Source organism: Eumetopias jubatus, unplaced genomic scaffold, assembly GCF_037043125.1.
Source record: "Eumetopias jubatus isolate StellerSeaLion01/CBP00866 unplaced genomic scaffold, mEumJub1_p1.0 scaffold_9, whole genome shotgun sequence".
Classification (NCBI taxonomy): domain Eukaryota; kingdom Metazoa; phylum Chordata; class Mammalia; order Carnivora; family Otariidae; genus Eumetopias; species Eumetopias jubatus.
Window position 1 is genome coordinate 8,961,235 of NW_028274815.1, and position 71,417 is coordinate 9,032,651.

At 45.6% G+C, this 71,417-nt stretch overlaps 1 protein-coding gene across 2 annotated transcripts; it reads right to left on the bottom strand.

The window, feature by feature from the left end:
• Positions 1 to 11,458: 11,458 nt before the first annotated feature.
• E2F6 (E2F transcription factor 6) lies at positions 11,459 to 33,275 on the bottom strand. 2 transcript variants are annotated; one of them, XM_088026321.1, is made up of 8 exons: positions 32,917 to 33,005; positions 25,096 to 25,243; positions 23,743 to 23,797; positions 19,500 to 19,716; positions 17,594 to 17,750; positions 15,992 to 16,105; positions 13,144 to 13,291; positions 11,459 to 12,694 (listed from the first exon to the last, which is right to left on the bottom strand). In XM_088026321.1, exons 3-8 carry the CDS (start codon positions 23,747 to 23,749, stop codon positions 12,645 to 12,647), a joined length of 693 nt encoding a protein of 230 aa, XP_087882447.1. In that variant the 5' UTR covers positions 23,750 to 23,797; positions 25,096 to 25,243; positions 32,917 to 33,005; the 3' UTR covers positions 11,459 to 12,644. The 2 variants fall into 2 exon arrangements, with proteins under 2 accessions (XP_087882447.1, XP_087882446.1); XM_088026320.1 differs by lacking the exon at positions 25,096 to 25,243 and having other exon boundaries at positions 32,917 to 33,275.
• Positions 33,276 to 71,417: the final 38,142 nt, after the last annotated feature.

The following is a 71,417-nucleotide window of genomic DNA, read 5'->3' on the forward strand; positions in this document are numbered from 1 at the left end:
TTCTCCCTCTCCCTCCGCTGCACCCCCTGCCTATGCTCTCCCTCTCTCTCTACAAAATAAATAAATAAAATCTTTTTTAAAAAACTTAAAATAGGAAGTCTGTTTTTTTTAAAGTCATTGAAAGGAAAAATAAAAACTCAGTATCATCGATTTTAGAATTTTAGGTCCCTCTCCCTCCACAATTCTGCCCAGTGTATTGGATGATTTCTTTTCATTTTTACAGTGGCACAAAATGAAAACAATGCACACTGCATGTTTTATTTTTTTTAAAGATTTGTGTATTTATTTTTCGAGGGAGAGAGAAAGAGAGTACAAGCTGGGATGGGGAGAGGCGCAAAGGCAGAGGGAAAACCAACTCTCTCCACTGAGCAGGGCTCCATCCCAGCACCCTGAGATCATGACCTGAGCCGAAATCAAGAGTCGGCCACTCAACCGACTGAGCCAGCCAGGCGCCCCACATTTTGAGTTTTATTTAAAACATTTCGTAGTTATAGATAGAGGTATCTACATTTCACTTTATCATGTTCAGCTCATCCACTGAAAATACTGATGTCAAGAACGCTATCCGTGTTTTCACTCTGTAAGTCATGACTTTATGTAGGGCATTCTACATAATCTTCATGGCAAAGGATGAGTTGGTGGGAAAATTAAATTTCCCCTTTCAGATCTGTCTCCCATGTGTGGTGGTTAACAGCAATTTCTGGAAGAAAGGTCCTGGTACCACTGCCAAATTGTAGCTCCACAAACCTATGCCAAGTGAACTGTTTTCCACGGGGACGACTCATCCAGCTGGCGTCACCCTACACTATGAGCTCCTAAAGATACCGCGGCTCTCAGTGCTGACGTCAAGCGGGATGAGAATGCTACACGGCTGATTGCTTGCTCCGAGTCCCAGATTGGAAACATGAGCTTGCCCACATCAGAAGTTCCAACTAACCTGACAAATGAATCCTCAAATGCTCCTTGTGATCACTTGTTTTTAAAAAGTTCCAGTGATTTTTCATTGTCCCAGGCTGTTGGGGACGGTTGCCTATTAGGAAGAAAAAGAAAAACGGACAATAATCAAGTGGAAAATTTCCCCAGGCAGGGTAGAAAGAACCAAGTATAAAAAAGGATAGGAAGTTCCACTGCTGAAAAGAATAGATGGAGATTCCTGATCAAGAAGCCACGTTTTTAGGAAAGTAGGCTGTACAGTTTTATTTTTAAATTGAGATGCTATAAATGAAACACACTTCACAGCATGCGCTCTGTGTACTAACCTCTCTCCCCTGGCTTCATTTTATTCTTTTCTACCCTCATTGCCCTTTGCCCCAATTTCCTTAACTCTTTTACAAAACAATACAGTAGTATTGCATGTTTTCATAAAATATTGGAAGTGCTGTTTGACACAAAGTGAAGTGTGAATAAGTAAAAATGCCATATTTCAAAGCATTAATAATTTCTGAATTTGCTGTGACAGGTTGTTTTAGGTGAGTCTGTTTAAAATATCTCAAATCACGTTCCATGGGGTGCTCAGGTGGCTCAGTTGGTTAAGTGGCCTCTTGGTTTCCACTGGGGTCATGATCTCGGGGTGCTGGGATCGAGTCCCGCGTCAGGCTCATGCTCAGCAGGGAGTCTGCTTCAGATTCTCTCTCGCCCTCTGCCCCCCTAAATAAATAAATCTTTAAAAAAAATTTCGTTAATTGAATACAAAAATAAATATTCCAGATTTTTGAAATCAAGATTGAAACGGTTATACCTGTTTTATATATCTCCAAGTGTGTGTGTATTTAATATAAAATATCTATGTATCTATCTAGTGAGACATATAATACACTTTTTTTAAAAAAGATTTTATTTATTTTTTGACAGAGAGACAGTGAGAGAGGGAACCCAAGCAGGGGGAGTGGGAGAGGGAGAAGCAGGCTTCCCACCGAGCAGGGAGCCCGATGCAGGGCTCGGTCCCAGGACCCTGGGATCATGACCTGAGCCGAAGGCAGATGCTTAACAACTGAACCACCCAGGCGCCCCCATATAATACACTTTTAACTAGAGTTTCAGGGGCTCACCGCTCAGCTAAAATAGCCTTATTTGTGGGGCGCCTGGGTGGCTCAGTCAGTTAAGCGGCTGCCTTTGGCTCCGGTCATGATCCCGGTGTCCTGGGACTGAGCCCCACATACGGCTCTCCACTCAGTGGGGAGTCTGCTTCTCCCTCTAACCCTCTCCCTCTGTGCTTTTCCTCTCTTTCTCTCTCAAATAAATAAATAAAATCTTTTTTAAAAAATAGCTATATTTGTGAATTAGAAAGCCAAACCCAGAAACCAGCCCTAGTGATTTAGCCCAGTTGCTTCTTTTCACCTAGGGTCCTGATGCTGCGTGGGTTCATACCTGTGAGGACTGGTCATGGGAAGAACTGTCAGTGGTAGAAGAAAGGAACTTGGATGGTATGGCTGTACCAATCTGCTAATATCTGCCCCAACTTCTGAAGAGTCATCCAAAAGGTAACACATGTTCTGGTAGCTACGGCATGAGCCCAAGGAAATCTAGAACCTCAAATCACGTATAGGTCACCTTTGTTTCTTTTTTTTTTTTTTTTAAAGATTTTATGTATTTATTAGAATGAGAGACAGAGAGCACGAGAGGGAAGAGGGTCAGAGGGAGAAGCAGACCCCCCCCGCTGAGCAGGGAGCCCGATGTGGGACTCGATCCCGGGACTCCAGGATCATGACCTGAGCCGAAGGCAGTCGCTTAACCAACTGAGCCACCCAGGCGCCCTTTTTTTTTTTTTTAAGATTATATTTATTTATTTGACACACACAGAGACAGAGAGAGAGACAGCTGGAGAGAGAACACAAGCAGAGGGAGGGTCAGAGGGAGAAGCAGGCTCCCGGCTGAGCAGGGAGCCCGACGCGGGGCTCGATCCCCGGACCCCGGGATCATGACCTGAGCCGAAGGCAGACGCTTAGTGACTGAGCCACCCAGGCACCCCTCACCTTTGTTTCTAAAGGGAGTTTGGGACTGAATCCTGCTGTCTTGGGTCCAAATCCTGGCTGGCAGGTGCTGACTAGCTATGTAGCCCAGGGCAGGCATGTCACTTGCCTGCTGGAGCCTTGGCTTTCTCATTTCTAAAATGAGGAAATGATGCCCACCTGACAAGATAATGTGGGGACTAAACTATTTATATCTCGTGCTCTAGTGACTGGCACATGATAAGGGCTCAATAAAAGTAATTATCTAGGGGCGCCTGGGTGGCTCAGTCGTTAAGCGTCTGCCTTCAGCTCAGGTCACGATCCCAGGGTCCTGGGATCGAGCCCCACGTTGGGCTCCCTGCTCAGCGGGAAGCCTGCTTCTCCCTCTCTCACTCCCCCTGCTCGTGTTCCCTCTCTTGCTGTGTCTCCCTCTGTCAAATAAATAAATAAAATCTTTTAAAAAAAAGAAGTAATTATTAGGAGTAGATAATAGTTGTAACAGCCATGAAATCTAATATGATTCCTAAAAGCATGCCAGATCTGGGTGTGGCTTGAAATTGCTGCCAATTCATTGTCCAAATATAACATTTACCTTCAGCCCAATTTTCCTTTTGTACCGACTTAAATCCAGCAGTGCAAGTGAGCAGGATGATTCTTTGAAAGGACTGTAAATATATTTTCCCTGAAGTTAAATATAACACAAGAGCCTGCCTACAGACAGCCAAGTTGGCTTGGTTGACATTTTCTACTGAAGTTATCATGAGAGGATCCCAAAGAATTTTGCAAAGTACTGGACATGATGTTCAGCTTCTCCAGAAAGCTGACAAGTACTCAGCAATATAAATAGCAAGTCAGTGCTATGACCTTATCTCTCATTCACCAGCTTATACGATTTGATTAAGTAACCATATGTTAGATGAAACTTTTTTCCAAAGGCTATTAACTAAGCAAATTTCCATGTTTCTTTCAAGTCTGATTTTTTTCCACCACTAACACGTTTTTGTCAACCAGAGGCTAAGAAATCGCCAACCTGAAAATATTTTCCCAAATGGGAAATCAGTTCAAAGTATGGATTCTTTATACGGGCTACGGCACAATCCTAGAAAAAATAAAAGATACTACAGATACACAAAATTACTAACCATGTTTGTTTTACTCACAGGAAGAGGCAAAGTTCTGTTTCTTTGAAGTTTTAATTTATGCTTTCTCATCTCATAACATATAAGGATTATGTAATTTCTTTTTCCTCCCCCACCCCTTTTTAGGGGAAAAATGAGTAGAGATTAAAAAAAAAAAAAAAGCCCGTTTAGTGAGATGGTCATCACACTTGTTCTATGAGAGACTTACCCAGTCACGAGCACCCAAGACTCTGGCTCAATGCTGCTAATCAAGCACGCTTCGGTTAAGCAGCCAGCTGGTGTCTGAGTTTGTATTTCATTTAGATGTGTTCCATATTTACCAGGAGTACAAAATTCATGGCTAATATGCTTTATTGATAAGCATGCTGCTAGATAAACCAGCTGAACTACTTTAATAGCTTAACTTCTTTTTTTAAAAGATTTTTTAAGCAATCTCTACACCCAGTGTGGGGCTCGAACTCATAACCCCGAGATTGAGAGTCGCACATTCCACCAACTGAGCTAGGCACCCCTAATAGCTTAACTTCTGATTAGAATCCCTGTGGTTAATCTTTGACAATGGAACATCTGTTGATTAAATATTTACATAATGAAATGTAACTGGTGAAGTTATAATGTAGTAACATTATATTACATATTACGTATAATATAATGTGTTAACATTATATTGTATATTATAACATATGATATAATGTTTACCATTATATTATATATTGGGGGGTTGCTACAATATAAGTTTATAGAATTTTGTTCCATAAAACTTTTCTTGAGACAAAACTGTTCTCTGTGCCATCCAGGGTGGGAGCTATCTGCCACATCTGGCCATTGAGCACTTGAAATGTTGCAAGTGGGATTTAGGAATTGAATTTTGCATTTTATTTAATTTTAAATTAATTACAATTTAGGAGCGCCTGGGTGGCTCAATCTGTTAAGTATCTGACTCTTGATCTCGGTTCAGGTCTTTTTTTTTTTTTAAGATTTTATTTACTTATTCATGAGAGACAGAGAGAGAGAGAGAGAGAGAGAGAGGGAGGCAGAGGGAGAAGCAGGCTCCCAAGGAGCAGGGAGCCCAGTGCAGGACTTGATCCCAGGACCCTGGGATCATGACCTGAGCCGAAGGCAGACGCTTAACCATCTGAGCCACCCAGGCGCCCTCGGTTCAGGTCTTGATCACAGAGTCGTGAGTTCAAGCCCCGCATTAGGCTCCATGCTAGGCATGGAGCCTATTTAAAAATTAATTAATTAATTGATTGATTACTATTTGGACTTAAATAGTCACATATAGCTAGTGGCTCCTGCTTGAACTCACGACCCTGAGATCAAGACCTGAGCCAAGCTCAAGAGTCAGATGCTTAACTGACTGAGCCACCCAGGTGCCCCTGTAATTATTTTAAAAATGTGAAGTCTGACTTTTTATATTACTGAAAGAGGGACATTTTCTTTTTGAGAATCACACCAAGCCATGAGTTGCACCATCCATTCTTCATTTAAAGTCTACTTTCATCCTTTTCTTTGTGAAATTGGACCACTCTTTCCCACATTTTCTGTCTTACTCTCCATTCCAGGTCTGGAAACAGCCTTTTGGGAAGGCCTGCCTTGGGGTCACTATCAAGATGACAATGTTATAAGCCCCAAGCAGGAGTTTGGCATTTGGGAGTGAACAGCCTCTAACCCCGGCCCCTGTGACTTTGCGTCCGGGCCGTTAACCTCCCCACACCCTTGGGGACCACTGTCATGCCTGCCCCACACCTCTGCCATTTCTCAACACAGTGACTTGAAGTCAGCCGTGAGATGGAGTGACAGCCTAAAATCCTCATTTGTCATCCACATCTGGGCTGTCTATTCAGACCTAAGAATATCTGCGTTCAGCTTGCCTTCTTGATGACGGGTCTAGGTTTGCTTTGCCTGGTCTCCTTCTCTAGAAGGTGCACATTTTTCCCTGGAGATTTCTGCAGGCTGTCAACGAGCGCCTTAGCATCCAAGGAGGTCCCCCTGGTGTTGTGGATCAGGACGACGGAAGCGGTGCACTTGCCCCGAATGTTTGCCCTGCTCCTGAGATGGCTGGCACACACTCCGAAGGGGACTGAGAAAGGCTTGGGCATGTTCCGAAGCCTCAAAGCCACCAGAGTGGTGGCTGCCTCTCCCTGGCAGGACTGTGGGTACAGCCACAGGAGGCTCAGTGCGCAGAGGAAGGGTATGCCCTTGGGGACGGAACGATCACAGCAATGCATACAAACGATCCACAAAACCGGCTCCAACCTATGGACCTCTTGGGCATAACGTTAGTTATAAAATGGGCTTAACAGAACTGATTCACAGGTAAGGACAGCTCGTTAGGCTCTTCTGACACTCAGTCCCAAAGACAGAAGCACCCCACTATAGGCTGCGGTAGGAAATTAACAGCAGATGTACTGCAGTTTTTTTCTTCAGGGGAACATAAAGCCTGTGAATCACCACCCACTACTTAGGGAGGTGAAACTCACCTGGCTTTTGGCCAGAGCTTTCACGGCAGCAACAGTATGCATGGAAGGCTGTGGGTGGCTCCAAATGTCACCTGCTTTAGCACACAGGTCAGCCCAGCACCTTGAAAGAAGCACCAGGCCCCTACCAGGGAAGGAGACCCTCTGATGGACCAATCAAGATCCAAGTATAAACATCCATTCAATTATAGTCTCAACTAAAACAGAATTCAGGTCAGCTTCATTTCAATTGGATTTTTTTTTTTTAACTAATCGAATACCTCTATAGTAATGTGCTATGTGCCAGGCCTGTACATCAAAAATACTTTACGTACTTAAAAGTATTAACAGGCCCCATGCAAGTCTGGGTCAATCTGAAAATAATTTTTCTCCATCAATTTTATTTATGTTCTTTATTTTTCCATTACAGCAGCTGCGTTTGTGAACACCTAGAGTAGATTCCAGACCAAGTGTGCAGGGGAACTCCGTTGCCAACCTGATGTAGAGCGAATGGTTTTCTTTTCTCTCCGCCTACACAACACCTCTGCTTCGTGACCAAAATGCTACAGAATCGCCAGGGAGCACCTCCCAGCTACAACCACACACACACTCCGTTCAAGAGCCTGGGGGATCTGTGTTGGACCGTGGACAGCTTAAGGACCAGCGGGCTACATCCTCGGCCCCAAATTCCACGGCAGGGTGAACGGCTGGAGTGGCCACCTTTGTGGACACTGCTCCCAGGTTGCAAAGAGGCTGCAGGGCTCCCTCCGCTCCCCACAGTTTCAGGCTATCTGGAGGCGAAAGCTAGGGAAGAGCCCTCTCTCTTCAGCCTGGACCCTGACAAGAGGCACAAAGAGAACGTAAGGAAGCCTTGGAGGTGAAGGAGCCATACATCAAATTCTTGTCCTGATCACAGTGAAGGACGGTGCCGATGAGCGAGATGAGAGCCCCCGTGAGCCTGGCTTGTTAGGAAACACACCCTCGGAATGCAAATCTAAGAAACAATTCCTGTCCCGGGCATGCACCTGGACTTAGGGTCGTCTTGGAGTCAGGTGCCAACCTAGCATCACAGACTCTGTGAACCACAAAAGCCGTTGACAATGAAGCTACGGAGGAGCAAACGGGGCGACTTGCCTAGCGTTGGCCGAGGGCAGAGCCGGGGCGGCTCCGGGTTCCGCTGGGTGTTCGCTCTCTCAGATCCGGGCCCGCCCTCCCATTTTGTGCTGGGGCTGGGCTCTGCATCCTCCACTTCCTGAATCCCCAGCCGGCTGGTTGGGGTCAGAGAAGAAGCAAGGGTAAGAGAAAGGAGAGCAGAAGGAGGGAGGGGCTTTCTTCCTTGTTCTGGCTCCCGTCAGATATTTGCTACCTCAGTGTCCCCTTCTTGCTACTCCAGCCTTCTTGTATTAACTCACCTCTGTTGTAAGAGTTGACAACAAAACCTACCCAGGTTTCCTTACGGGACCCTGACTGAGACAGTACTGGTTTGTCTACCACTTTGGCACACGTATGTCTTACACCTGAGCTACGTGCTGCTTCCTGAGCAACAGGTCCAATGTCATGGGCCAGTGTGATGTCCTGAGGAGCAGCAAGACAAGCAAGATCTCTGCAGACGAGACTATAAACAAGGACAGAAAAATGGAGGTAGCCCAGATATTATGCTGATTTAAGTTAGCAGCTGTACATTTCTCCTTTCCAAGTTATTCTACTTAAATGTTAACACATAAAAATCAGTATCAAAGGCGCCTGGGTGACTCAGTCGTTAAGCGTCTGCCTTCGGCTCAGGTCATGATCCCAGGGTCCTGGGATCGAGCCCCGCATCGGGCTCCCTTCTCGGCGGGGAGCCTGCTTCTCCCTCTCCCGCTCCCCCTGCTTGTGTTCCCTCTCTTGCTATCTCTCTCTCTGTCAAATAAATAAATAAAATCTTTAAAAAAAAAAAACAGTATCAAATTCACTTCATTAACCAGAATGGGACCTGAAAAATTCTTTTTAAAGTCAAAGCCATTCTCTAGCAGCATCTGCTTAATTGGAAGCAAGTGAAGAAATCTGAACAACTATGGATTCTCCACTAGATGGCAATCATCCCATAAATTTGAATTAGACTCCCATTACACTAGTGACCAACAAATGGATTGAGTCGGTTGTGTTGTTGATAAGCAACTGTCTTACGTTTGCAGTGCTTGATGGCAGTGGTTACATGTATTTACATTTGGCCCATTCCTAAAAGATACAAATTGGCATTTTCCAGGACCCTGCTACCCTTTTAAAGCCCAGATATCTCAAGACTCATCATTCTGGATAGTTTTTTTGTCACCACCAATCACTCTCAAACCAATATAGAACTTTAACTTAACAAACTAACCCCAGGTTAAATAATGGGAATAAACTAGCAGTTTATCTAATTTCTTAAATTTCCTATGTTCCATGCATGCTAGTTTTGGAACTTTTCAGAAAGATGAACTTTATTTTTTTTCTTAATTAAAAAAAAATCATTTTAAGATTTATTTGAGAGAAAGAGAGTGTGTGCACAAGCAGGGGGCGGGACAGAAAGAGAGGGAGAGAACCCCAAGCAGACTCCCCACGGAACACGGAGCCCGACACAGGGCTCCATCCCACAAACATTGAGATCATGACCTGAACCGAAATCAAGAGTCAGACACTCCAATGACTGAACCACCCAGGTGCCCCAAGATAAACTTTATAGACCAAAAAAGCATTCCCAGACACTGCCAAATGTCCCTCGGGGAATGTTCCCCCCGTCGAGAACCGCTGGTCTAGCCACCGCAGGCTCCACTGGGGGGAGTCAAGGCGCCTACTTCCATAGGCAGGAAGAGAGGAAACACGGGAGGGACTGAGCCTCTCATGCCCACTTCCGTTTCCCAAACTGTCAGAGAAGCCACCCCTATTCCTCTGGAGGTGATGGGACAGCAGAGGCCAAGCGTCATCCTCCAATTTAAAGTCCCCCTGACTCCAGGGCTGGTCTCCGGAAGAGCCTGCCTTCTCTCCTTCATTTTTCACTCCATTCTCTACCTTCTCTCTGCGTACCCCTTCTCTACTGCGCCCCCTCCTGTCCTCCGAAGGCCACCCAAACAGCCCCGCCCACCTGGGAGGACGATGGGCCCTACGGCGAACAGGCCGCCAGTGGTCAGAGCGAGTGACAGCCAGGACGCGCCACCTCATCCTCAGCTGTGCGGCCCGCGGCAGCGGGTAAGCCAATGGTGGCGGCCTTCAAAAGCCAACTCACAGGGTGACAGGGGGGCTCGCTTTTAATGACATATGTGGCTTTATTCTGGTTTCCGTTTTTAATTTGGGGAGATAATCAAGTAGCAGATTTCGGAGATTTTGAGACATGACTTACCATTCATGCTCCCAAGAGAAATGCTGGTTCTGTCTCCAGGTCCTCAAGCCTTTAGCAGCACGAACACTCACTTGTGCAACGTCCAGCATCGAACTTGACACCAGCCCACACGTGCGTCCCTGGGACCAAAGGCCAGGCCAAAAGGGCTCATAACTGTCACACGTTTAAAGCCCCCCTCTCTTGAAAACAGCGCGCTCACACCACAAGGATGTTGGGCAGGCGTGCTGTAACCTCGAACAAACTGCAAAACGGGCACAATTTTAACTTTTTTTTCTTCCAGTGAAAATTCAGTTTGTTGGTCTGTGTTTTTGCAAAATCAGGGTTTTTAAATTCTTGGGAGTTGGGTGGAATGACATCAGGTCACTTTTCTTACCAACCAGCAAAAACGTATGGAACTGTACAGAGACGTGAGGAACACGAACACATCAGATAGTCCCTCCAGTCCGAGAGCACGCAATGCCAGGCGGGAAAACGCAACAGCAGTTGAGGAGGATGGCCACCCGACACGGGTACTGACTGCGGGCACGAGGGCAGGGAAGTGGAAGGAGGGCTTTATGCCAGGTCCGGAACGAAGACGGAATTCTGAAACCAGACAAGAGGATAGCAATTCCAGGCCGAAGGGTAAGAGCAAAGGCATGGGGGTGACAAAGCGCGCCGTGCGTTTCAGGTCTGGTTTGGGTTGGGGGCTTGTCGGGCGAGTTAACAAGCTTGGAAGCCAGATCGGGGCCAGCCCGGAGGCTTTCTACATCAAGAGTTTGGACTTCGGCTGGAAGGGCACAGGGGACACTCGGGCTTCTGACCAGCGCTAGGTGGCCGAAAGGTGAGCAGCGGTGTGCACACAGGGAGACGGGTAGCCGAGCTGGGCGTGGGCACGGGCGTGGGAGGGAGAGCCGCCGAGCCAGGCCGGAGCATGTTTACTTTAGCAGTTGTAACAATCAGAGACCAAATACCCCAAGATAGATAGAGTTCATTGATAGACCATGTCTCCAGCTGACGGAGGACCTTCGCTTCCATGATCTCATTTCACCCTCAGAACAAACTGTAAACAGTTGTCACATTTCACAGGTAAGGAGCCACCTGCTGCTCGGGGAACGACAGTCACTTCTGCCAATGCTGCCTTCGTTGGTCTGGAGGCACTACCTTCTTCTTTCCTCCCCAGCCCGTTATTCCTGCTCAGGAAAGGCTTGTTACCCTGTACTTCCCCGTCAGTAGAATGGTCACGGGCCTCCCGTCTTCTCCGGCCTACCCTCCCAGTCGCTGGGCTCACCTCCTCCTGCGGTTTCAGCCATCAACTTACGAACGGACATCTGCCCAATCTCCCCCGCAGAACGTGGAGGGAAGTGAATCCTAGACGCTCAGCAGTATTTTTCAGTATTTTGATTTTTGATTCCTTTTTAAAATCTTTTTTAACATGGCCTTATTTTCAAGTTGCTTCAAATCTCTCTCGGAAAGCAAGAGAAGCTCAAAATCTGAATCTGAATGATGCTGACGAGAATCCTATGCGGCAGGCAAGCCAAGTATCATTAGTCCAGTTTTACAATTCACTCACTCACGCGCTGATTTGTTCAAACATTTATTGAGCACTTTTGATGTGCCAGGCATGGTGCAAGGCGCCGGGTATAACAATGATTAAGACAAAGTCCCTCAAGGAGCTCACAGTCTAATGGTAAACTACCGAGTAAACTGAGGCACAGAGTGGTAAATGACTTACCCAATGAGGTAGAGAGAGCTAGGTACTTGGAAATGTGGGACTAGAGCTGGAGAGAGGGCAGGGTACCACTAACTCATCAAAAGCAAACCCCTTTGATTGAAAAGCAAGGCTGCATACAGAAACGTATTACAAAATCTGCTTGCAAAAAGGTTAAAATAGTTTCCAATTTTCATCATGATTAAATTCACGTCTTGCAATGAATTAAGCCATTACCTGACAGTATTTCTATGCTTGTCCCTAAGGCTTTAGGGCGCGCCACCAGTCGGCTCAGACACAACAGCCCTGTAGGGAGCTTGAAATCAAGAAGTATCAGATTTCAACTTCAGCACTGGGAACCATATTGAAATCCTTTAATTAAATCCATGAACTTTAAATGTATAGCATATTTATGATACTTCTACATGTAGAAGTTTGGAAAAAACTTTCCTCTAACCCCCATTCAGAGGATTCTAATAAGTTATAGATACCACCGAAATTAGAGAATTTGTCTGTTACTTTCCATATATACATTATTTTGGCTATACAAGGGTGAAAAGTTTGACTTAGACATATTACATAAGTAATCTAAACATTATACAGATATATACAAAGACATCACATTCAGATGCCTGTGTACACCCATCGAACGTTTAACAGCTAACTGCAGACGTAAACCTGTGTAAGGCAATTTCTCTTGTGATAATGACACACGATCCTTGAAGGAAAGGGCAGAGTCCGCGAAGCACTGTCCACTTCAGGCCTGACCTCTGTCTCCGTGATTCTCTTCATGATGAAGTGAGTTCAGTAGGCAAGATGTCTATTTCACTGACAAAAAGCAGTGAGTAATTATAAAAAGAGTTGTTTTCAAATGCAGAAACCATAATTATCCAGTAATCGAAGTAGTGAACTTCTCAAAGCCACCACTGGCCTTGACGCTGTGACAGAACCAGAGAGTTTCATGGATGATTTATTGCTCTGAGAATCAAATTTGATGCATAATTCATCCACACGGGATGCTCCCCAGGAATTCAGTACGTGAATTCTCAAATGCTATCAGTTGCTCACTTCAAGCAATTCTTCACTTTGCTGTGGAGGATTTTCTTCTGAAAAACAACAAACATGGAAGAGATTCTCCTGAGTGAGGGTTTGAGAGGTAGACAGGTAACAGAACATACAACGTGAGTGCTTAAGAAAAAGGCTGAAGACCCCTGGTCAAGAACCACATTGTTATGCTAATGGCATAAGGCTGCCGTAAAGTCTCACAAGAACAAACTGGAACCCAAACGCGCGCTGACGGCACCTGTCAGAGGATGCGGATGGCCTTCTCTACCCGGAGACTACACCAGGTGGCACCACCACAGCATCAAAACTATATGGAATTTAACCATCAAGTTGTTAGAAAGAGTCTAAACTGTAGTTAAGAATTACCTTGTCATTCTTTAACTTTTTTGTGGCTAGACAGTGTAAAAATATCTGTAACAGCACAATAAGACTATATATCAAAAACCATTAGAGTCTTAAATTTTCCTAATCACAGACTCGGTATAGTTACCTTTATCAGGGTGTTCTGGATGTTTGTTTTTAGATGAAGAGGTGCCTGCACCTTCAGACACTTTACTACTTGACTGGCCCTGCTCCACTTCACATAAGTACACATCAATGGGGCCTCTGGTGCTCCTTATATGTACTGTGATAGAGTTCTGGCAAAAGACACATAAAATACCATAAAAAAGACACATCAGGATGAATGCGAGAATTCATTAATGATATTGTTTCACTTACTAGCACTGCCAAAGTTTCATTTCAAGGGATATCTCTGAAATTTTAAGTCCAGCCGCTTTTCCTTCTACCACACATTTGAGAGAATTGTGTAGTTGGCCTCCGTCACTCCTGCACCAGCCACCAGACCGCCAGCCAATTCACGGCGCTGCCAGCTACTCAACCGTCCGGTCAGGACTTCGGGGCCGTGGTGCAAACACCTCCCCACTCGAGAGCCCACCTTTCTCTACTCAAGGAGCTGACCCCTTCTAGGAGTCTGTACTTGAGAGTCCAAAACCAGTGTCTGGATGACAGAGAAATCTCAAACGTGCTGTTGTCTCAAACGGTAAAGGTGTGTTTAGACCTTCGGATCGCCGAAGAGGTACCGTGTTAACTGAACGGGCCGGTCTCTGTCCACGTGAAAGAGCCAGGGGATGGGATCCAGACAAAACACACCCCAGAAATGTAAAAAATATTCAGAAGAATTGCATATAAAGGACTATTAATTATGATTATTCACATCTTTTGGCTTTGGAGCTTTAAAATTTACTCAAGATAGCGGGAAGTAGGGTGCTTCTACTGAGAATTATGCTAAATTCTTTGTGTTTGGGGGGTGGGGGATGTGTGTGTGCGCGCATGTGCACACCGAAACCTGGGAATGAACCAATTTATGCTAAATTCTTAAGGAACAGTTCAGTTATAAATGATTCCTTTGTTATTCTGACTGGAAGCGGGTTCAAGTGTCACACGAAGTCTGTTCCCTGCCCTCCCACGCTGTGAGGCCTGGGCTAGGTCCGGACACCATGCTCCCTCACCAGGATCTTAACACAACAGCGCTCAGGGAGATGCAGCTTATCAGAGGGTCTCAAATCCCTGTGTCACCTTCTCTGCGGCTTCCTGGGACCAGACATATAGGTGGGAGAAAGACCATCCATGCTCAGGTTCTAGACCGCCAGGCCTGGTCTGACTTGAATGGTGTAGCTTATACAACCCAAGACATACTTCTACACAAAAGTATGTTGCTTTTGTGCAGTTGCTCAGAACTGGCAGCCAGCTGAGGACTTCCTATTCCGCCAAATCAGAGCTCAGCAGCGTTTTCCGTAAAGGGTGAGACAAGAGACAATTTTGGCTTTGCCGGCCATACCATCCCTGTCACCACTATATAATTCTGCCATTACAGAGCGAAAGCAGCCAGACACAATGTCTAAACATACGGGCATGTGGCTGTGTCCCAGCGAGACCATGTATAAAAATCTAGCCAGCCAGACTGGACGTGAGGCCAGCACGGCCACCCCGGCTCTAGCTTCCCAGATCTCACCCTGCATCTTTGTGGGGGTTGGGCACACTGAATGCAGTGTGCCCCTGTCTACGACTCCCACTTACTGCTGAGAATGGCTGCCACAGGGCCCACATTCATCAGCCTTTAAACTGGACTCTGAGTCTTGCGCATGATCCAAAAGCTCAGCAAAATTTAGCAATTATAGCCTAAAGGGGCTCACAGCACAGGGGAAAAAACCCAAAACCCCATCAGTCACTGCAGCATGGACCATCATGTCCCAAAGTAAGGATGTGTTGAAAGATCAGTGGTTAATTATTAAAAAAAAGTTTAAACATCTCTCAAACGACTCCTATTAAATATAAAAGTTACTTAGGCGACTTGGAATAGATCAAAATCTAAATAGAATAATGAGGAAACATCACCCGTAAGTCACAACTTGAGTGTGACTAGATTAGAAGTTGTCCCTTAACTGATTTATAATACACTGTCAAGTAACAACATGGGTGCCCACTTGGACAGCGGTCCGCTGGGGATAGGACAGATGAGCAGGGAATCTTCTTCACTATGAGGGAGGTGCGTCCCTACAGCAATGCAGAGGGTATCACTAGGAGCACCCGATGGGTCTACCAGGCTGTCAGAACTTGATGATCTGTCTCAAGGGCCACACTCCTTGGTTCTGATTCCATCCCTACCTATGCATTTATTTGTGTACGTCTGAGGCTACACGATTAACTTCTGATGACAGTGACCTTTTAATACAAACTTCCCTGCGCGGGGGCATGTGCTAAGCAACTGGCAGCTGGTAAGAATATTCACACCCACACAGAAATTTCACTTTTCATTTTGAATGTACCAGTGTTCTAGTTTATTCATTAGTCTTTGATGAGCCTGGGTAGAGTTAATTCCTTAGAGCCTTCGCTGACACCAGATATACTGCTGGAACTTCAAACAACGAGGCCAATTCTTGGTGATTCCTCTAAGAGGCATTACGGTCTATCATCGTCGACTATTGTCTAACAGAGGCACTGTGGGGCCTGAGAGTACAGTATACTCCCAGTACAATGATTCCCACCAGATTCTGAAGCCAAACCATCTGGGCTTGAATTCTGGTTCTGTCACTTACTGTGTGATCATGAGAAAGTCCATCTCTCTGTGCTTCAGACTCCTCCCTTTAAGAGGATAATAATCATGACTATTTGCTGTGTTACTCGAAACAAGTTAAAGTGTGTGAAGTGCCTCAAGCAGTATCAGGTAGGCAGCTAACATGCACGTGATGGTTACTAAGTCATTACAACTGTGACAGCCTAAGGAGCTGACCTGTCTCCCTCTTTAAAAAAATCCTTAGAAATGCAGGGATACCTACTTCTCTGGGAGCTGGAACATCCAATCTGGTTTCTGCCGGAGCTTTCACTGCAATAACAATCTGCTCGTGGAAGGCTTGAATGCTATGAATGTCCTGATACGTCACATACGCTAGTGTAAACATCAGTCAAGGGTCTCTAAGCAGAATGCTACGTACTCAGGAGATAATTCCTCTCTTATAATACATGCATACAAGTGTAATGTTAGAATCTCTGTAGTTTTTATGGGATACGAACTCACAATTAAGGAAAGCAATTGGTAAAAAATTATTTCATATATGATTATTATTTCATCAACAATTCTTAAGATTTTACAAAGTGTTTTACAATATTTATAACTCGAAGCATTCCTTTAAACTCTAGCGTCGTGATTATGACGACAATTTCTGGAGAAAAATATTAATAACGCACACAAAACAATTCAGGTGAAGGTGTTTAACTACTCCCTGCCCCCCATTTCCGACTCATTGCTAGATCTTACTATGAGAACCTTTGGAGACAAAATATTCAGTTTTGATGACAACCTCCTACAATACAAGGAGGAAAACATCTGTAAAAAAGGGGAAGCAACTTGGAGAATCAGTGTTTCAGGGCCATTGTGTACCCCTGGGGTTTCTTGCGTCCCAAATTCTTCTCCATCTCACTACGTGAATTTTTTCATCTTGTTTTACTATGTCGCCTGAAGTTTTGCCAATTATGTGATTTACTGGGTTTCCCCAACATTTTTTGTTTACTTTACAGATTTTACTTTCCTTCCACTAACCAGACTATGGAAATAGAGGAGTCTGATGCAGAGTGTAAGTCAGTCTGAAGCACGAACTGCTGAGGATCAGTGATTCCTCACAGAGGGGCAACAAGAACGGAGCAGATGGGCCCAGGGGACCCGGGAGACCACGAGAAGAACGCCACCCAAGACCAGTCTCCCCTGCTGGTCCCAGAGGCGCAGCCAGCTCCACCAGGCTCTGCGGGCCAGAGCGGCAGTGCAAGTGCCGAATCAATGACAATTTCATTCTGTTTTCAGAAATAAACTCCAGTTAACAAATTAGGGAAAACCTGCATTTCACAAACGCCAACAGATTCTACTATCTTTACAGAATTCTGACTAAAAAAACAAACAAGAATGGGCCACTATTTTTATTTTAAATGCAAACACGGATGTTGGTACATGGTCACGAGGCAGCATTTAACCTGAACAAACAGCATACAAAAGAGCAAAAGGCATTTATTTGTGTACATCTGAGGCTACACGATTAAACCTTTACTTGCTTTTAAAACTTCTAAAGCTCTGATTTTGTATTCTGAATATATTAATTAAATCCCCAAGCTTATTTTAAATAAAGGTTATTTAAAATAACCTGCCTTGGAAGGAGAAATTTTTTTAAAAACGGAGAGAGTTAACAAACAGGGTTGCTGGAGAGGAGGTGGGGGGGGGGAGTGGGGAAACTGGGGGATGGGCATTAAGGAGGCACTTGATATAATGAGCACTGGGTGTTGTATGCAACTGATGAATCCCTAAATTCTACCTCTGAAATTAATGATACAGTATAAGTTAATTAAACTGAATTTAAATAAAACATTTAAAAAAAGGACAGAGTTAAAGGATATCTTTCATTTTCTTTGTCATCTGTTAACTCAAACAACTGCTGAGCACAATCCTTAATTAACTCATCCAAAGCATCTTCCATTGCTGATAAGTCAGAAAGTTCCTCCTGCAGCTTCTTCTGTTGGGGCACTGCTCCAAAATTGCTAAGATCAGATCCTCTTTAAAGGTATTTGGAAAAAAACAAAAAAACTCACCATCAGTAACATCTAGGAGATTACAGAGAATACAAGTTAGATTATTGGAACTTCTCCAAATGTTGACACCAGGTATTTCACAAACTGACAGACAAAACTAGGTACCTGAACGTCACCCGTGACCTCCTTTTATTCTAGACAACCATTATTCTTCCTATACATAAACTGGTTTTTGTCCCCATTTCTAGTCTCTTACACAGGGATTAAAAAACCCCAACAAACCATTATAAATCTATGGAAAGTTAATACTAATAAGGAAAGCTGATGGAGGTCATCGAGCCCAGACCAAGAGTCACTAATACCGTTGAAGTCTCAGCTCTACTACTTACAGCAAGACTTTTTACAAGTTATAATCTTTTAGTCCCCTATGAAAAACAAGGAGTACAGACTAAAATGATAGTTCTTCTGCTAAAATTCTGAATATTTTTCCCCTCATGTGCATATTATACTTGCTTCTATCTGAATGTAATGATTATATTCATTATTCTTAAAAGATATACTTTCTCTAGTTATTACTACCTACCATATCATATTGGTATGATATGACCCAAGCCACTGATGTTTTTTCTTCTTCTTTGTGGAAAATAAAGATGAAAAAGGCTGTGGCCACTTTACCTTTGGTTTACTAGTTTTCAAATCTGATTCCAATTAGTGATTCAGAATGCAATCTGATATTAACCCTGAAAGTGTTATTTAATGTTATTTAGCAAACATGTCCAGATTAGAATTCAATCTGCATTTCTGTACTACTGAAAAAAATAACTTCCTTTATGAACCACTTTCCTCTAACAGCAAAGTTCATTATTTAGAGCCATTTCGTGATCTTTGTTGGTAGATTTTTCATTTGCCTGAAATGTATTTGTATGTACTTATACGATGGAATTGTTTCTTACTGATCCACAGTATTTGCTTATTGTAATTATTAATAGCTTTCTTCTTATGCACATGTGCACACACACATCTATATGTATAACTACATCTATATCATAAGGTCTTTTTTCCATGATCCTCCCTAATCAAATATGAAATCTTTAGCAACTGACTTTTCTTTTTTTTTTTTTTTTTTTTAGGGAGATCATGACCTGAGCCAAAATCAAGAGTTGGACACTTAAGTGATGAGCCACCCAGGTGCCCCTAGCAATTGCCTTTTAGATATTGTCTACTGATTGTTTTTTACATTCAGGACAGTGTGTGATCCACAGCCTATCTGACTCATAACCACTTGGGGTAGTTAAGAATGTAGATTAGATTCCTGCCTTTGCCCCAGAACAAATGAATTATAATCCCTGGGGCGGGACGCCTCTAAGTGTTTATCACATTACACTGTTTTACAACCTCAACTGATTTCCTCCTGATAATCAACAATCATTTGGAAAAAAAAAAATCTAAATAATCAGACGTCCCCCTCTTATGATTTTGGAAAACAAAACTCTTAAAACTAATCATTATCCCATTCAACTTTTCCGTAATATCAGAATGACATTTTAGGTCTATGGCTTTTATTTAGTCCTAAGTAGGAAAAAAGTATGTACCTTGTGGGACAATGTGAGAAATTTTTATAGAATCCTTTCTTAACAAGAAGCCATCTCCTACTTTGTTTTGTCCTATCAAGACACTGCTAATATCTAGTGTTTCAAGCATGGTATTGTCACTTAATGAGAAGGGAAAAAAAAAAAAAAGAAAAAAGCCAGGAAAAGTTCGAAACCAACTCACATCCATCGAATATGGTTCTTAGACTTTTTCTCAACCAGATCGATTCCATCTAAAACATTGGTGATGTCATACACTCTTCGCTTGCGCACTCCCAGTTTTGTGGCAACCTTGTTTAAGTCGAGAACACCCCCAGGAGCAGATCTGACAAGATCCATAAATTTTCGAGTTAAATAAACCAGAGATACATCAAAACGAGGTCTCTTCACTTTTAGAGCTTCTGGGAAACAAAACAAACAAATTTATAAAATTCTCAATAGCACTTCTTTCTCAGCTCATTAAAAAAAGTAATCTATTTCCTCAGTAAGCACAGACCCCTACAGAAATTCTACACACTGAACACAGCATAGGTAATTTTTATGAAATAGATTTCTCACACTGGATAAAAATGTATCAGCCTAACTCAGGTAAACAAAGGCTTTAGTCTCAAAGGAGGATTTGAAATATGCAGCCAATTCCCCTAGACATGGGAATTTGGAGGAGTCTGTGGCATCTTATCAAACATAAAGTAGAGAGTTTCTACCCCCACCACTCAGGAATAGGATTAGAAACGATTTTTAAAATTAAATTTCTTATTTGGTCTTCAAGTTAAGAAATTCTTTATAAAGCAAAGAAAGACTTGGCTTTTTCTTTTTAACACTTAAACTGTTCCTATACATGTCATAGTGTAACCCTGATGGAAGTTTTTCAAAGAGCTCAAATTAGTCTTCTATTAAAACATTAGGACATATCTTGAGGAAAAGTGGCATGTCTATTTTTTTTAAATATTCACTAGCCTATATTAACAGATAAGCAAATGAAGGGGGAAGATCTCTTTAATTCCCTCCCTCCTTCACCCGCTCTGACGATTTTAGTTTTTTATACACACCCTGCCCCCGCAGCACACAGACACACACAAGTGTCAATATGTAAACGTAACTTTTAGAAACAAAAATAACAGACTATTTTTAACAAGCTGCTTTAACTCAACATTGTGAACATCCTCACTTGGTAACAAATGTATTTCAACGTTATTCTTTTTTTTCTTTTTAAAGATTTTTTTAATTCATTTATTTGACAGAGAGAGACACAGCGAAAGAGGGAACACAAGCAGGGGGAGTGGGAGAGGGAGAAGCAGGCTTCCCGCGGAGCAGGGAGCCCGATGAGGGGCTTGATCCCAGGACCCCGGGACCATGACCTGAGCCGGAGGCAGACACTTAACGCCTGAGCCACTCAGGCGCCCCCCCCAACATTTTTCTTAATGGCTGCATAATATTTAACTGCATGGAATATTTGCTAAACCTACCCCAATACTGGAAATTCTGACTGTCTCCACCTTTGCTATTTTGCCCGATACTTCGGTAAATCTCCCTATAGCTAAATTTTTGTGCGCATCTTTGTTTCCTTTAGTTAAGTTCCCTGATTTGCAACTGACCAGTAAAAGGGTATTTTAGGGAATGTCTGTCCCACTAAACCTGCTATCCAGGTGGGGGTTCTATCAACTTTACAAAGTGTATGTGTGAGAGGCTTGGCTCATGTGCTTGCCTGAACCCGGTATTAGCGTTCCTTTCATTTTTCCCAACCTGATATTAAAAAACAAGTTCTTACGGTTTTTTTTCTTACAGTTTGTTGTGCAGAGTAAATATTTTACAAATAACCCAGGTGTCCTTTTGGTGTGGAGTATATGATCTCTCTTTTTTCTGCTTTCATAGCATATGACAGTGAGTATGCTTCAAAAGAAATATTCATCCTGTCTTCAATCGGGAAATCCCCGTATCCAGAACCTCTAAAACGTCACAGTCAGTTTAAAGCCCAGTGGTGGCTACTCCAAGAACACAAGTATGTATTTTATAACGCACATGTCTTCTCTGTGGAGACCACTCCTACACTTATGATTGAACAGGAATAAATAGAAATTAAAATGGGGTTTAGGGCCGCCTGGGTGGCTCGGTGGGTTAAGCGGCTGCCTTGGGCTCAGGTCATAATCCCAGGGTCCTGGGATCGAGCCCCGCATCGGGCTCCCTGCTTGGCGGGGAGCCTGCTTCTCCCTCTCCCTCTGCCTGCCTCTCTGCCTACTTGTTCTCTCTCTCTCTGCCAAATAAATAAAAATCTTTAAAAAAATAAATAAAATGGGGTTTAATTAGAAGAAAGTCACCATTCTACAAAAAGCCTTGGCAGACTACAACAGAGAAATTCTAACGTGAAAAAGCATGTATCTAATCACGCTAACTGCTAACATGATAGGGTTTATAAGCTCAGGGTTAAGTGTATTCCCACCATGTTAGTCACTTTCGAAAGTGACTTTAGAAAGGTATTAACTGAAAAGCTATAACCTGACAGTTGTTGATGGAATACAAACATGATTCAAAAGGTTTTCAAACTAAAGATGTTCCTTAGTCTAGTAAGGAGCCCTATCACAATGTCCTGAGGTCAGTGCCAAGCGAGGCACCCAAGCTTCCCAAGAAGAGGAGCTGAACCCCGACTGGAGCGGGAGTAAGGAAATCCTGAAGGGGGTGAGCGGGCAGAGGACAGAAAGGTAGAGTGGAAGGTCTTCTCCCCTCTGATGGAGGGCAAGGGGCTTAATGAGACAGAGCCATGGTTGAGAACAGGTGGATTCAGGGAACCCACAGCTGGTAGGGATGGTGAGGGCAGCAGATGAAGACCAGGCTGCCCAGTGGAGCTGGAATGACCTAGAAGGGCCCTGTCTTTCTGTCCAGCTGTTCTCCACTGCCTAGTTTCTTTTAAGGATATGAGGTGGCTTATAAATTTAATACAAATAAGTAAAACCAAATAAACGAGTCAGGGTTTTCTCTATTTGTAATAGAACACTGTGGAAGAATTCCAGGTTGCATGAGATCCCTTCCCAGGTCTGTGTTAGGAAAATCCCCCTGGCGGCAGAGTGGAAGAGCCTAAAAGCAGACAACCTACTGAGGAGGCCATCCCGCTGTGTCAGCTAGGGAGGGAGGGAGGGCCCACACTGCAAGCAGCAGTCTAACCCAGTGGTTAAGACAAGGGGCTCGAGTCCAAGGTGTGGGGGTGAATCCTGACTGAGGCCTCAGTTTACTCAGCTATAAAAAATGAGTAATAGGGCGCCTGGGTGGCTCAGTTGGTTAGGCGACTGCCTTCGGCTCAGGTCATGATCCCGGAGTCCTGGGATCGAGTCCCACATCGGGCTCCCCCTTCTCTGTGGGGAACCTGCTTCTCCCTCTGCCTCTGCCTGCCACTCCCCCTGCTTGTGCTCACTTTGTCTCTCTCTATGTCAAATAAATAAAATCTTTAAAAAAAAAAAAAAAGAGTAATAATCCACACTTGTATTTTAAAGGGTTGTTGCGATAATGCATGCAAAAAGTCTGACGCAGCTTGCACTGTACAAGCTCAGTGTGTGTTGACAATACTGTACGGTGGTGAGGACGATCAGACAAGGGACACACTTCCAACGTAAAACGGGCCAAACCTGGGCACCAGCTATGGGTGAGGCTGTGGCAGGGGCTGAGGAGAAATTAAGGGCTTATATATAAAGATCTACATGTGGGACCTATGCACAGTCTATTCCTTGTGGTCAGGACCTAATTAAGGGGGAGTTAGGGGTGGGGCTATCTATGGTAACAATTTCCAGAAGGATGGGAACCAGAGCAACTGGTACTCCCTCTCCTTTCGATGACTCTGCACGCTGGTCCATGGCAGGAATGGGACAGAGCAAAGGGAATCAAAGGAAATCTTGAGGCCAAAGACAGTTCTCCTGCCTGTTGTCAATGGCCTTCAATTCTGCTGACAGCGACAATACTGCTCTCACAGAATTTCAAGAAAATATCCTTAAACATAGACCATTCCATTTTAAAAATGATTTCTAAAAGCAACAAAAAATAAACTGGCACGGGCGCCTGGGTGGCTCAGTTGGTTAAGCGACTGCCTTCGGCTCAGGTCATGATCCTGGAGTCCCAGGATCGAGTCCCGCATCAGGCTCCCTGCTCGGCAGGGAGTCTGCTTCTCCCTCTGACCCTCTTCCCTCTCGTGCTCTCTATCTCTCATTCTCTCTCTCTCAAATAAATAAATATCTTTAAAAAAAAAAATAATAAAAAAAAAATAATAAACTGGCACTTGTGCACATTATTCAGCCCACAATCTCAGGAGTTTTTGCTCAAAGTCAGTGTACGAATAATATATTTTACTTAAGTTTCTCATCAACTTACGTACATTTAAAATAAATCGTTTAAATCATATGAAGTTCAAACTACAAAACCTAAAATATATTCCAGGATCAACTTACTTCTCATGGACACATACTGTACATTATCTTCTAAATTAATCCTTATTTTTGATGGCTAGAAAAAAGAAAATACAAAAATTTAAATTAGTAATTTAAAGACAACAATGCAAAACGAGCAAAAGCAAATGAACAGCACCTCCTGGATAATGTAAAGGCTTTTTTTTTTCACCCTGGGGTATAATGAGTTGTGAGAAAAGCAGTCCTTCCTCCATACTGGATCTACTCTAACTGTGCTCACAACTGGCAGCGCTCATAGAGTTATGCTTCTAACGCTGCACAGGCGTCCATGAGTACGGATGGAGTAGTTACAGAAAGGGGTGGGGGAGAAATACAAATGAGAAGTTACTACTGAATAGACACTAATGTACCATCCCTATCAGATACTGAGGATAAAAAGGAATACAAAGATGATTGGGAAACGGTCTCTGACTCTGGAAAGCTCAGCAGAGGTAGAAGATACGTCTAAAGTAGCAAATGCTCACCCCTTGCTATTTAAGTGTAAGTGGCTCCTAAAAATTTGCTCATCAGTTTTCACAGGTGGCCATGCATTCCCATTATAATTAATGGAAAAACAGCAGCATTTCTGATAATGAAAATAATGCATACTACCTAACTAGAAACGTTGGTATCAGATTAGTAAAAAAACTTCTTTTAAATTCTTCAAACGACCAGGAAATGAGTAGCAGCTCCACTCCCAATGTTCACCATCTTATCAGGTATTTAGAAGCTATGAAAGTTTACATAAATTGGTAGTAAAACATCTGTAATACATTTAAAAATCTTTTTTGCAAAAAATAAATAAAACCTTTAGATAAAGCCAGGTAAAGAGAAACCTATATTAGCCTCATGCTTACAACAAAGCACAACGATGACAGGTGCTTCCAGACAGGCTGTGATCAGGTTCAGCTCTTGCCTCAGTGAAAAAACTGGCCCTGAAATTGGCTGTAGTACTGGAATAGGTGAATTCCATAGGTGCTCTAAGAGAAGAATTGGCAGGAACACTATGGATGCACCCAGAGAGGGCTATCACAGAAGGATTCACAGGGAAGGGGATCCCCAGCTGAGCCTTGAAGGACAAGCCAGATTTTGCCCAAACCCATGGGAAGCTTCAAGAGGGAAGACAGGATTTCTAGTGCAGGAAATACAACGAACAAAGGTATGAAAATATAAACAGCATGGCACCTTTTGAAGACCCACCTGTGTGGTCAGTACAAGACTAACATGACATTGAAGTTGGAAAGGCCTGCTGAACCGTACTCAACATAGATCATGGAAGTCATGCTAAGGAGTTTGGACTTCATGTCCTAACCAGTGGAGAATCACCACAGATTTTTGAATAAGAATATGACATACCCAAGCTCATGGTTTAGGAATATGAGTATGGTAGCCATACAGCAAAAAGACTGGGGGATGGGGAAGTCTAAAGGCAAGGTGCGCAGCTCAGAAGCTCTTTGTTTATCTCGGTGTCAGCAAATCCTTGGCACAATGATTTCCGTATCACCTATGAAAAAATTATAGCATCTATTAGCAAGTTAACTAACTTGATATGGAATAATTCTACTGAAAGAGAATTCTGCTGTAGAATTAGCAACTTAGTTGTTAGAATGTAAAGGAAAACACAGACCTGCTAGGGTGTGCAAAGACTGAGTCCCGAAGGCCTGTCTTGGGGGCAGGGACTACGCCGGACGAGCTCCCCCAACAACAGCGCTGACAACAGCAACCTGCAAACACGGACCCCACCAGTGAACCACTAAAGGGCAGTCCTCTTAAAGTTAGACACAGATGAAGGTGACTACCGGTCATTTCTATTTCTATATTTACCCCTTCTGCTAAAATTGTAGGAGACAGAGTTTACTGTAGAAAGATTCTTAAATGAGAAAGAATCCATCCTCGGCACACTGATTTGAAACAGATAAACAAATATCCTAAATTGTTATATGTTCCTAAAAAAAGTACACAGGAAGGGTTAATATAGCAGGGCTCATAGGTGCCTTGCCTCAAAAAGACTTCTGTTCTTAATTTAGAGTAGCAGGGCCAAGTCCTACATACAAGCACTTAAGGGTATCCTAACCGGCCGCCTCACTATCTCCTTGCTGCACATTCCAGAAGGGCAGCGTTCCCGCTCGGTACTCCCCTTTCTTGTCCTCTTATTCAGACTGCTGCCATTCGCAGGTTGGCACAGGGATGATACCTCAATCAGGCATGACCACAGGAGCAAGGACAACTTGCTTTTCCACACATTCTGCCATAAATGTGGCTGCACTGCATGCTGTCTACACTGAGAACCGTGGGAAAGCAGAGTCCAACGGCATCCTTTTTTTTTTTTTTTTTTTTAAACCTTCTGACTATGAAAACACAATATCTTGGAGGAATCACAACAGTATTGTGGCCCCTCCGGGGCAGACATCCCAGGATGTATAAATCCTACAGGTGAACAATACTGGAGATTTCCAAAGTATCCATAGTAATGACACATTCATCTCCTTTATATTCAAAATAGTTCTTGGCTTAAGACGGGTTTTGGACTACCAGTTACCTGACTTCTTAGACACTGAGAGATCTGGGCCTTTATCTGTAACAGAATGTGTTGATATAATTTTATTGCCCATTTTCCAAGCTACTGTGAAGATTAAAAAAGAAATTGTGTTAATTGTAAAATTCTATGCAACCATAAGAGACTATTATCATTTTGTTTTGAACCAGAACAGTGTCTGGCACATTCAAGCACTTGGTAAATATTTGTTAACATGTGAAGTTGAAATAGTACCTTGTCACAGATAACTTCAACAAGTAAGTAACTCAGAACTCTGAAACAATGAGTAGTTAAGACACAAGGACACAGGGTGAAGACCCCCTCTTGTGTACACCATGAATACAGATCCCTGAGAGATTATCAAGCGTCATTTGCTGTGTTCTATTGCAACATCCATCATTCATTATCTGGCTAGATCAGCCTGACACCTGGCAAGACTTTCCAGCTACTCTAACTTTGGTAAGGCATTCAACAAGTAGGCCAAGAGCATTTCTGGAAACAGAAAGGACTAGACAGGCCTCCTTTCAAAGTGGCTTTAAAATCAGAATAAATGAGGGTGCCTGGGTGGTTCGGTGGGTTAAGCATCTGCCTTCCGCTCAGGTTATGATCTCAGGGTCCTGGGACTGAGCCCTGCATTGGGCTCCCTGCTCAGTGGGGAGTCTGCTTCTCCCTCTGCCTGCTGCCCCACCCCCTGTGCATGCTCTCTCTCTCAAATGAATAAAATCTTAAAAAAAAAAAAAATCAGAATAAATGTTTCCTCACAGAAAAGTTAGTAAGCTATTAAAAAAAAAAGCAAATGAAATGCCATGCCACCCCTGCATTTGGCCCCAAATTATTTAGGTCCCTCAGATCAGAGCAGTGCACCTCGCCCCTGGAGGGAGGCCAACGAGGCTCTACACTCTTGTATGGACACCCCCCCGGCCCCGGGTATGAACCCGGAAGCGGACACAGGAGCTGGAATAGAGAGAGCTCCCACTCAAGTGGAGGGGCCTTGCCCCTCTCAAAAGGAAACTGATTGTATAAGCTCCTCTCAGGGATACCCATTTTCTTTTTATTTTGAAATAATCTCAGCCTTCATAAAAGGTACAGAAGTAGCACTAAGAATTGCTATATACCCTTTATCCAAATACCCCACATTAATGTTTTATTACATTTGCTTTATTATTTTTTTCTCTATACACACATAATTCTTTTCCTTGAATCACCTGAGGGTAAACTGCTGACCCTAAGTAACTCAGTGTGTATCTCAAGGATATTCTCCTATACAACCACTGGATAATTACCAAAACGTCTGTTTGAACTTAGCAGTTTTGAAAGAAACTATCAGCAGAAACCTGGACTTTAAGGGCACTCCAGTGAAGGTTCAAAAGGAAGAGGGTCATGCTACTAGAAAGCAGAAGAAGGGAGATGTCTGTTATGCTGGGACAGAACGCTCAGCAACACCATCAACTGCAGTTACGTGGGAAGGTGACAGTAATGGCTCAGGTAACCTGAGATTTCCACACAAAGTGTTGACTGTGGCACCTGGTTTCTCCCTGCAGCCTACAGTAAAATGTGTGAGAGAGAAATCGAGAAAGGGATTGTTAAACAAAAAGAAGCCAGGGCTTAAAGGCTTTAAAAATTCCCAGACTCGGGGCGCCTGGGTGGCTCAGCTAAGCGTCTGCCTTCAGCTCAGGTCATGACCCCAGAGTCCCGGGATCTATCCCTGCTTCGGGCTCCCCACTCAGCACGGAGTCTGCTTCTCCCTCTGCCCCTCTGCTCTCTAATAAATTAAAATCTTAAAAAAAAAAAATTCCCAGCCTCTCCAAAAGCTCAAATTAAGAAATGCCATCTGAGAAAGACGAAATCAAAGGCATAATCTAAAGATGAAGGTGAAGGGCACCTGGGTGACTCGGTCAGTTAAGCGTCCGGCTAAGCGTCTGGCTCTTGATTTCAGCTCAGTCATGATCTCAGGGCCATGAGATAGAACCCTAAGTCGAGCTCTGCACTGGGCATGGAGCCTGCTTGAGATTCTCTCTCTCCCTCTGCTCCCCCACCTTTTCCAAAAATAACATAAAAATTGAAAAAAAAAATAAAGATGACAGTGACAGTGTGACTGTACAACTTTTGGATAAGACCTCAGGTGGATCAAAGATGGTGCCTCAGAGTGCTATGCGGTCATGCAAAAGGCCTTGAGAGATTAAGGACGAGCCCCACAGACCCTCTAAATCTAGGCCAGGGCCTCTACGAAGCTCCGGGGCACTGTCCATCAGCCTTTCCAGCAGGAGCCCAAGGTGCAGAAGGGTTCATCCAGAAGAAAGGTGGGACGTTTGTCTGCTGAGTGAACCACAACAGGATCCACAGAAGGTCCACACGGTTTCTGAGAGAATCGTATCAGCAAAAACACCATCAACTTGGATGAAACGGGACACTGTTTAGACTGAAAAGACGTTACTCAACACCCAAAATTCTACTGCCAGTAAGCAGGCTGATAAAATTCCTCAGCTACAAATAGCAATTATCTCTCATGAGGAAGAAAGGAAGACAGACAGTGGAACCAACAGCCCAGAGGGCAGAGCTGGGAGCACAAAGACTTGTTCCCTGAGACCTAACCAAGAAATTTCTAACATTTAGCAAGCTGATTTTCAGAACTGCTCTGGACCAGTTACTCCCCTGTGACTCCCATCTCCTCCTTTAGGAACAGGAATGTCTAGAGCAGGTACCCTGTCTGTCCCACTAGTGTGTGCTGGCTGTGCTGGGGGGGGTCCGCTAATGGTGCTTTTCGTTTCATGGCCTAAAGATCTGTAGGGGCTGGACTGGGCTGTATATGAGGAGCCTGGATTCTTATTTTATTCTCTAAGTATAAAATCTGTTAGTTTGAGGCTCAGATTGTCCCAGATTAGGCCAATGGGAGCCTTTTGAAAGTGATGCCTGTGCAGGACACTTATTTTTGACCTTTTCAGCATCTTGAGGATGGTAGTCCTCCAATTTCTATGGGAGTAAGCTGCCGGGGCGCCAGCGCGGATGCCACTGCTTCTAGAGCTGACCACCCACCACTGGGGGGAGCTGTCACCGGCTCCATTCCTCTGGAGGAGTCTCACTGAGGGGTTACTCCGGTAATTTCCCTGAGGGATGCCAAGGGAGAGCTCAGTAGTAGTCAAACCTTAGGAATGGACTACCTAAGAACTTTCCCTTTCAACCCTCCAACTGATTCTGTGCCCCGACTGGTTCAGGCTTGATACCTAGCCTGTTTGTATCTCGGCTGGGGAATGAATGGAGAAGGCAGAGGCCGCCAAGCTGAAAATCAGCAGGGCCCATCTCAATGCACATAAGCTCTCAGGAACCAGCAGCTCCTGACAGGCAAGTCAGCACAATGGAAGCTATTTTACTACTGCTCCGATTCCCACATCTGAAGACTGCAGAGTAATTTATAATTTGAGATCTCAAATGACAAAGGAAAGAACACAAGGTCAGTTATAGGGACTAAAATCTTAAGCACTGCCTCTAAGTTGGTTAAACATTCCTCTATACAGATGTCTCTTTGTACTGCCTGCCTATTTTGGGGAGTCATATTCCTTTAAGAGCCCTTTGGAAATATACCTTTGTCCAAGATGTTTGCATTCTCCTCACTCATTCAGATTTTCCTCACTTTTCAAGGTACAGACTGAGTTCCACCTCCAACCAACACCACTTCTCCCTTCTCTAAATTCCAGACAGTTTTCAAGCCATTTACCTGCAGAACATCAAACACTCAGCCAGATACATGACTAAGCTTTGCACAGCAACACACTTCGCTAAATATCCAGTCACTGGCCAGTAAAAACACCGAGAGAGCTGTTTAAATCACCATTTTACAAGCAGGAAAATAAACACTCACACATTTGAACACGTAAGAGTACCTACTTCAGCCATCCCATATTATGTACCAAATGTTTTTGTGAGAGGCACCAAACCACTGCAGATGTAACAACGGAATGGACAGGGTCTCTGCGCTCAGGGACCTCAGAGCCACACACTGCAGACAGGGTAAGCAAGCACAGGGTGCTTTAGGAGCACAAAAGGAGTGCCTAACCTAGTCTTGACATGTCAGATGTCAGAGAAGGCTTCAGACAAGGGACCTATACATCCAGACCTGAAAACCAGGGGAGGTAACAAGGAAATGTGTGCTTTTAAAAAAAGGGCTTTCTGGGAAGGTAGAGTATGAATATGTAGGGTCCAAAAGAATATGGAAATGTGGAAAGTATAAGCAGGTCAAAAAAGATAAATCCAGGAACCTGACTATATTAAGAAGTTTCTACTCTGTTCTGAAAGCACTAGGAAACTGCGATAGACTCTTTAAGCCAAATGACGTGGTCAGAAATATGCTTTAAAAAGACCACGATAGGGGCACCTGGGTGGCTCAGTCCTTAAGCGTCTGCCTTCGGCTCAGGTCATGGTCCCAGGGTCCTGGGATCGAGCCCCGCATCGGGCTCCCTGCTTGGCGGGGAGCCTGCCTCTCCCTCTCCCACTCCCCCTGCTTGTGTTCCCTCTCTCTCTGTGTCGCTCTCTGTCGAATAAATAAATAAAATCTTTAAAAAAAAAAAAAAAAAGACCACGATAGTTACTATGGGAAGAATATCTAGAAGTCCGGGGGCAAGATCAGAAGCAGGAAAACACTGCAACAATCTGAGAGTTAGATGGTTAGAAGTGCCAAGTATTGGTGATTACTTTTAATTAGATTGGGAGGATAGAAGGCGTCAGTTTGGAAAAGGAAAAAGGCAAGGATGATGCCTAAGAGACTCGCTTGGACAATATGGTGGGTGGGTGCCTCCTATAAAGGTAAGAGATAGCAAAGCTGTTGCCTGCTTCGGCAAGATAATAATGAATTCAATTATGGATCGGAGTTTGAAATCTAAGTAGAGACGTCAGTAGACAGTTGGAAAGCTCTGAGCTGGATTTATAGATCTAGGAGTTACTATGACATGGCAACTGAAACTGCCAAAGTTGATAAGAATATCTACGACTTCAAGGGATGTGTGTATCTTCTGATATTAAATGCAAAATTAAGTGGTTTTTCCACAGTTGAGAGTTCAGGGCTTTTATCAAATCCTCAAAGATGAAGACTACCAATATAGATGGTACCAATGAAGATGGTATCAGAAGTCCTAGGAGTGGTGAATGACGTCCCACATGAAGAATGTGTAGAAAGAGTGTAAGAAAACTACAAAAAACACCAACATGTAAGGAATGCAAAGAGAAAGAGTAGTTTGCAAAGGAGCACAAGAAGAGACCAAATGGAGCACTAAGAGTATGTATGGCCAAAGAAGCCATTCAAAGGTGAGTTTCCAACAAAATGAAGTGGTCAGTCCTGTGGAAACTAGAGATAAAGGGTGAAACATCTGATGGAACTGACAGGGTTGCTGGCAGAACTTGGTTAGAAGAGTCTTAGGGCTGGGGCGCCTGGGTGGCTCAGATGGTTAAGCGTCTGCCTTCGGCTCAGGTCATGATCCCAGGGTCCTGGGATCGAGTCCCGCGTCGGGCTCCCTGCTCCTTGGGAGCCTGCTTCTCCCTCTGCCTCTCTCTCTCTCTCTGTCTTTGAGAATAAATAAATAAATAAAATCTTTAAAAAAATAAAAAAAAGAAGAATCTTAGGGCTGTGCTGAGGGCAGGGGTCCCCCCCCCACCCCGCTGTGGTAATGACAGTGGACACAGTGAATGCAAACAATTTTCTGGAAAAGTTTGGAGGAAGAGATACAAATGACAGGCTTATCTAGAATTAAGGGAAGGCTCTTTTAAGATGGGGAAATATTTAGGATGCAGTTTACGTAGTCAAGAATTTATCATCAGGGGTCAGACATTGTGAGGTTAAATCCAGGCTTTTCCAGATACTATCTAAGCACTGACAAGCCACTTAACATTTCCAAGTCTATTCTGACAAATGGAGAACAAGAACACTAATCTCTCAGGACTGCTACGAGAATTAAAGGAGACTATGCTCATAAATTATTTCTGAGCACTGAAACACCATGGTGATTGGGCATTATTAACCTCAGCAAATGTTTCGTTATTATGGGAAGAAACCAGCAGAAAAGCTGAAAATACGGGGAGAAATGGAAAAACGATGCATTCCATCAATGCCTCTGAGAACCAAGGATTGCACCTAGTCTAAAACAAGAACAGATGAAATTAACCCTACGCAGGGAAGGAGCGCGATCTTAATTTGCTGAACGGGCAGCTGTGGGGTGGGAAAAGTAGTGCAGGGTTTCAAATGGCTACAGTCAAGAGAATGGGAAAGCAGGATGAAGACAAACACAAATAACTTGCAGAGATACAGCGAGAGTCCAGCGGAGGTAGAAAAACGCGAAGTTGGGCAATTTGCTCCAACAGTGTTCCCTAGCCCTAGGTAAAAGCCAGTAAGACTGACACATTTGGGAGCAAGTGTTTAAAGAGGAAGGCGAGAGTTTTAAATGAAAGACCGACCGGCTTGGTTCAGAGCACGGGATGGGCAGCTGGAGAGTCAGGGAGACGCGGTGCTCCCACCACGAACCCGGACCAGGGGGACCTCACGACCCAGAGGGCGGTGGGTCCGGCTCCCCAGCGAACGAAAAGAGACCGCTGGGCCTGAGACCCGCCCCCGCGCCACCCCGCGCAGCGCCAGGGCCCCGGGCGCTCCCGGGACTTACCAGCAGGCCCTCCACATTGATGGGGTCGCGGCACCGGCGGCGCACCGTCTCCTCCGCCGGGTCCACCAGCAGGCTGGGCAGTTTCCGCGCCGGCCGCTGCTGACTCATGCTGCCCGGCCGGCCGTCCCTCGCCTCGCACCCCGCGAGCTCTCCCGCCTTCTCCCGCTCCGGCCGGGTGCCGCCCCCAATACGCCGGGTCCCGGGGGCCGAGCACGAACCGGGCCCGCGGCCTGCTCGGGGGCGCCGCTGCCTAGGCCGGCCCGCGAACGAACGCGCCACTGCCCCACGATCTCGGGAGATACAACGCCGACGAGAGAACAGGGTGACCCACGGCTCTCAGGACTCCAAGCCCGCCATCTTCCCGCATGCGCAGTGCGCCGCCCCCAGTGCGCATGCCCGCCGCTTCCGGAGCGCTCCCATGCACTAACCCTCTCCCGGCGGCCGGAGCCCGGGAAAGCCCGGACGCGAAATCCACGGAGAGGATGGCAGAGGCGAGGAAGAGGTGGAGCTGGAATTTCAGAAGAAAGGAACGGGGCCAGAGAAAAGAGGCGGTGGTTGGGGGGTGGGGGGGGGAACGCAATTGTCAACACTGATTATTGAAACTTCTGAGCGCGCGGATGTTAATTAACCTTGAGCCCCCTCCACACACCGCAGGCATTTGCCTGGTGTTGATGCTTAGTAAATGGTAATCAAACCATTGTGCAATTGTTTACTTATAGGCTTCTTTCTTTCTGTTTCTTTTTCTTTCATCTGATGAATAAATTATTGATTATCTGTTGTGTCAGATATCGTGGTGGGTACAGGAGCTATTCATTGGAATTTGGCACAGACTCAATCTCAAAATTCCAATAGAGGAAACAGAAAAATAAACTGAACGTTTAAAGCTGGAGCCAGAAAGTATGTTTTCAAATCCTGGCTTCTCTCCTTATTAAGTTTACAAGAGCTTAAGCAAGTTACTTAATCACTGTGTGCCTCAGTTTCCTCATTTGTTAAATGGGAATAATGACAGTACTTATTTCATAAGGTTGTTGTGAGAATTAAATTACTTAGAACAGGGACAAGCGAATGCTTGAAATAAAAAGGCAATGCAATGTGGTAAGTTCAGGGTGGAGGGGAGCAACTAAGCCCTGTGGTAGTTAGACCAGGGGTTTCTACCCAGCCTGAGGTGGGGCAGGGCAGGCTTCCACTGGAAGTTGGCTCCCCACTATATTATAAAGTCCTCCAGAGAGAGGCATTCTCTAATCTTTGTAGCTCCAGCATCTAGCACAGTGCCTGGCAAATAGTAAGAGCTCAGTAAATGTTTGCTAAATTAATGACTCGAAATAGAGAATAACATGGACTAAGTCTCGAGAAGACTGGATTTTGTTGCAGAATGGAGAATTGCCCAGAGTGGTTAAAATATGCCTTCACCATCGAGAGTCCCTGGGAAGGCAAGCTCTGGAGACCAGAAATGAATGTTTTTAATAAAAAGACAAAATCCACTGTTTGCTATATGTCTGTCATTCTACTAAATGTTCTGCATAGATTTATTTATGTGTAAATCTTATATCAAAACTGAAAGGTGTTTTCCTGCCCAATTGATAGATTAGGAAATGAAGATTAGCAAGATCGCAAAAATTACCCAGGGTCCTGGGTAGGCAGTGGTAGAGACAGGATTTGACTCCACAGCTGATTAGTTAATTTGGTTAGTTAGGTAATAAGCCACTTCTTGAGAAGATTACTGGAGAGTGACTAGATTTTCTCCAGCCAGAGATGGGGTTGGGTGAGCAAAGGTGGGGTGTAGGTGAGGATGGGGGTGGCAGGCATTCCAGACTGAAGACAGCATGAACACAGTTGTGGAGAGCCAAGCAATGAGACAGCCTTCCAGACACAATACCTGTGGCTCAGCTTCAGCCTGAGACTTAATCATTCACACATTTGAGCATGAGCCCTACCTTGGGCTCCAGCAGCCTCCAGCCTGGGGAGACGCGTAACTAGAACACAGAAGCACTACTAGAATGTGTATTACATGCTTTGGGAGCACAAAGGAGGAAGAAAAAAAAGAACTGAATTTGGTGTAAGTCACAGATGCCTTTTTACACATCTCCCTGTGAGGTAGATATTTCTAGAATATTTTGCAGATTGGATACAGAAGCTGAGAGAGGATATGCCTTGTCCAAGGTCAAACGGGGATTAACAGGGCTTCAGCCACCATATCCTTTGCTTTATCCACCGTGCCCCACAGTGGAGCCCAGACAGTTCACCGCACAGAAATTCTCTATTTCCCATCTCCAGTCCTGTTGCTGTGTGTGCTTCCTGGGGCAAAATGGTGGACCTTCAGACTTTAAAATTAGGGCTGAAATATAGGCCAAGTGCAAACGTGTGCATTAGGAATGCTGCAAGACCTTATCTGTCAAAGGATGCTTTACTTTCCTTCTACAGTAAAATTTCCTCCCCATAAGTCTGAGAAAATGGCCATGTCCAAGAGGACTTTCTGTGATAATGGAAATGTTCTGTGCTGTCCAATAGGGTAGCCGCTAGCCACATGTTGCTGTTGAGCCCTTCAAATAGAGCTAGTATGTCTGAGAAATTGAATTTCACATTAATGTTTAATTTAACTCAAATATTAATTTAAATAGCCACGTAACTAGTGGCTACCATATTGGATAGGACAGGTGAAGAAACTAAAATGTATGGATATCATCTAGTGCAGTGCTATTTTTAAATATTTATTTATTTATTTATTTATTTATTTATTTATTAAAGAGAGAGAGAAAGAGACTGTGTGCAGGGGAGGGGCAGAGGGAGAGAGAGAGAATCTTAAGCTGGCTCCATGCTCAGCATGGAGCTGACCTGGGGCTCAGTACGGGGTTGGATCTCATGGCCCTGAGACCATGACCTGAGCCGAAGTCAAGAGTTGGCCGCTTAACCAACTGAGCCACCCAGACGCCCCAAGTGCAGTACTATTCTGAGTGTGGTCTGTGGACCTCAGCATCGCCATCACATGGGAGCTTATTAGGAATGCACACTTTTTGGCCCTACCCCAGACCTACAGAATCAGAGACTCTCAGGATTTGGGCATACTCTGCAAGGCACTGGTCTAGCCCAGTCCTTATTTTTCAGGTGGAGAAACTGATCCCCAGCCCCTTTTCAAGTGCCTGATAACCCAGCTAAATTGAAGCCAACTTAACTTTTCTAATGCAGTGCTTTAGGATTGAGGATTTAGAACAAATCCAAAAGTCCCAAAAGTCACCATTGTAACAGAATTATTTGCTAGATGTTACAACTTCCTACATATACTCTCACTCCAGCAGAGAATTTTTAGCTCTTAAGCAATAGAAGGAGTCAAACTGGGGGGAAGGAGAATGCACCGGAGGCCGTCATAATCTGGGGCAGCTGATGAGAGCCCAAACTGTGCCAGTGGTAGTAAAAATGGAGGGGAAAGGACAGATTCAAGAGGTAGACGGGACAGAGAGGTGGGCGGTTGACTGGGTTTAAGGGAAGGATTGGACTGAAGGTGGCAGTCTGGGTACTTCAAGTCCAGGAATAGAGGAGATTGGATCAGGCAGCACAGGAGGAAGCGCGGAGGTGGGGGGTGGGGGCAGGGCCCAAGGACGGAACCAGAGAAGAGTAGGGGGAAAACTGGCAAATACTATCACAACTGTTTATTTTAAGCTTGTGTTGCTTTTGTTTTAAACTAAACAACAACAACACTAATTAAGAGAGTAGCCAGGGAGTGGCTTGGACAGTTAAAGGTCTGCCTTCGCCTCAGGTCAGGACCCCAGGATCCTGGGATCCGGGGATAGAGCCCCTTGTTGGGCTTCCTGCTCAGCGGGGAGTCTCCCCCCTTTCCTTCTGCTCCTCCCTCCTGCTCATTCTCTCTCTCTCTCTCAAATAAATAAATAAAATCTTGAAAAAGAGAGAGAGAGAGTAGCCAGGGAGATTGGTGAATCTGGACTATGAATGATTTAGAGATTAAAAGAAGGGATGAGTTTTTTTTCTCTTCCTTCCTTTGTTTCTTCTTTTTTTCTTTCTTTCTCTCTTTTCTTTTTTCTTTTTTTCCCTTGTTTCTTTCCTTCCTCTCCTTTTTCTTTTTTTAAAGTGGGAGAGACTCAAGTTTCTCAATGTCAATGAGGAGGAGCTAGGAGGAAGGGAAGGGTTGAAGACTCAGCGGGTGATGGGGACAAGCCTAAAGGCTCTGGGCAGGGTGATGCAGTACAGAGCCCGAATGGAGGGGGAAAGTGAAGGCAAAAGGAGGGGCCCCACCCCAACAGAGATGGGAGGACTGTGTAAGGACAGAGGCAGACAAGCTCGGAAGGTATTTTTTACAGGAAGTGGAGGGAGTCCACGGTCTGTGAAGCCAAGGTCATGTGCTGGGAGTAAGGGGAGATGGCAGAATCGCAGATTTGGGAGACATGTGGGTGCTGAGCCATACTATAGACAGATGGATGCGGGGGGTGAGACGTGGCAGAGGAGAGTGATTTGGGAAACACAGCGAGGCTGCGGGTCACACTGGAGACCTCTGCAGCGGTCCACGGCCATCTCGCAGTTTCTCTCTGGACATACCCTCCTATGAGAGGCAGAGGAAGAAGGGGCCGGTGCACAAGATGACAGAGGAGAAATGGTGCAAGCGAGGACTGTTCTCCATGAGTTGTCTGTGTGTGATAATCACAGAACCTTAGAGCAGGAAGCGGTCCTGGGGATCCTTTAGTGAAAACCTCTCATTTCACCTCGGAGCAAACTGAGAACAGAGAGGTTAAGTGACTTGCCTAAGCTCAAACAGATGCAGAGCCACAACTCTAATGCTGGCCTTTTCCGTTCCAGATCGGTACACTCTTAGGAACGTGACATGACGTGCCAGGAGACACACTTGGCAGGAGAGGAGCACAGACAAGATGGCCGGACTCTGAGCAAGAAGGTGGCCTGGAAGAAGGGGCAGACAGACTTCGGCCCATGTGGGTCCTGCAACCACCTCAACTAGCCCTCATCAGTGAGTGACTTGATTTTCAGGACCCTCAGTCTCTACCTTTGGAAGCTGGGGGCGAACATTCCTGGAACGCTGTTGTGTTCGGGGTGGTGGACAGCAGGTCTCGTCTTGGACGAGACTTACACGAACTTCACAATCCCACAGAGGCTCTTCCAATCCAGTCTCAAAGCTCCCTCTCCAGGGACTAAAAACGGTTCTAAAATGACATCAAATGGAACAGAGAGAGGTGCAGTTAACTCTTTGCCCCGAGGTTTTGTTCAGAATTTGACAAGCTCTGCAGAGCGCTCCCAAGAGGATGCTAGCCCATGAAAGTCCTCACTGGCCACTCGGTCCCTCCACTTAGCAACAGAATTTGCCTCCCCCTTCAGAAAGGAAACAAAAAGTAAACCTGCAGTCAAATCCACCCCCAAGGGCAAATCCCCATGAAAGCTTGTCGAAAAGGAGCTGTGGGAAAGATGATCTATTGCCTTGCGCCTCAGTGAGCTCCAATGAGGAGCAACAAAGGACAGGGATTTCAGCTTTTCCCTCCTCCTGATTCCCCCTGCCTCACCGCCCCCCTCATCGTTGTTGTTCCCCGGCCATTATGACTGCTTCCTAATTCATTTCCCTACCTTTCGTCCCCCCACCTACAGCATCACTGTCAAATTAAACGAAATCTTTCTAAGGCTCGGGTCTGATCTCATCTCTCCTCTGCTTGAATCTGTCAGTGTACTTGCTTGTCTGACACTCAGGGTTCGTGTTTCCTCCTGTATGCTGGTCACTTGCCTGCCTGGCTGTGTCCCCCATCACACCTGTGGAGGGCAGGACCTGCGCCCCCGCCCCCATCAGGGGCCATCCGTGGAACTGCTTTCTCTGGCCACAGCCGCAGGGATGTTCGCTCCGGTCCAGGACTCACTGTGGAGTCCTCTCATGCATTGTTTTCTTTGCCTAGAACATTATCCCTTTGAGGCTTCCTCTAGCAAACTCCTCATCCTCATTGTAAACATTATTCCCTCAAAGCCTTCCTGGAGCCCTCGGATGAGGCTAGCATCCCAGCCTCCTCCCGCAATGTTGTCTGATGAGCCCCGAAACCTGGTCTGATGCCCCTGTACCATTTCGCCATCAGTAGGTACGTTACATTATAAACATCCAAATAGTACTTGGAAAGAATAACATCTTTACTAGGCTCGCTTTAAATGTAAAGTCTAGGGTCGCCTGGGTGGCTCAATCTGTTAAGCATCTGCTTTCAGCATGGGTCATAATCTCAAGGTCCCTTGGACCAAATCCCACATCAGGCTCCCTGCTCAGCGGGGAGCCTGCTTCTCCCTCTGCCTGCCACTCCCCCTGCTCGTGCTCTCTCTCTCTCTCCCTCTCCCTCTCTCAGACAAATAAATAAAATCTTTAAAAAAAATCTTATAATAGCAAAGTTTCATTGGTAATAATTCAAATGAATTATTTGAATTTTCCTCTTGCATTTTCTGTATGTGGGGATATGTATTATAAATATCCATTTGAATTAATTACAATTAACTAACTTGGAATCTTTTGTTAGGTAGTTACATACCATTTACATAATGAAAAAGATAAACTATACCTTCCCTAAAAGGAAAGGAAGTTACTAAATGTTAGAGACTAATCCCATTGATTTCAGACTTATGATACCAATAATTGAAAAATATTTTTAAATTTTTGAGGAATTTTGGCCGGGGAAATTAAATTAAAAAAAATTAGTTTTTTAGGGCGCCTGGGTGGCTCAGTTGGTTAAGCGACTGCCTTCGGCTCAGGTCATGATCCCGGAGTCCCGGGATGGAGTCCCACGTCAGGCTCCCGGCTCAGTGCAGAGCCTGTTTCTCCCTCTGACTCTCTCCCCTCTCATGCTGTTTCTCTCTCGCTCGCTCTCTAATAAATAAATAAAATCTTAAAAAAAAAATTAGTTTTTTGGGGGGCGCTGGGTCCCACAGTCCAACTCTTGGTTTCAGCTCAGGTTGTGATCTCAGGGTCATGAGAATTGAACCCCAGTTCGGGCTCTGCATTCAGAGAGGAGTCTGCTTGAGATTCTCTCTCCCCCCTCCCTCTGCCCCTCCTGCTTGTGTTCTCTCTCTCTCTAAAATAAATAAATAAATCTTTAAAAAATTAGTTTTTTGAAGAATTACATTGATATGGCTCAAAACTCAAAAGGTACAAAAGAGTAAACAGTGAAAAATCTCCCTCCCACTCTGTCCTTCAGCAGCAAAGTCCTGTCTTTGGAGGCTACCATTGCATCAGTTTTTTATGTATTCTTGCAGGGATGTTTTAGGCACACCCATTCACCTGTGCTATTTCCCCTGCCCCTTGTTTGCACTCTAATAATCATACTATTTTTTTCAACCTAGAAAAATATCTTACAGACTGTTCCATAACAATGCAATGAAAGTTTTTCTCACTCTTTCTTGAAATCCATATGGTATTCCCCTTGGTGTATGTATCATAAATCACCTGTGCTGGTCCCCACGGCTGGGCACTTAGGTTATTTCTAACACTTTGTTACCACGAACAACATGCAATATGGACTAATCTTGTGCAGACTTCCTTTCACACAGGTGTGAGTATACCTAAAAGATACGTGGCTAGGAGTGATTTACTGGACCAGAGATGTACTGGCGATTTTGATAGGAATTGTCAAATTGTTTTTCAAAGAAGTTGAATCAACTTACTTTCCCTCTAGCAAGAGCTGAGGGTGTGAAAAATATGATAAAGCCAATACATTTTCAGTTGGCCTTTAAGAAATAGCATTGTTCACTCTGGATTAATACATTTCTCAACAAAGGCATCCTTGTTCTTCTGAATAGAAAGAAGCTACCCGTCAAAAAGCTACCAGCTTGCAGAGTAGTAATTTTTTCTTTGCTGATGCTATCAAAGGTTTTCCAAACGTTTGGGCTAAATAGAAGTCTGACACGTCAGTGAGATGCAAATATGAATTTGGGGATACATTACAACAATCCAGGTCTGTTATACATGTTTGTAATGTACATACTGTACATTATCCCATTACATTCCTGCAGGAATCAACTCCCAAGAGGTACTCTTTGGAGAAAAAGAGAATGAAGAAGTTAAGTGTGATGGGTACCAATAGCTACAGTGATGTTGTTTACATCCTTTGCATTGTCTTCCTTTCTACGTAGTTTCGTTCTGTAAATGCCATTAGAGATTGTGAGGGTGGTTTTTAAATCTTGCTGCACACCAGGCAGATGCGATTTATTTCTATACAAGCACAGTTTACTGTGTTTACGAATGTCTTATCATTAAATGTTTTCTACTTAAATGTTCACCTTCCATGCACTACCCCCATGAAATATATCGGTTGCCCCAACTTTGTTTCGCTCCTGGGACTCTTTCCTTTGTTCATCTACCTATCTATCGCGTATTTGATACCAACCAGGGAGAGTTCACAGTGGCGTTTCGAGCAGGTTTTTCATTTGTTGAAGTGAATCGCCTTGACTGTCCACCAGGTGGAGCAGTTTCACCTTAGGGAGTCCATTGAATAGGGCTTCTGAATTTTGGGTGGTCAATATCCCCGCTAAAATGGAGGTGGAGAGGGGTAGAGTCGGTGCAGTCGGATCTGAGTTTAAGGTTCAAGTGAGCAACTGCCACATCTAGGTTTCAGATGTACTACTGATCAAGGAAGAATTTGGTATCTCTGGTCTGAACCACCTGTGGAAACAAGTCAAATCCTGCTATTATGGGTTGAGTTGTGTTCCTTATCCCTGCCCCCTTCCAGATTCCTAAATTGAGGGGCACCTGGGCGGCTCAGTGGATTAAGCGTCTGACTTTGGCTCAGGTCATGATCTCAGGGTCCTGGGATCAAACCTGCGTTAGGCTCCCTGTTCAGTGGGGAACCTGCTTCTCCCTCTCCCTCTGCTGCTCGCCCTGCTTGTGCTTTCTCTCTCTCTCAAATAAATAAATAAAATCACAAAAAAACCCCAACAAATTTGTAAGTTGAAGTCCTAACCCCCAGTACCTCAGAATGTGACCTTATTTGGAGATAGGGTCTTTACAGGGGTAATCAAACTAAAATAAGGTCATTAAAATGGGTCCTAATTCAATGACTGGTGTCCTTAGGAGAAAGTAGATTGGGGTACAGATACACCTAGAGGGAAGACAGCCGTCTACAGATCAAAGTCAGTGGACGGAAGAGATTCCCTCACAGTGTTCATAAGGAACAGACTCTCCTGACACCTCGTCTGTGGACTTCTACCCTCTAGAACTGTGAGCTGATAGGTTTCTGTGGTTTAAGCCACCCAGTCGGTGGTACTTTGTTACGGCAACCTGAACAAACCAATGCACCTGTCCATTCACATTTTGGGAGAATTGAAGCAAGCTGGGTATAAGCATTTACTATGCTAGAGAGACATTTTCTGTACAGAAAGTGACAGTTAACACACACCAGGTTATAGAAATATTATTGGAAGAGAATAGACTTTAAGTACCCTTAAGCCATTTAGAAGCCCCCATTATAAGTGGCATGCTGAAAGCAAACAATTCTAAACTGCTTGACATACACAGATGGGAGCTTCTAGAAGCTTCGTCCAATTCCACTCTGCAGCATTTTCCTTGGGCGGTTGTGATGACTGATTACAAGTGGAAGCTGTTTGTACCAAGGCAGGAAAGGAAGGGGACTGTGTGTATATTGGTACGTGTGGTGAGATAAGCAAAGATACATATATAGGAAAATGTGTGAGAGAATGAACGTATATCTGGGCGAAGTTGTGTGAAACTGTGTCTATGTTAGAAAGAACGAGGTATGAGAAGAGTTGGCTGTGCAAGAAACGCTCTGCAAGGGGAGAAATGTTTGTGTGACAAGGCATGTGCGTGTGTGTGTGAAATCAGGAGAAATATTTGGTATCTGTGGGAAGAAACACGTGTATGAGAGATACGTCTGTATGTGAAAAAGGGCTATACATGTGAAGCACGTGTGCTGTATGCATTTAGGAAAGCAGATACGGGTAAGGAACACTTTTGTTAGCACATTTACAGACATGTAATGGGGAAGTGTGTGTGAAGGATAGAAGAATGCATGTGCGTGTGTAGGTGTGTGAGAAGCGTACGCATGTGATTCTTAAGGATAATGCTGGTCAGAGAAACAAATGTGCCCAGAAGCCATGTCTAATTGCCTTCCTGACCTCACGGCCTCCTCCAGAACCCTGCTTATTCAATGCGCTTCGAGATTAGCAGCTCCTTTGTAAGTTTCAGATTAGCCACCACAGATTTTTAGTTTGGTCCCATTCTTGCTAACATTTTAAACGAGGTTGATTCTCCTCATTTAAGAAAATATCTTGAAATTACTTTTTCAAGTTTTGGTTCAAGTTCAATAAAGACGTATAAAATAACCGGGTCAGGTTCAGTTCAGAAAAAAACAGATCTCATCGTTTGTATTTGTGTGCTAGTTGTTTAAATCAATAAACTAGGAACAGAGAGATGATTCATTAAGCACACAGCTTTTTCATCAGATTTCCTTTCTGGTCTAATTACTTCTTCGTTGGTAGGAGCCTATGCATTTCTAAAATTATTATAGATTTTAAGACTAGGATTAAATGGCTTCTCCAAAGTCATTGTATTAATTAGCTAAGGCATGGGACATCTTTCTAAGAATTTTTCCCTAGCAGTAACATCAAATTCACTTTGCTTCTTCTGGCGAGCCGAATTATATTTTTGTCTTTATTGAAAGTGACTTCCTTTTTAATGTTGGTTTTCAAAGAAAGGAATTAATTTTTGGAATGACTTTATTATAACAAGAAGTAGGCAAACTAATTCTGGCCCATGGGCCAAATCCGCTCACTGTTTTGTTTGTTTGGGTCCTAAAAATTTTTTTATGGTCCATGAGATAAATTTTTTTTTACATTTTTTAAAAGGTTATAATTAAAAGTACTTATATAAAAGAATAGCTTAAATTTTGCATCTTAGCTGGTAAAGCCTAAAATATTTACTTCTGGCCCTTTAAGAAAAACATTTGCGGACCTCTGCTCTGTAGGATTTTATTTGCTTGATAAAATGTAAGCTGTCAAAATGTAAGTGGAAAAAAAAGTACAGGCATTTCTTACAACGATTACTGCTTTAGCAATTGCAGTGACTACCCTAAACCATAGAGCAAACATATTGGTTAGTGTTAATTCAACATAGCTATTCCGTACATGTTTTTACTGGACTGGTTGAAAATGGCCTGTACTCTAGAAATACGGATGTAATTTCAAGAATGTCCACTACCGTCTTGTTTATAATCACGAAAAAATGGATCAGCTCTAATATCTATCAACAGAAGAACGTATATATAAATTGTGCCATACAACAGACTTGAAGATTTTATTTATTTGAGAGGGACAGAGGGAGAGCATGAGCTGGGAGAAGGAGAAGCAGACTCACTGCCAAGCAGGGAGCCCGATGCGGGGCTCAATCCCAGGACCCTGAGATCATGACCTGAATCATGGCAGACACTTAACCAAATGAGCCACCCAGGTGCCCCTGGAATACCACTTAGCAGTTAATATGCATAAAGTAGTGGGTGGAGGGATGGGGTGTTGGGGTGATGGACATTAAGGAGGGCACTTGATGTAATGAGCACTGGGTGTTATGTGCAATTGATGAATCGCTAAATTCTACCTCTGAAACTAGGAAAAAAATAAAAAAAATGAATAAAGTAGGGCTTTGTGTATGACTAGATGGCTCTTACAAAAAACAATATAAAGCCAACCCACCTGGTTACAGAACAAAACACAGAAAGTTGTAGAACTAGGAAAAATGCTATATAGAGTTCATGAACGCATGAATAGCAGTAATGGTACAAAAACATGGTTGGGATGTTTTAGAAGAGTACTGCGGGGTTGGGGAGGGAAGACTTGGGATCAGGGAGGGCTGTCCAGGGGCTTTAATGCATTGTGATATTTCTTTTTTACAGGAACATTTGAAGAAAGTATGGCAAGATGTTAGGATTGGCTGGTTCTTGGGCACACAGGGCGGGCTCATGATCTTATCTCTCCAGTGTGTGTTGAAATCTTTCATAATAAAAAGGAAAATGATGGTGCTGCCATTGGCAGCACAGATCTGCCAGGAGTGTTTCACGCAACATTTTTACTGAGGACCCGCCGTGCGCAGGCATTTGCTGGGAGCTCTTCCCTCATTTTCCTTTCCTCGGTTAACCCCCCCAGCTCCGTGAACTGTGACTCTCCAGTCACTGACTCTTAGGCCCAAGACCTCACTGGCGGGGCGAGGAGGTGAGCGGCAGCGAGGGTACAGGGCAGGTCCTGACTCGTTCTGCATCTCGCAGGTTCCTGAAATCACAGGGGCAATGACTTTTGCTTAAAAGAAGAACGACATCTCGAGTTCTACTTCCCCTGCCCTGTGCTCATTGCTCTGGCTACCTCTGCACCACGCGCCAGCGAGGTCTGCAAAGTCTTGAGGTTCCTGCTTTTTAGTCCTTCCTTCCTTCACCCCTTCTTCTGACCGGACACGGGGGCCAGGGCAAAGGTGGCCGGGTTCCACCCGCCGGAGCCCGAAGTTCCAGAATCTTCCTTCTCCTCTGCGGGCCTTAGGCAGGCCCCCTCGTGGGCCGCTCGCCGACTAGGGCTGTTGGGGACCAGGCTCCTCCTGTCCCCGCTGTATGATCCGCTCGGCTGCGCTGCGGGAGACCCGCGCGCGGGGCGCGGGTCCTGCTGGGCGCCCGGCCGACAAGGACCCTCTGCAGGGCTCAGCCCCGGCGGCCGGGTGCGGGGGGTTCCGGGGCCCTGGGCGTGGAGTCACTGCGAGGTCTGGGCTCCTCTCTCGCTGCCTCACAGACTTGCCTTGTCTCCTCTGGGCGCCTGGGTCCCAGGTGACAAAATGACCTCTGTTCTCCGAGGGTTCTTCCCACTTCTGTCTAGACCCCCCGCCCCGCGGAGTCCGCTGTGGCTGGAGCGGCTCCAGGTCTCGGTCCCGCGGAAGTGCAGGGGGGGAGGGGTATGTCAGGGTGGAGGGCTCGCGGGCCGCTGCGGGGGCGGGGGACTCCCTCCGGGAGAACCGAGAAGAAAGCGACATTTCCTGGGCGCAGGCGGCGCACCTAGGCCGGTGCTGGGAGCTTCGGGAGGGAGTTGGGAATTTCCTCGAGGTGGGCGCCGGCGCAGGGCTGGGGCTGGCGGCTGACCCGCCCATCGGCCTGGCCTGAGCGCGGGGACCCGGGCACCGGGTCGGGAGACGAGGGGGCTGGGGTCCCACGGAGGCGCGAACCCCGGCGGCAGGGCGGCGGGGCTCGCTCCGGCCGCCCCGCCCCCCCTCGCCAGACACCGCCCTCGCCGCGACCCTTCCCTGTCGGGTCCCGGGGCGCGGAGCCCACCGCGCGGTCGGCCCGAAGACCCGGAGAAGTGGATTCGAGGGGTGGGCGGCCGGGGTCAGGGGTCGCGTCCCCGGCGCCGGCCTCGCTCCGCCGATCCGGGCTTTGCCGAGCGCCCCCCGCCCGGCCCGAGCCCGGGAGCTGTGGGTGGGACTGCAGCCGAGAGGCTGGGCTGGCCCTCCGACGGCGGCGGTCGCACCCGAGCGGGGCTGCGTCGGCGGGAGGACAAAGGCCGAGGTGAGAGCCGCCCCGCCGCCGGGCCGCCGGGCTCCGGAGCCGGGCGCGGGGCCCGGAGCGCGGGGCGCGGGTGGGCGTGGGTGTTCCCCCGGCCCGCGCCCGCGAAGAAGGCGCTGTAGGGTCCGGGTCCAGTCTCGAGGGCACGTGGGACCTGGGTGCTGCTGCCTCGTGTGTGTGCGCGCGCGTGTGTGCGAGCGATCGTGAAAGTTAGAGAGCGCGCCCTGGGCGCTTGGCACATGGTGAGCCCTCTGCAGGGGAGAGCTCTTACAGATGACAATGCCGGCGGTAACGATTATTTTTGAGGGTGTGTGTCTGCGTCTGTGTGTTTAAAAGGCTGGAGCCCGAGGCGGCAGCCACATCTCCCCAGCACTAAGGACACGGGAGAAAATGGGGCTTACGGCCCTGGGGTGGTGGGGGGTTAGTAACTGGAGGCCAGTTTTGCGTCTTGGGAACAAAGGCTGGTTTCCTGAAGTCCGAGAAAGTGTGTGTGTGTGAGTGAGCGTGTGTGTGTGTGTGTCCGAGAAAGTGTGTGTGTGTGTGTGTGTGTGTGTGTGTGTGTGTGTGTGTGTGTGTGTGGCCACCGGGGCGCCTAGCCGGCGTGGAGGCCAGGGCGACCCGCCATTCACTGGGAAGGATGCTGGGCCATTTTGCTGTCAACCCTCTTTTGATCCCTGGTCTTGAGGACCCACAGAAAAGAGGGACTCCTGAATCTGTAGACTAAAGCTTTTCTTGACTAAACTCTTATTATAGAGGGGAGCCCCTTCCGGGCTTGAAGGGTGTTTTTAGTAGATCTTTAAAACAATCAATGTGCACATTTCACTTGAACAAAAACTTTGATTCCCAGTGAGAGCATTTTAATTTCTGTGATTAACACGGGATGGTAGACATGGGGAGAGGTGGAGGTCTGGGGAGGTTCTGTGCTTTGTCTTAAAGAAATGTGTTAATGTCACCTTAGTCTGCAGCACTTTGTAGGAAAATGTAATTGGGAGTTTTAAAGGCCATTAGTTTAAAGACGTTAGAACCCCATCTCTATTCGTTGAGAATGTCTTAAATCTCTGGGCAGATTTGAAGAATTCCTTAGAACCAATCCTTAGAAAAGTTTGTTTCTGGGAAACAAAAACCAAATTTAAAATGTGAAATGAGGAAATGAAACAGGTGAGGAGAAGTTTCTGCACGTCTTTTCGCGCTGGAATCTGGTTCATTTAAAATTTGCAATGTGATCTGTGACAGTTTCCATTTCCCAGAGCAGCGGACGAGGGTCGCTGCTGTTTTCTAGAACGAGTATTCTTTATGGCGTAAGAAGCTTGGTTGCCGCTGAAATTCCATCCTGCCCTTTCTTGTTATTGCATTTGGTTTAAACGGTTTGTGGCTTAAATGTTTTTAATTAGTGAAAAATAGCCAGTTGGACTAATACCTGTGATCCTACTTGGTGGGTACTTTGAAGCTACACTTTAAATATGTGTATTTTTGTCTTGGAATTTTTTTTAAAAAGATTTTATTTATTTATTTGACAGAGAGACACAGCGAAAGAGGGAACACAAGCAGGGGGAATGGGAGAGGGAGAAGCAGGCTTCCCGCAGAGCAGGGAGCCTGATGCGGGGCTTGATCCCAGGACCCTGGGACCATGACCTGAGCTGAAGGCAGACGCTTAACACCTGAGCCACCCAGGCGCCCTTGTCTTGGAATTTTTAACAAGAAAGCTTATAATCTCCTAGAGCCTGTCTAAAGGTTTCTGTGCATAATATGAAAGTGACCACTCGTTCTTTCATTTAGTAAGCAACCTAATGACCCCCCCCCCCCCCCATGGCATTGTAGGTGTTCATTCTGGTACTACCATCATGCTTGACACTAGAAATCCCCTTTTGAAGAAAATGGTGTTCATTTTGTGGATTCAACATTTGAATTGTTTAGCAATTCCAGTGTTCAGAGGCAATTTCAAAGTAGAGCTAGTAAAAGTTTGAAAAATCAGAATGAGAAGACAGACTGTAGCTTAAAGAGAGAGGGCAGGTCCCCTGCCCCTCTGCCCCCCGGAGCCCCTAGGCCCCTGCCCCCCTGTCCCCCTGCACCCTTGCACCATGCCAGGCCGTCATCAGAATTGAGAGGGACCAGGACATGAAAACAAAGGCTGTGGTATAGGACCCTTCATGCACCAAGAGGGTAAAGGGAGCCTGCTTTTAATAATTGCACCTTTCCCCAGAACCATGCTTCAGGGGTTCTGGCCCAGACTGGGAAAGGTAGTCTCTTGGGCTTTTGTGGGGGCCACTGACCATGAGAGCTGGCTTGGGGCAGCCTGGCCTGGCCATCCCGGAGGGCCCAGGGACCTCTAATCTCTTCAGAAAGATTCCAGGCAGTTACTTTCCTCAGCTCATACACTGCTTAATGGGCCTTCTTGGCTTTTTGGTTCGGTTTCTGGATATACAGATAAATTGTAGGACTTTAAAGTTAATTGCACTTAAAAAAAGCAGGAGAGGAAGGTTATGATAGAAGTAATGTATATTTGTGACAATTTAAGAACATACAGAAGAGTTAAAAACAAACAAAAGAACACCAAAAATCTATGATCCAGTTACAATTACTGTTAACACTTTGGTGTATTTTTTTCTGGTATTAAAACTAAATTTTATATGCTTCTAAACATTGCTCAAAATTACGTGTTTTATATATGTTATTTATGTCACTTTGTATATTTTTTCATTTAAATGTTGTGAATATTACCTATCACTTCTTTCATATTATCATTTTAAATAATTTTATATTCTGTTGTATAAAAAATAGTAATTTTACTATTTCTTTAGCAGATCCTTGGCCTTTTCCTATTATTTCTACTTTTGATGTCTTTTCATTTTGATAAAACATTACCGATTGATGGTAGTACACATTTCTAAAACTTGACTGCTCTTAGAGGCAAAAAAAGTTTAACATCTGGGATATAAAGTGGGAAAGGAGGCCGTTTTGCCTCTGTCCACTTAATCTCTTAGCTCACTCTTAATCGTCTCTGCCATTTATCTCTCTCTCTAACACAATGATATGCTTTTCATTTATTCCACCAAATTACAGGCTTCTTGAGGACAGAAACGGGTGTCTTAATTTTCTCTAAATCCCTCTAGTGCTCAGCCAAGGCTTGGCATGTCACAGATGTTCAAACTATTTTGGGGGGAGGGGAGTATATTTCAGGGGCTGTGTGAGAACCTGAAGCCCTCTCAGAGATGTGCAATGACTAGACTTGATCCAGTGGATTCCCGTTACCTAGTTTATTATGGAAAACTTTGAACATCGACAAAAGTGGGAAGAATGTAGAGTGTACTTCTTTGTGATCATCATCCAGCCTTGACAATTGTCAACATTTTGACAATTTTTATTCTTTTATCTCCCTCCTGCCCCCACACCCCGCAACCCTACTGGATCTCTTTGAGATCTAAGACATGATACCATATCCGAACCCTGTATTTTTGAGGATGAGTTTACCTCCTTATCCAGTGAGAAGGGCATGTCTTTGGGGGCTCAGCAGAAGGAAGTGGATTAGCCAGGAGGCTGTGTCACGGAAAGGCCAGTGATCCCACAGTTAGAGAAATGGCCTGACTTGCTTGGTTTTGACCTTGAGAGGATTGGTTCTCCTCTCTGGGCTCATGTTCTATGCCTGTCACCTGAGGAGCCTGACCTAGGTGATCTGTAAGCTTCCTTCCAACTTTAACTTTGTTCACGCTAAAGCCTGCCTTTTAGTCTAGTGTGGTCACTCTTCAAATTGTAATCCCTGGGCCAGCAGTTTCGGCGTCACTAGGGAAGTTGTACAAAATGCAGATTCTCAGGCCCCTGCCTAGACTACTCAGAACCCCTGGGGGTGGTGGCCAGCAATCTGTGGTTTAATAAGCCCTCTGGGTGATTTTGACGAACGGCCAAGCTTGAGAACCACTAATCTGCGAAGTTAAGCCGAGAGTCTATGAGCTCTTTTCAAAAAGACAGAAACAAAAAGCTGCTGGAAATTGTGCTTTTATCCATCATCTGGCCATGTAAGTCAGTCCAATGACTGGCTTCTTCCCTTTGTGCAGACTGCTATTAACTGTGGAGTGACTGCAAGATCTTTTGTTGATCAGGAAATCTGGTTGGCAGTTACATGTTCTTGACAAAAAGATTTGGGAGAAATTATGAGATAAAATGTTTCTGAACTCCGGTATATGTAGGCAATTGTCATTTAAAAAAAAAAAAAAACAGTTAGGAGGTGCCTGTCTGGCTCATTCAGTAGAGCATGTGTCTTTTGATCTCAGGGTTGTGAGTTCAAGCCCCACATTGGGCATGGAGCCTACTTAAAAAAAAAAAAGGTTGAAAACCACTTAATGTGACTCACCACATTTGTAATGACACAAATATTTGCTTAGGGTCTTATCTCCCCATGGTACTCAGTAAGTGCTGTGCAGGATCAAGTCTCCTTTGCTCACTGTTGTGCCCAGCGCCCAGCACAATGGCTGGTCCGTAGTAGGTGCTCAGTAAATATTGGATGAATGAATGAGTTTTTGTTCTTCAGGACCTTACAGAACTCTGGATAGAGAGCCAAGCCAAATCCTCATAGAAACGGGACAATTAAGGGTTCTACTTTGAGATCTTGACTTCTAATGTAGGAGAATTTGAGTCAAAAGTCCAGTTAGTTTCGTATTTGTCGAATAAAAGTATCCTATGCTTAGCTCTGTCTTAGACTCTGGGGAGAAGTGTGCAGGGCAGTACAAGAGAATAAAATAAGGAACTCACACATATGAGAGCATTTCATTGATTCATAACTACCTTTCATTCCACTGCTTTTGGGGCCCTGCCCCTTATGACTGCACTTAACCTTAATTACCTCCTTTTGGTTCTGTCTCCAAATACAGCAACACTGGGATTAGGGGTTAGGGCTTCAACATATAGATTTTGGGGGGGGGGTGGACATGGGCCTTCAGTCCATAACACACTCCAAGGATTACCCCTGAGGTGAGCATACTCAGTCTTGGATCCTGCAGTTAGAGGATCGGTTTGTAAGAGCACACAGGAGCTCCCAGTGCTGGCTTGGGGGACTTCGAGGAACAAGGGCACTCTTCTTCTTCTGGTGGGTGAGGCTGGAGCACATGTAGGGGACAGCTGATTCTGGCGCCTCTAGTTAAGGTTTAAAAACCAAACACATTTGATTACTTGAAGGCAGCACCCATTGTCTTTTGAGTACAGTTGACACACATAGTGTTATGTTAGTTTCAGGTGTACCGCCTAGGCGTTCATGCTGTGCTCACCACATGCATAGCCGCCGTCTGTCACCACACAGCGGGATTACGATACCGTTGACTAGTGAAAGCGTTTAAATAACTAACTACAAAGTTAGCTGTGGGGTCCATGGAGTTTGATCGTATTATCTAATTGTAGACGTTTCAGAGTTTTCATCGTAAGTGTTATAAATTGGTTCCTTTGCGACAGGTAACGTTGCCGTTATCTAGTTGGATACATGGAAGTAATTTGTAGTCACTGCAGAACTCTAGGCCGTCAGATGGAGCGGGTTCTGTTCCCTTAGTGATTACCAGTGGGGCAAAGTCAATGGGAACCAAGAAGTACCCGGCTCTTCTGGGCCAGGTTCCAGATGTAGATGGTATGTCATTCAGTTCCCCACAACTACTCTGTGAAGAGTAAGCATTATCATTCCCATGTTGTTTGCAGGAAAACCAAAGTCCAGGGACATTCAGTAACTTGTTCAAGGTCATAGAGCAGGAAGATGCTGTACCAGGATTTGAACGCACATCTGTCTGACTATAGAGCTATACAACAGACAAGCCAAATCTTAGCATAACAAAAGTCTGTGTCCATTCTATGAAATTTTCAAATTTTCATCTGTTTCCGGTTAATTTCTACATGGACTTCTTATTTGTCTGCCCCTGGGCTGGTCAGAGTAACACCTGTATCTCAGGATAAATCTGCCCCTTTCCCTTCCATCATCTTTCCTGATTCTTTCTGAGAACCTGCATTTTCTCACTGGCTATTATGAAGGATTAGTCTAGAAACTTCTCTGGCCCTCTTTTACTAAGATGTAGTCTTGATTTTGCCTGAGAATTAGATATTAGGACTTTCATAGCTCCAAGAGAGCTGCTTTGCCCCACTGTATCTAGGATGCTAGCTCAATTTTACCTTCGCCTTCAAATGACAAACTTCCTCTTGTTTATTGACTGTCTACAGCATCCCTTAGAAGTTAGCAGAGAGGAAAGGTTCTTGGTTGGGCAGAAAGCGAGAACTAGTGTAAGCTCTCATCTCTGAAGGTTAAATATTTTTCTCAAAATGTTAGTTTGACAGCAAATTCAACCTGTTTGTTTGATCAATAAGTCCATATTGAATGCTTACTCTCTGCCAGATGTTGCATTAGGTGTGGTGAGGGACACACAATGTGTGAGCCACGGGCCCTGCCCTCATGAGGCAGTTCGTAATCTATAGGAATAGAAAGTATTGTTGCTATTCTTACTAATGACTACAGACATGAAAAAAGTTTTAAAAAAGTAGAATTTGGGCTGGTATGTTTGGGGAGGTAGGGAAAATAAATCTGATTGAGAAAAAGTGAGAGAAGAAATAAATCATTATTGACTTTGTCCTAAGCTTAAGTACTTGACATATTTTGCCTCACTTAAACCTTATTTGGTAAAGAGGAGTTGTGTTCCCATTGTAAAGATGAAATAGAGGTGGAGAAAAGCCAGTGGACTTACTCAAGGTTATATGGGCAGAATATGTTGGAGAACCCATTTTTGTCTGGCTCCGAAGTGGGAGTGGGGCTGGACAGAGCCAGGCTGAGAAGATGGGCTTATGGGGGCGGTCTGGTCTGAGGGTACCCCACACAAGCCATTTTCCCTGACTTCCCATCCCACAGACCCATGAGACTTCAGAGTTGTAGGATATGGACCAGTTGCATCAGCATCACTTGGGAAATTGTTAGAGTTATAAATTATTGGGTACCCCCCCCGATTTTCTGAGTCAGAATCCCTGCTGGTGGAGCCTGGGAATCTGTTTTCAGGAGCCCTCCAAGGAGTCTTTTGCGTGCTAAAGGTCAAGAAACACTGCTCTAGAAGCTGCTTTAGAGCTGCCTTGGCAAGAGGTCAATGGAAGGGATCTTTCGTCTATGAATCTGGAGTCCATTCCATCCCCGACACAGCTGCCGACTTCTTGCCTTCTTAGTCGGTCTTGCTTTTAGTTAATGATTCTACTTCTATGTGAATGAGGGTGACCTGGGTGGTTAAGGTAATGGGAGTGTAGTTAAGAGCTGGTTGTGTGGAGTCACGCAGACCCAGTATCAAACCTGAGCCCAACTATACTTGGGCAAGCTACTTAATCCTCTCTAGGTTTGTTTCTTCATCTGTAGAATGGGACCAATACTAATAAATGCCTCATAGGGTGTTGCAAGAATTCAACATGCCGTGTGTTAGTCAGATGCTGAGAACACACCTGCGACCTGTCTTGGGGGGCTGGCCTTAGAGGTGCTTTCCCACAGGGGTGCTCATTTCTCACTATTCACACTTCCTGCTCATTTCTGTGGTGATTGCGCTGGGTCATTCTATGACCTCTTGGGAAGAGGTTCCTCCTACATGTTATTGACTGGTCTGCATGGGAATCGGGCCAGTAATATCATCAGCTTATCTCACCTCTTTTTCCTTGGCTATGTTACTTTTTTTTTTTAAAGATTTTTACGTATTTATTTGACAGAGAGAGAGAGAGAGAGAGAGAGAGAGAGAGAGCGCGCGCGCGTGAGCACAAACGGGGAGTGGCAGAGGCAGAGGGAGAGGGAGAAGCAGGCTCCCTGCCGAGCAGAGAGCCTGATGCCGGACTTGATCCCAGGACCCTGAGATCATGACCTGAGCTGAACGCAGATGCTTAACCGACTGAGCCACCCAGGCGCCCCAGCGATGTTACTTTTAAGTTGTGTTCTTTGAGCATCGCAACTGGGAAGCAGATTGGTCGTTTGGCACACCAGCTGCTGTCATTCATTAAGCCCCTACTTTGCCAGCGTTTCACATTACCCCTAAGCCTCACCACAGCCTGGAAATGTAGGGCCTAGGAAACATTTTACACATGGGTAAACTGAGGCCCCGAGATTTACCTGCTAGGCAGAACCACGTGGAACTGCTATTTTTGTGGGTCAAAGTGGTAAAATATTGGCAGTTTCATATGGCTTAACATAATACTTTTATCATATCACATAGTTATTTTTCACAAACTTAGAAAAGATGGTTCTAAGGAGATATTTGTTTTTCTTCTGACAAAACATTACCCCCCCAAAAAACACTTAAAAATTGGGGTCATGCCCTTTTCTGAGCACTTCACCATACAATTCATTCAGATTGCACAACAGCCTTACGAGGTCGGTGTTGATGCCATCATCCTCCTTTCCCAGAAGGGGAAACTGAGGCACAGAGAAGTTAAGTAGCTTGTCTGAGGCCACATACCCAGGAAGTGGCAGAAACAGACTTTGGACACAAGCAGTCCGGGCCCAGAGTCTGAGCTCAGGCTGATGTGCGTTTGTCTCTCGAGCCCAGTGAGGATAAGGTGCTTTTTCTGGAGTAAGCAGGATTTGGGCTATAGTGGCATTTGGGCGAGCCGGTACGGAAGGGCACGCCTGGAGCACCTCCATGAGTCTGTGCTAGGTTGCTGTGCACCCTCACATGAAATTGTCTCAGCAGCCCTGTGCTGAATGGTGGCCCCATTTTACAGGCAAGGAAAGCCAGACTCTGAGAGCTTAAGGAAGTTTTAGCTCCCCAGGGCGATGCAACTAGATTTCACATGTCCCTGGGTCTGGGTCTGACTGCAGAGCCCTGTCCATCCTGGTCCTCCTACGGTGCAGTTGCTGCAGAGATTGTTCTCAGGAAGCCCGTTTGCACCCAGAAACTCCACGTCCCGCTCTCGCACTGCTGAGAGGAGGCGCTAGCCACACGGTGCACCGCTCTCAATTCACAGGGCTGCAAAACCTCTCAGATTGGGGCTGGGGTCACCACGAGGGCCTTCTTTCAATTATTTGATCACCATGGAAGGGAACAAAAATGCCTTGTTGGGATTTCAACCCCCTCCTTTTATATTTATCTGAGGTCATTTGCATGGGTGAAAAGGAACAGGGTCAGACTTGGCCCTTGGATGCTCCCTTCCAATCCGCATTTATACTGTGGAAAGCTTGCAAATTCCCAGGGGGACTTCTCACTCGGAGACAGAGGCAAGGGGTAACACCGCATCTTCTCCAGCCCTGTGTCCGCACTTGAATATCTGATTCACAAAGCAGGGAGTCTGGACAAAGCATTCTCTGCTGCTCAGGTACAAGAGTGTTAACAGCAAGTTGCTAGCAAGAAGAATATTTAAAAAAAAATGCTGATCGGGCGCCTGGGTGGCTCAGTCGTTAAGCGTGTGCCTTCGGCTCAGGTCATGATCCCAGGGTCCTGGGATCGAGTCCCACATCGGGCTCCCTGCTCAGCGGGAAGAAGCCTGCTTCTCCCTCTCCCACTCCCCCTGCTTGTGTTCCTGCTCTCGCTGTGTCTCTCTCTGTCAAATAAATAAATAAAATCTTTTAAAAAAAATGCTGATCGTTGTTGTTTATTTTTGATTAACATTTTTATTTTGAGGTAAATACAGATTCACATGTAGTTGCAAGAGATAATACAGAGCTGTCGTGTACCCCGCTCAGTTTCTCCCAATGGTAACATTTTGCAAAGCTATAATACACTATTAACAGGACTGATACAATCAAGCTAGGGGTTGTTCCATCCCTGTAAGGAGCCCTTATGTTGCTCTTTCAGGAACACAGCTGCCTCTTGCCCGCTCCTACCCTCCCATCCCTGAGTCCCAGGAGTCACGGATCTGTTCTCCAGTTCTATAATTCGGTTGATTCACAAGTGTTTTATACATGGAATTATACAGTGTGTGATCTCGAGATTGGCTCCCTCCCCATCCCCACTTAGCATAATTCCCTGGAGATTGACTTCAGTTGTTTTGAGTATCAGTTTTTCGTTCTGTTTTATTGTTGAGTAACGTGCCAAGCTATCGATGTACCGCAGTTTGTCGAACCATTAACCCGTTAAAGGATACTGAATTGCTTCCAGTTTTTGGCTGTTAATGAATCAAGCTAGTATGAGCATTTGGGCATAGGTTTTTGTGTAAATATAAATGTTAATTTCTAGGGGATAAATATCCAAGGGTGCAATTGCTGGATCTTATGGTATTTGCTTGTTTAATTTGATAAGAAACTGTAAAACAGTTCTTCAGAGTGGCTTTACCACTTTAGCTCCCCACCACTATTGTATGAAGATCCAGTTTCTTTGCATACTCAGCATTTGGTGTTGTCGCCATTTTGTATTTTTGCCATTCTGATGGGCGTATAGTGATATCTTACTGTGGTTTTAATTTGTATTTTCCTGGTGGCCAGTGATGCTGACCATCTTTTCATGGCTTATTTGCCATGTGTCCTTCTTCTTTGGTAAAATATCTCTTCATAGTTTAACTGTTGAGTTTTGAGAGTTTAAAAAATAATCCCAGGTATTGGTACTGTGTTGGACATGTGGGTTGCAAATATCTTCTTCCTTTCTGTAGCTTGTCTTTTCTTCTTCTTAACGGGGTCTTTTGCAGAGCAAAACTTTTACATTTTGATGAGGTCCAGTGTATCAATGTATCATTTTAAGGATGGTGCTTACAGGCATCAAATCTAAATACTCTGCTTTGCCCTAGACATGAAGATGTTCGACTGTGTTTTTTTTTTTCTTAACGTTTACTATTTTATGTTTTACATATAAGTCTGTGATCCATTTTGAGTTGTATAAGGTGTAAAGGTTTAGGTCAAGGTTCATTTCTTTGCTGGTGGGTATCCAATTGTTCCAGCACCATTTGTTGAAAAGGCTATCTGTCCTTCGTTGAATTGCTTTTGCATTGATTTCTTTTAAGATTTTAAGAATGGTGCTTTTTGTTACCAAGTCAAATATATTGGGCCACAAAAGTGCCTAAAGTTTGCATAATAAATTTGAGGTGCTCAGATAGATAATTTTAGGCTTCGAGAGATCCACAAGGATAGTTCAGCTCAGGGATGCTGTAGGTCAGGAGTTGCTGGCTGTTAGGTGGGGGTGTGAGTCATGGCCCGGGGAGTCTGCGTGGGTGGTGGCAGGCTCCTGTCCTGGGGAATTCTGCTCCTGCTGTGCAGCTGGGCAACCTTCCCCTCCAGGGAGGGGTGGTGACACTGCGGTGTCCTGGGTCAGTCTGGGGCACACTGACCTCTGGGGTGGAGTTGAACTTGCCTTAGGCATGGGCATGACCGGGTTAGGCTCCCACTTTGTCTCCTCTGTCAGCGGCAGCCCTGTCTGATCACTGACTGATTTCAGCCGTCAGCTTCTGTGAGGCCTCCCCGCCTCGGTCCTAGCTTCCAGCAGCTGGCTGTTTAAAACCCGGTGTATGGAGCACACAGGACTCAAGTGCAGTTTGGGAAGTGTGAGTTTACATTTTAAAAATTATTGTTATTATTTTAAGATGTGTTCTGTTATTATCTATCGCTCTCTCTTGCTCTAAATAGATAAATCTTAAAAAAAAAAACACAAAAAAACAACGGGACGCCTGGGTGGCTCAGTTGCTTGAGCGTCCTGCTCTTGATTTCGGCTCAGGTTGTGATCTCATGGGTCGTGGGCTCGAGGCCCGCATCAGGCTCCACGCTCAGTGGAGAGTCTGCTTGAGATTCTCTCCCTCTGTCCCTCCCACTTGCCCCCCCCTTTCAAATAGATAAATAAATCTTTAAAAAAATAAATAAAATGTTTTCTGTTACACAGATGTGTTCATTGGAGAAGAGGTAGATGGCACAGTTAAGCAAAATTTATCTGTAATCCCCATACGCTAGGATATTCCCTGTAAACGCAAAATTATTAATTTTGGAAGGAAGATTATTATTACTGCTCATTTCTTTCATAAACTCTATGCTCCAGCTGGGCCGTGAAGACACAAAGCTGATTTGGGGGGAAAAAAAGGAAAGAAAGAAAGAAAGGAAGGAGGGAGGGAGGGAGGGAAGGAGGAAGGAAGGAAGGAAGGAAGGAAGGAAAGAAGGAAAGAAGGAAGGAAGGAAGGAAGGAAAGAAGGAAGGAAGGAGGGAAGGAAGGAAGGAAGGAAGGAAGGAGGGAAGGAAGGAAGGAAGGAGGGAGGGAGGGAGGGAGGGAGGAAGGAAGGAAGGAAGGAAGGAAGGAAGGAAAGAAGGAAGGAAGGAGGGAAGGAAGGAAGGAAGGAAGGAAGGAGGGAAGGAAGGAAGGAAGGAAAGAAGGAAGGAAGGAGGGAGGGAGGGAGGGAGGGAGGGAGGGAAGGAAGGAAGGAAGGAGGGAAGGAGGGAAGGAGGGAAGGAGGGAAGGAGGGAAGGAAGGAAGGAAGGAAGGAGGGAAGGAGGGAAGGAGGGAAGGAGGGAAGGAGGGAAGGAAGGAAGGAAGGAAGGAAGGAGGGGAGGGAGGGAGGGAGGGAGGGAAGGAAGGAAGGAAAGAAGGGAGGGAGGGAGGGAGGGAGGGAAGGAAGGAAGGAAGGAAAGAAGGAAGGAAGGAAGGAAGGAAGGAGGGAAGGAGGGAAGGAGGGAAGGAGGGAAGGAGGGAAGGAGGGAAGGAAGGAAGGAAGGAAGGAAGGAGGGAGGGAGGGAGGGAAGGAAGGAAGGAAGGAAGGAGGGAGGGAGGGAGGGAGGGAGGGAGGAAGGAAGGAAGGAAAGAAGGGAGGGAGGGAGGGAGGGAGGGAAGGAAGGAAGGAAGGAAAGAAGGAAGGAAGGAAGGAAGGAAGGAAGGAGGGAGGGAGGGAGGGAAGGAAGGAAGGAAGGAAGGAAGGAGGGAGGGAGGGAGGAAGGAAGGAAGGAAAGAAGGAAGGAAGGAGGGAAGGAAGGAAGGAAGGAAGGAAGGAAGGAAGGAGGGAGGGAGGGAGGGAAGGAAGGAAGGAAGGAAGGAAGGAGGGAAGGAAGGAAGGAAGGAAGGAAGGAAGGAGGGAGGGAGGGAGGGAGGGAGGGAGGAAGGAAGGAAGGAAAGAAGGGAGGGAGGGAGGGAGGGAGGGAAGGAAGGAAGGAAGGAAAGAAGGAAGGAAGGAAGGAAGGAAAGAAGGAAGGAAGGAAGGAAGGAAGGAAGGAAGGAAGGAAGGAAAGAGGGAGGGAGGGAGGGAGGGAGGGAGGGAGGGAGGGAGGGAAGGAAGGAAGGAAGGAAGGAAGGAAGGAAAGAGGGAGGGAGGGAGGGAGGAGGGAGGGAAGGAAGGAAGGAAGGAAGGAAGGAAGGAAAGAGGGAAGGAAGGAGGGAAGGAAGGAAGGAAGGAAGGAAGGAAGGAGGGAGGGAGGGAGGGAGGGAGGGAGGGAAGGAAGGAAGGAAGGAAGGAAGGAAGGAAAGAGGGAGGGAGGGAGGGAGGGAGGGAAGGAAGGAAGGAAGGAAGGAAGGAAGAAGAGGGAGGGAGGGAGGGAGGAAGGAAGGAAGGAAGGAAGGAAGGAAGGAAGGAAGGAAAGAAGGAAGGAAGGAAGGAAGGAAGGAAGGAAGGAAGGAAAGAAGGAAGGAAGGAAGGAAAGAGGGAGGGAGGGAGGGAGGGAAGGAAGGAAGGAAGGAAGGAAGGAAGGAAGGAAGGAAAGAAGGAAGGAAGGAAGGAAGGAAGGAAGGAAGGAAGGAAGGAAAGAAGGAAGGAAGGAAGGAAGGAAGGAAGGAAAGAAGGAAGGAAGGAAGGAAGGAAGGAAGGAAAGAAGGAAGGAAGGAAGGAAGGAAGGAAGGAAGGAAGGAAGGAAGGAAAGAGGGAGGGAGGGAGGGAGGGAGGGAGGGAAGGAAGGAAGGAAGGAAGGAGGGAGGGAGGGAGGAAGGAAGGAAGGAAGGAAGGAAGGAAGGAAGGAAAGAAGGAAGGAAGGAAGGAAGGAAGGAAGGAAGGAAGAAGGAAGGAAAGAGGGAGGGAGGGAGGGAGGGAGGGAAGGAGGGAAGGAAGGAAGGAAGGAAGGAAGGAAGGAAGGAAGAAAAAGAAAGAAAGAAAGAAAGAAAAATTGTTTTCTCATCGGCTGGATGTGGAGAATGTTGACATTGCTAACCACATCGCCCCTGAGGCCCGTGGTGGTACAGTGGCTGGTGTGGGGGCATGTACCAGAAGCGGGGAGCAGGTGAGCCGCTGCAGCCAGGCCTGCGAGAATGATCTTTTGTTTCCACTGTCCGGCTGTCCAGGATGATGACTGAGGATGTCAAAGACATGTCTAAACACTGTTCTCTGGCTCTGTCCTTTGCCCTGAGTGCTTAAGGGGTCTCCCCACAGGGAACCCTGGAGAGCAGAGAGCTTCCTTCATGCTATTAATTCCGGGAAAGAACTGATCAATAATATTAGCATTCAGCATCTGCATCAGTCTCTCTGTTTTGTTCTGAGGAGAATTTATTTATTTACTTTGCTGATGAAAAGACTGGAAAACATTTTCTTCCCATTTCAAATGTTAAGATATGTTAAACTGCAGGAAACTCATAAAACACAGACAAATGCAAAACAAAAAACTATCATTCCTCCACCTAGAAATAAGTTCTTGTTTTTTTATTTTATTTTATTTTATTTTATTTTATTTTATTTTTTAAGATTTTATTTATTTATTTGACAGAGAGAGACACAGTGTGAGAGGGAACAAGCAGGGGGAGTGGGAGACGCTTAACGACTGAGCCACCCAAGCGCCCCAGTTCTTGTTTTTTAAATGCACATATATAATATACATTTTAACCAAAAATGCTGTCATACCGTACGTGTGATTTACCTGTAGGTGTGCTAGGAACCTCGAAGTGTGTCTTTACTATAAATATTCTACTACACAAATTTTTATATCTGTATTCTATCATAATCCCTTTTTACATAATTGCTTTGCATTATAGAATTGTTGCTTTAAAAAATTAAAATGATATGGTTGCCTTCTCTAATTAGTAAATAATTGTTATTGTAGCTAAAAATTATCTGCCTTGCTCACAGGAACATTTCAAAAGTATTATTCAGGTAACATACTGTTACTTTATCAGTTAAAACGGTTCTGGCTGCCGGGAGGAGGGAACTGCTGAGAGTTGAGCAGCTCCAGGATACTTGACATCCTCACGACAGGGAATGGATACTGGTCAGACTTCTGCCCCTCACCATGCACCTCTGGGAGGAAGTCTGAGTACGGGGGACAGCAGATAGGTCCCTGGCACATTTTCCTAGGCCAGCTTTTGGCTAAGAAACAAAAAGAAGACAAGGTAGAGAGAATACTGGCAAGCTACTGTTTGATTTCAGTGTTAGCCTGAGATGTGAGAAAATGGAATAATTTGTGGGGTGCCATGTCACGCCCCCGTTCAGCTGTGATGTGACTTGGCTTCCATGGAGATCTCAGGCTGGAGGTCCCATCTCAGAGTCTTAGATCCCGCAGTGACAAAAGCTCTGTCTTTGTGCTGACCACACTATGTTATGGTCACATGTTACCTGTGCCTCCCCGCACTGCCTGCCCACCTCCTGGAGGGCAGGAACCGGGGCCCCCTCATCCAGGCACCCACTGGACCCAAGCAGAGTGCCGTGGCCTCCTGGAATTGGCCAGTGAACTTGCCCAATGTTTCATGAAGGGACACTATTTCATTCAGTGGTGTTCCCTGTGGACTTTGCATTTATTCATTTATGTCCTGAGCTCTTTTGAGTAAACTGCTGCAGCGGTGGTGAGGGCAGGGGCAGCCCAGGGGCAAAAGAATGAGCCTGAGAGGGGGACATCTTGTTTCTATGGGGGGATTCTTTCCATGATGGGATGTGAAGTATTTTAGACATTCCACGTGTATCTCTATGTTACTATGACCCAGTTTGTTACAGAGGGAAGGTGTTTTTAGATTCTATTTTGTATTATGCTTTTTAGGAAGATCATTTTGAGAGGTGTCCAACCACAAACACATGTGAAGTGCCTACCTCCTGCCTGGTCCTTGCTATGTTTCATTTTCAGGAATCACACTCTTAAAGTGCCACCCCTCCCTTTAAAAAAAAAAAAAAGATTTATTTATTTATTTTAGATAGAGAGAGTGAAAACAAGTGCTGGGGAAGGGCAGAGGGAGAGGGACAAGCAGACCCTGTGCTGAGCACAGAGCCCATCCCGGGGCTCAATCTCATGACCCTGAAATCATGACCTGAGCCGAAATCAAGGGTCGGACACTCAATCGACTGAGCCACCCAGGCGCCCCTTAGGGTGCCCTTTTTACTTCTGTTTGGGCTGAACTGATTTTAACTTAGTAGAGCCTGGATTCCCTTTTAAGTGAACAGAACCAGGACGAGGTGGAGCCTCACTCATTGCTTTAATTTGCTCCTTTAATCGTTTACCTGAATAAAGGCAATAATTAACAAATATGAAGGTATTTACTGACCACAAACCTCGTACCAGGCACTTGATCTGTGTTGCCACCTATGTTATTATTTTATCTGTAGAACTTCACATAGTGAAGGTCCGTCGGAGGTTGAGTGAGTGCATAATTATCATAACAAGCCCACAAGGTAAGTTTTAACTATCTTCATTCTGTAGTTGAGGAACGGAGGCTGAGAACGCCTCACTGACGGGATCCTGCGGCTGGGAGGTAGTGCAGTCGGCGTTCAGACCAAAGCCTCTTGGGTCTCAGGGCTGCTGTTGGTGCCTCGGGCCTGCTCCACTTTGGGGGCAGGTGGGACCAGCTCAGTTGCCAGTGCTGGAAAAGAAGGAGCTCCAGCAGTGTCAACTGGTGAACAGAAAAGATTTCCAGGGCGCCTGGGTGGCTCAGTTGGTTAAGTGTCTGCCTTCGGCTCAGGTCATGATCCCGGGGTCCTGGGATCCAGCCCCGTGTCGGGCTCCCTGCTCCGTGGGGAGCCTGCTTCTCCCTCTGCCCCTCCCCCTTGCTCCTGCACTCTCTCTCTCTCAAATAAATAAATAAAATCTTAAACAAAACAAAACAAAAGAGAAGATTTCCAGAGGATGGTCATATGGGCTCAGGAGATGCTATGCTCCCCGCCTCAGCCCAGCTTGGATAGCGGATTCTCACGTGCCTTGGGTCAGAGATGACCTCCCCAGTTCAGATACTCTGATGGTTTTAAGGTTTTTGGAAGATATCATTTACTCGTTCATTGGTTTCCTTTCTAGTGGCCAATTTTGTTGGGGGGAAAACAGAATTTAAAAAAGGATAGTGGTGTTTTGGGTGACTTTGCGGAAAGAGCTGAAAATCAGTGGCAGGAGCTGCTGCTTCTCCCCAGTAATTACCGATGTGGCAGAAACAATCACAGGGTCCCCAGCAAGCCAGAAAATGTTAGTTGGTCTAGCAGCCACTGCTACGTATTATCTTAAAATTCTCTTTAAATCTTGATATATTTTAATGGAATGATAATATTCCCTTTCCAACTTTTTAATTTTGATGCAATATTATTTTTGTGATAATTAATCAAAAACATTTCCACGTCTCTGTATTATATTTAATACGTTTAGAGAAAGGTACACATACATCAAGATCATGATCAATAATAGACAAAGCACCAGAATATTGACTTTGTCCTTGAGGAAATCTGATAATAACAAATCGATAAATTATAGCAAATGATGAAAATGTTCCCACTTACTTGTACACAGACATTGAAAGAAAAGCAGTTGTAAGGTATGCTGGAATAACTAATTCATTAGGGAAAATGATGATGTGTAGGGTTGATGATCCTGCAGGGGTGGTGCAGCGGTGCAGGGAGACGAGGAATTTACTTACAGTTCTGCAATGAAAAAGTGACAGGCATGAAAGGTGTTACTTTTTCTTTTTCTTTATTTTTACTTTGTATTGGAGAATAGGTGACACGTAATGTTACATTAGTTTCAGGTTGTACAACATAGTGATTCAACAACTCTACCTAATGCTGTGCTCACTGCAAGTGTAGCGACCGCGTGTCACCATCCGATGTTATTACAATACCAGTGACTGTGTTCCCCAGGCTGTACCTTTCATCCCTGTGACTTATTCATTGCATAACTAGAAGCCTGTATCTCCTGCTCCCCTTCACTCATTTTGCTCCCACAGCCTCCCCTCAACTGTCCGTTTATTCTCAGTATTTAAAGGTCTGATTTAGCTTTTTGTTTGTTTATTTATTCATTTTTTTTTTTTAGATTCCATATGGAAGTGAAATCATATGGCATTTGTATGACTTATTTTATTTATTTATTTTTATTTTTATTTCTTTTAAAGATTTTGTTTATTTATTTGATACAGAGAGAGAGTGAGCACCAGCAGGGGGAGGGCCAGAGGGAGAGGGAGAAGCAGACTCCCCGCTGAGCAGGGAGCCCGATGTGGCACTCCATCCCAGGACCCTGAGATCATGACCTGAGCTGAAGGCAGACGCTGAACGGATTGAGCCACCCAGGCGCCCCTGTTGGACTTACTTTACTTAGCATAATACCTTCTAGGTCCATCCATGTTGTCGCAAATGGCAAGATCTGACCCTTTTTTTTTTTTTTAAGATTTTATTTATTTATTTATTTGACAGAGAAAGAGAGAGATAGTGAGAGTAGGAACACAAACAGGGGGAGTGGGAGAGGGAGAAGCAGGCTTCCCTCTGAGCAGGGAGCCTGATGCGGGGCTCTATCCCAGGACCCTGGGATCACGACTTGAGCCGAAGGCAGACTCTCAGCGACTGAGCCGCCCAGGCGCCCCAAGATCTGTAAGGCTGTCGTGTTTGCTGATTGCTACAACCAGTATTTGTTCAGCACATGTAGTAGGTCAGACACCAGGGACAGGCTGGTGAGCCAAACACACATGGCCCCCGTGTGCATGGGGGTTCAGTGGAGTGGGGGAGACAGACAATCAAACAATCCCCGAATGGACAAGGAGGAATGTACTCGGATGGGAAGAAAGTTCCAGGAGAGCAGAGAGCACATCTAGATCAGGACGTGCTTTGAGGATAATTGGCAGTAACTGCGAGGCTGTGGGGCGGTTTGTCCTGACCCGGGAAACTGTGAGCATCCAAGGGCGCAGCTGATGTGGCGAGTGTTTGCAGGAGGGCGGATGCCAGGAAGGCAGAGTGTGCAGCCAGGTGGGGACCTACTTGAGCGGACTTTTCAGGGTTTGTTAAAGATGAGAGACTTTAACTTCAAAGCATCGGGAAGCTGCTGCTTCAGGGGTTTCAGAGGGTGGGGTGGGAGTGGGGTGCAGTGGTCAGTCAGTGGGCTGCCCCCCAACCCTGTGTCCTTCCCAAGCTGCCCTTGAAAACCTGATGCTCTCTGTGAAGCTTTCTGCCAGGCCTCGGAATGCCCAGGCAGATACAGCTGATGGGGTTGGTGGGCCCACCCTCTGGTTTTCGAAGCTGGCTGGCAGGTGGCCTTCCTGAGTGCCTCCAGTCGAGATTTAGCCCCGTGGATTGGGGGCAGTTGTGAGCTTTCTCAGGCCATAGCCACGACTGGTATTTCCTTCGTGCCTTTCCTCTAATGCTAGACTCGTAGTGCTGCAAGAATTTGAGGCACCAGGGACCATTAATGGGGTCACCTCTCTTCTCTTGCTTATCTGCACGCTCCCCATTTGAAAGCCTGGCAGAGCCCTAGTCTTGGAAGAAAGCTTCCCTGTGTTTGCAGATGTTCTCTGATGTCTTCTTTCTCCTCTGTTTGAAGCTTATTGTTCGTACTACAGAATTGGGGGAAACACTGACACAGGCAAGCCCTAAGCCCTTGATGGCAGAGTAGGAAAGGTCTGCTGTGCACTCCCCAACTCTGCACACTTTTGTGCACATCTGGAGAGATGCCAGTGGCCGCTTCTTCCTTTGCTTTCCTGAACTCAAGGGCTCCCGACTCCAGCTTCTTTGATGAGTCAAGGAACCAAATCAGAGGGTCTGACATTCGTAGATGCTAAAATTAAGTTCAGACTTTTTTTTTTAAAAGATTTTATTTATCTTAGAGAGAGAGAGTGAGAGCATGAGCAGAGGGCAGGGCAGAGGGAGAGAGAGAATCCTCAAGCAGCTCCTGGATGAGCATGGAGCCCAATGTGGGGTTCAATCCCACAACCCCAAGATCACGACCTGAGCCAAAACAAAGAGTTGGAGGCTTAAACCACTGAGCCATCCAGATGCCCCCTAAATGCAGACTTTCTGACTTTCCCTCCAGTTTGCCAGCCTCTTGGGCAAGAGAGAGCACCCCTTTCCTCCCCTCGTCCGTCCCTCTGTTGTGTGGGGGATGGGGTCAGGGGGAGGTGGGGGGGCATCTGTGTAGTAACCGAGAAAGAGCAGACTGGGATTCCCTTCCCTGAGCAGAGGCAAATGAAGCAGAGGCTCCACATCATTCACATCCTGAATCCTGCTCCCAGATGAGTTACAGGGGCTTGATCTTTGGGCATAGATGTCTTCTCAAGACTGTCAAGTGGATGCATAATTAGAAGATATATGCCTTGTCCTCACCTTTGGGGTCACTTGCTAGATTAAATTCATTTAATCCTGATAAGGTCAAGTAGGAGAGGGGTGTGTGCTCACACGTAACGGCCCTGTGACCTCCACGAGGCTGCGTTGGCCATGGGGTGTTTAAAAGTAAATAGAATTTTTCCCTAGAAGATGCGAACATGTACGATGTATATCATATACGTGTAAGAAAATATTTTCTGAAAATGGAACATGAACATGTGTGCTGTGGATTTTCTTGCCAATTTGATTCCTTAGTTTGGCAGGGGTGGGAATCTGGGGTTAGGCAGGATTCAGTAACCCACTTCTGGGCTTCTTTGGGGGGGGGATTTCATCACTTGGAAGACGAGGGATGAGACTAGGAGATTGGGGTCCCATGTCTCCATTTGCCCGTCTGAGCCCCAACCATTCTCTGTGTCCTCAGAGTAGTGTTTCCTGCCACAGTGCATCAGCTAATGCTTGAGTGTAGACAGTGGGACTTGCCAATGTTGAGAAGCATGTTTTGGGTTGGGGGCCGGAGAGGTAAGCAGGTAGCCAACACACAGCCGAGCCGAGCAGAGCAGAGGGGGATGTGAACAGGCTGTGCGCAGAAACTTTCTCTGGGCACTGAGCCTGAGCTAGTGGCCTAAAGGCACCAGCCACGCTCGGGAAGGCCGGGGAAGGTAACCCCTCAGGCCCGTGAGTCAAAGCTTCTCTTCTCATGATTGATCGACTTCCCTGACAGTCCTTTCTGCACACCCTCACCTGATCAGTGGTGTTTTGTTAACTGGGATGTTGGGAAACCCACTGAGGCAAATGGAGAACGTTAGGGGTCTAGCTGGTGTATTTATTATTTTTTTCGAGACCAGATGCCTTTGCAAGTGGTTAGGAATTGGGGGTGGCATTCTCCGAAGGAGATACAGCCCTCCCCCTCTCCTTCCTTCATTTATTAAAAGTTTGCTGTGCTTAAGTGTTGGGGTAGAGGCCGGGCAGGAAAGAAGAGACTAAGGCCTGGGCTTGCAATGTGGTTGGTAGTAGAAGGTAGTAGAAGGAAGGCAGTCGAAGGAAGGACGTAGAGAAGTGCTCTAAAGGTATCATGGAAACGCAGGAGTGCGAGGGAGCCCTTTTGCCTGGAAATGTCAGGGAGAGCTTCACGGAGGAAAGTCGTCTGAGTTAGCGCTTTAAAGGGTTGTGGTATTAGGACCTGTGAAGAGGAAAGCACATTCCCTCTGGAATGGAAGGAGCTGTCTGAACACAAATTTGGAGGTCAAAATGTTTTCTCTAAAATTGCATTTTAACTGAGTATCTCCAGTTTGGCGTTACTGTGTGAATAATACTGTGTGTGTAGCCAGGGCTCTCGCCTCTCCAGCCGTCCCCAGTCATCCCCGATGCTCCAGACCCACGGCAGCGTGCTGCGGCAGCACATGCAGGCTTATAACACCTTGGTTTTCCGAACCGTCAGGATCAGAGCTTCACCCACAGTAGTCATCCTCTTAAATACAAAGTATTTATGTCACCGTCTGTGTTTTGCATGAATTAAATATGCTGATTTTGATACAGAATTGCAAAATAATGAGTAAGTCGTTTAACCAAGACGTTAAAACAACATATACGAGTTTTGCTGAGCAGGTAATGAGACAAGCTTTGACATTTCCTCCCGGTGAGCGGACAGTATTAGCAACGACAAAATAATGAGAGTACGAATAGCAACAAAAGTGGCCCTCCGGTGACCCTCTACTGTGGTCTGGCCACTAGGTCAGGTGCATTATGTGTGATACCAAGAAACAGTAGAAGGGAGCCTGCGTTGTTTTACTTTTTATTTTGTTACTATTTCAAAGAAGTTGTCCAAAACTTGTGTTCCCTGAAATGGGCATGATTATTACTGGTACGGGAGTCCCAGAGGCATGGCGCCCCCACCTGGACAGGCACAGTCTCCTGTTTCTCTGAGTCCCTCCTCCCCTTTGCGGGTCCAGTGGTCCACACCAAGCCTGTGCTTCTGCCCCTGCTCTAGGCTGGGGTCCCGAGACCAGCTGTCACCTTGCTGGCCTTGGAGTGGGTGAGAAAAAGGCTATTTCGTGCTTTCCTGAATTATTCTAAGTGAGGATTCTGGTCTTTCCCGAATTCTTTCTTTTAAGTCGTCTAAACCTGGGTGGTGGTGCTTTGCAATAACGTATTAAAGAAATGATCCCGGGTGGGAATGATAGCCTGGAAAGCACAAAACCACATAGTAGATAGGATTGCAGTCAGAGGCTCCTAGACAGCCTCTAGCTCACTTCTCCAGTGGTGGAGGTCTGCTCTTATCTCTGAGAGAGAGAGAGGGAGGGAGAGAGAGAATGAGTGACTCCTCCAGGTCTGTCCCCACTGTGGCCCCGATCCCGTGTGCCAGGCTGTTCTGCTTGTCCACTTTCCATCCGTAGCTCTTCCTTCTCCAGAGATCCTTAGCAGTTGGAATTTCTAATTCTTTCAAGAAAAAACCCTAGTCCTTACAACCCAGGTTGGCTTTGCCCTCCAGCCCCACGCATCTGAGATTCAGCAGTGGGACACTGGAATATTTCCCAGAGTTCATTTTCTTTTTTTTTTTCTTAAGATTTTATTTATTTATTTGACAGAGAGACACAGCGAGAGAGGGAACACAAGCAGGGGGAGTGGGAGAGGGAGAAGCAGGCTTCCCGCTGAGCGGGGAGCCCGATGTGGGGCTCGATCCCAGGACCCTGGGATCATGACCTGAGCTGAAGGCAGACGCTTAACGACTGAGCCACCCAGGCGCCCTCCCAGAGTTCATTTTCCAGTGAATAGCAGAATGGGCTTTGCGAGTGTGGCCTCCCCTCTGTCCTTCGTATAGCCCAGGGAGGGTGTGTTTCCCATCCTTCCTGACATCTCTGGATCGCCACTCTTGCTTTTAGGAACAAGAACACACACAGTCCTTCCAGGAACAGTCATTTTCCAGGATAGTGTAGTCTAAACCTATATTTAGAATGAAACAAAATAAAACATAACATTCTTTTGAAGCCAGTATAAACCGTAGGGATTTGGCTTCAACCATGTTGAAGATGCTCTTTTTTCTAGACCCATGCCATATCCCGCCATTGCCAGGGCAGAGGCCCGCTGACCCTTGCCTGCCCAGAGCATCCTTTCAGGTGTCTTCTGGAGCACAGACCACCTGAGAGCTGAGTCCAGACTCTTTTCCCTTACCACTGATTTGCCAGGAATTACCATTTCTCCCCTGAGTCCCAAAGTTCCAGGGCCAAATCTGCTTTTTCCCTTTTTTCAGTCTTTTATCGTGGAAAATTTTAAACATACACAAAAGAAAGAAGATTGTAATGAGCCCCCAGGCAGGCATTTCCCATCTTGAGAAATTAGCAGCACATGGAAATCTTGTTTCTATCTACCCCACCTCCCAGAAAACGAACAGTTTTCTTTTCTCTGCTGGATTCTTTTCTTTATTTTTTTGTAAAGATTTTCTTTCTTTCTTTTTTTTTTTTAAGATTTTATTTATTTATCTGACAGAGAGATATAGCAAGAGCTGGAACATAAGCAATGGGGAGTGGGAGAGGGAAAAGCCGGCTTCCCGCTGAGCAGGGAGCCGGATGTGGGGCTCGATCCCAGGACCCTGGGGTCATGACCCGAGCCGAAGGCAGACGCTTAACCGACTGAGCCACCCAGGCGCCCCAAGATTTTCTTTTTTTTATAATCTTTTTTTTTGAAAGAGATTTGTCTATTTGAGAGAGCATGAGCGTGCACGAGTGGAGGAGGGCCAGGGAGAGGGAGAGAGAATCCCCAGCAGACTCCCTGCTGAGCAGGGAGCCTGACACGGGGCTTGATCCCAGGACCCTGAGATCATGACCTGAGCGGAAATCAAGAGTTGGATGCTTAACCGACTGAGCCACCCTGCTGCCCCTAGATTTTATTTTCTTTAAGTAATCTCTGCCCCAGCATGGGGCTCGAACTCACAACCCCAAGATCAAGAGTTGCCTGCTCCACAGACTGAGCCCCCCAGGGGTGCCCCACTGCTGGATTATTTTACAGCAAATCCCAGATACATGGTTTCATCCAAAACTACTTTTGCAGTGGCACAGCCTCGGGAGGACAGTCAATGGCATTGTAATAGTGTTGTGTGGGGACAGATGGCAGCCACACTTGTGAGCATTGCGTGACATATAAACTGTTGAGTCACCTTGTACACCTGAAATTAATGTCACATCGTGTGTTAACTATAATAAAAAAAAAACAACGTGAAAGTACTTTTGAGATAATACACCCCAGATGTGTGCATAACAAGATATTCTCTTTTTAAAGAAGCCATTCTTAACACCTAACTAAAAAATTAACAGTAATTCCTTATAATCCGAACTATCCAGTTAGGTTCCCCTGATGTATCATTAATAGGTTTTTGCAGTTGGTTTGCTTGTTGGAATCAGGATCCAAACAAGGTCCGTATGTTGCATTTTATTGATAAATCTCTTAGGGGTCTTTTGATTTGTAGCAGTTCTTCCTTTTTTGTTTTTTCCCCCCTCCTTGCCATTTATTTGTCGAGAACCAGGTCATTGGTCTCTTGCAGTTTCCTACTTTCTGGATTTTACTGATTGCATCAGTGGGCTGTTGTTTAATACATACCTTTCCCCCTGTCTATTTAGGAAATTGGTAGCTTGATGTAGAGGCTTAAGATCAGATTCA

Excerpts from the sequence above, each read along its gene's own strand:
- E2F6 (XM_088026320.1), bottom strand. The coding sequence starts at position 33,024 with ATGAGTCAGCAGCGGCCGGCGCGGAAACTGCCCAGCCTGCTGGTGGAC. Across the intron at positions 23,798-32,916 it reads TCAATGTGGAGGGCCTGCTG|CCATCAAAAATAAGGATTAA; the intron begins GTAAGTCCCGGG and ends TCTTTTTTCTAG. Across the intron at positions 12,695-13,143 it reads TCCAGAACACCCTGATAAAG|AAGAAAATCCTCCACAGCAA; the intron begins GTAACTATACCG and ends GTTGTTTTTCAG.